Source organism: Quercus robur, chromosome 9 (assembly GCF_932294415.1).
Source record: "Quercus robur chromosome 9, dhQueRobu3.1, whole genome shotgun sequence".
Taxonomy (NCBI): domain Eukaryota; kingdom Viridiplantae; phylum Streptophyta; class Magnoliopsida; order Fagales; family Fagaceae; genus Quercus; species Quercus robur.
The window spans coordinates 28,406,676-28,467,623 of record NC_065542.1 but is presented as its reverse complement, the minus strand read 5'-3'; the positions used below and the strand labels follow the sequence as shown (position 1 = coordinate 28,467,623).

At 32.6% G+C, this 60,948-nt stretch overlaps 4 protein-coding genes across 6 annotated transcripts; 2 read left to right on the top strand and 2 right to left on the bottom strand.

The window, feature by feature from the left end:
• The first annotated feature begins 1,630 nt into the window (after positions 1 to 1,630).
• Positions 1,631 to 11,777, top strand: LOC126700343 (putative lipase C4A8.10). 3 transcript variants are annotated; one of them, XR_007647120.1, is made up of 11 exons: positions 1,637 to 2,060; positions 3,658 to 3,725; positions 4,977 to 5,047; positions 5,173 to 5,415; positions 6,544 to 6,707; positions 6,895 to 6,950; positions 7,052 to 7,104; positions 7,212 to 7,332; positions 10,051 to 10,148; positions 11,394 to 11,520; positions 11,598 to 11,777. XR_007647120.1 is itself a non-coding variant. In XM_050398439.1 (10 exons), the coding sequence occupies exons 1-10, from the start codon at positions 1,924 to 1,926 to the stop codon at positions 10,621 to 10,623; spliced, it is 1,185 nt and encodes a 394-aa protein (XP_050254396.1). In that variant the 5' UTR covers positions 1,631 to 1,923; the 3' UTR covers positions 10,624 to 11,487. The 3 variants fall into 3 exon arrangements, 2 of the variants coding, with proteins under 2 accessions (XP_050254396.1, XP_050254397.1); XM_050398439.1 differs by lacking the exon at positions 11,598 to 11,777 and having other exon boundaries at positions 1,631 to 2,060; positions 10,450 to 11,487; XM_050398440.1 differs by having other exon boundaries at positions 1,636 to 2,060; positions 11,394 to 11,777.
• A 2,573-nt stretch (positions 11,778 to 14,350) lies between these two features.
• LOC126700342 (ATP-dependent 6-phosphofructokinase 4, chloroplastic) lies at positions 14,351 to 25,588 on the top strand. Its single transcript, XM_050398438.1, has 14 exons — positions 14,351 to 14,892; positions 15,060 to 15,106; positions 15,196 to 15,235; positions 15,336 to 15,398; positions 15,502 to 15,639; positions 16,527 to 16,685; positions 16,809 to 16,862; positions 16,961 to 17,029; positions 17,567 to 17,696; positions 17,856 to 17,896; positions 21,185 to 21,409; positions 22,270 to 22,318; positions 23,501 to 23,655; positions 24,998 to 25,588. Exons 1-14 carry the CDS (start codon positions 14,620 to 14,622, stop codon positions 25,163 to 25,165), a joined length of 1,611 nt encoding a protein of 536 aa, XP_050254395.1. The 5' UTR covers positions 14,351 to 14,619; the 3' UTR covers positions 25,166 to 25,588.
• A 14,753-nt stretch (positions 25,589 to 40,341) lies between these two features.
• Positions 40,342 to 43,151, bottom strand: LOC126700341 (ethylene-responsive transcription factor ERF107-like). Its single transcript, XM_050398437.1, has 2 exons — positions 42,167 to 43,151; positions 40,342 to 40,523 (listed from the first exon to the last, which is right to left on the bottom strand). Exon 1 carries the CDS (start codon positions 42,927 to 42,929, stop codon positions 42,237 to 42,239), a length of 693 nt encoding a protein of 230 aa, XP_050254394.1. The 5' UTR covers positions 42,930 to 43,151; the 3' UTR covers positions 40,342 to 40,523; positions 42,167 to 42,236.
• A 9,880-nt stretch (positions 43,152 to 53,031) lies between these two features.
• On the bottom strand, positions 53,032 to 54,503 carry LOC126700339 (ethylene-responsive transcription factor ERF105-like). Its single transcript, XM_050398435.1, has one exon. The coding sequence runs from the start codon at positions 54,330 to 54,332 to the stop codon at positions 53,421 to 53,423; it is 912 nt and encodes a 303-aa protein (XP_050254392.1). The 5' UTR covers positions 54,333 to 54,503; the 3' UTR covers positions 53,032 to 53,420.
• Positions 54,504 to 60,948: the final 6,445 nt, after the last annotated feature.

The following is a 60,948-nucleotide window of genomic DNA, read 5'->3' as shown; positions in this document are numbered from 1 at the left end:
ATAATTCATTTTTCACACGTTTTATACACAAACCTTTTATACGTTTCCCATAACTTAGATAACTAAGTGTAAATTCCACACAATTGTGATTGAATAGTGACACAGGTTGTTTATACGCTCAAGAATTCTATTAGAGATTGAGCATGCTCATAGTTAGGGTTCAAAATCATTTCATCATTGACCATAACTACACTTGATCAAACCACTTTTGGTAATCTTTGATGGTATTGGCAATTGTGGGTGTTGGTTTTTTTTTTTTTTTTTTGGGTGACAAATGGACCCCTATAATTTATTCATCTCCAAGAGATTTGAAAAGTCAATAAAAGTACATTAACCACCACAAGTAAAATTTGTTTCGACCCTTACCCTAGGTTAGCCACCTAAGTCTAACATTGCTGTGTATGTCCAATAATCAAAGCTATACAAATTGACCACACAAACTCCAAATCCACCACTAAAAATCATCAAATCTCATCATCCACTGTCCAAATTAAGAAATTCACATTGAAAAACCACGTGTAAGGTTGTTTGTTTGAGAATAGCTTATTTAGCTGAATCTAATTTTTTTTTGCTAAAAGTGTAGAAAAAAAGTTAAAAAATAAGCTAAATAGTACAGTGGAATCCATGAATAGTATCAAAAGTGCGATTGAACTCATGAATAGTAACAAAAATAAGCTAAAATTAACAATAAGCTACAACTTTAAGCACTTCCCAAACGCACACTTAATAGCAGCCTGTCGACCATGCTAATGGAAAACCTCTATTGCCTACTTTGACTTTTTTTGTAATCTATGGTGTGATGTTGGTTCTTATTTTAGAGACTGATTTTATAATGTGATGCAAAAATGACTTACTAAAAAAAAAAACTGATTGATTTCTTCGATGAACCCCTCTACCCAAGATGACTCAACAATACTTTAGGTTGGTGATACCTAAAGGCTAATCAACTTTTCTTTTTAGTTTTTATAGAGTTTTAATTTATGACGTTTGTTTTTTATGATTGTCTTCTTTATTATTAGACTAAGATACTAATTGATTTTTGGTATAGGCGGGATTGAACTCTATATATTTTATTTAACAATTAAAAACTTTACCAATTGAGTTAACTAGGACCCAACTTTTTTTTTTTTTTTAAGAAACACCTAGGACTCACCTAATAATCTTGAATAAGAGTAACTAATAATTGAACACGCTCTTCAACATAATATAAACATAATCATAACTATAAAAGACATTAATTAGTTGGTACCACGTCTTTTGTTCATGCCAATCATGTTTCATAACTTTTTTAACGCAAAGAGAAAAAAGTAAACAAGAAAAACATAGAAAAGTGAAGATGACAAATTTATGACGTTGATGATATATAATTCTTGCAAACATGCAATTCTTATTAATTTTATTTTATTTTTTGACGTGCAAACATGCAATCCTTAGAAGTAAAGGATCAAATACAATTAATACAAAACTTGAAGAATTAATTATTTGCGGTTGCGGAAACAAATCATGTCCAGTGGTGACGTGGCGGCAACTAATTGGTCACTCCAAGACACCGTAGTGTATAATCAAAGCACTAAAGCTCAGCCCTTTTATCCAAAATACAATTTTCAATTCCCAAAATAATCGCTACAGTTTCCTTCGCTCAAAGGACTCTTTTATATTTTTCTCTCTCCGATCGTTTCATTTCATTTTCTCTCAACACACCCACCCACCTCTCTCTCTCTCTTTTTCTCACACGCCAGTTTTATTTTCACTCACTTTCTCGCACTTTCTGTCCCAAATTTTCCCGAGAATCTGTTCCCGCCACGAACTCCACTCGTGCTCGTCTCACTCGATCGCCCACTCGGTTCCGATTCCCTATTTATTTCGATCAATGCGCTTCATCTGAACTTGACTGAGCTTAGTTGAGCTTTTGGAATTTTGGATATGGAAAACGGTGCCGTACAGAACGGAGTTTGCTCCTCCGAGTCGGTTAATGGATGCTGCGACGTTTGGAGCTGCAAGGACTCTGATTCTTCTTCGGCTTATCATCTCGTCGTCATGGTGAATGGAATTCTCGGCAGGTCTGGCTCGAATTCTTGTTTGATTTTGATTTTTCAGATTTTTAGGATCTATAATTTCACGTGAATTTGTTGTTTTTGATTCTGATTCTGTTTGATGATAGCTTAACCTTCGTTTTATTTATTTGTCGTTTTTCTAAATTTTTTTACTGGTTTTGATAATCGTTTGAATTGTTCATTTCGCTAAATTATAGGTCTTGCTCTGATCCATTTGTTACTAATTTGTTCCCTGGTGAATTTTATTTTATTTTTGGTTAATTAATTCTGCTACTATTTGATAACGTGTAATTTCTGAATTTTAAGAGATTTTGGATAATTCTGTCATTATTTTTTTCTCGATCACTTCATAAATTTGATATTTCATGTTTCATTTTGTAAATGTAATTTTAATGTCTTATTAAATGTATGCTTTATTTATGTTTATATCGGAAATGGTAGGGCATTTCAATTTTCACTTCTTTGATTGATGATTTTTCGTTTTTATTAATAATTTGAAACCTTCTATTTTTCTGAATTCAGCTCCATTATTTAGAGCATGCATTAAAAATTAAAGGATTTTTGCTACGTTTTTGTCAGCTTTGGTGGGCAAATTGTTTTGTTTGTTTTTACGTTTTGTTGCTCTCTTGAACATGGGTAAAGACACGGAGCAATAACAACATTGAAGAATCAATTTGGTTTTATGTGAGGGTGATCTACCACGGATGCAATTTTTTTAATCTGACGTCTAATGGAAAAATATAGAGAAGCTCGTAAACTTCTTCATGGGATCCTTAGAGAGGTTATGTGATGGATTTTAGAAAAGAAAGGAGTTCCTATAAAGTATATTAAGTTTGTTAAGGATATATTTTTTTGATTTGAAATTTGTTAAGGATATATATGATGAGCTGTAACTAGTGTGAGAATTAAAATGTTCATAATATGAGCGTAGTTGAAATGAGAATGTTAATATGAATAAATGGAAAACTGGAAATGCAAGGATAGTAGGATACGATTTGAAATGAGGAAATATCTCTTAAAGATAAGTGGATCCATATTGATGAAAAGATGAAGAAGTGTGGCTTGATATGGTTTGGTCATGTGTATAGGAGAATGATTAATTCACCATTGAGATATGGTGAGTTGATTAAGTCTAAGGAATGAAAAGAGGTAGAGGTAGACTTAAATAACATTACTTGAAGTCATAAAAATGACTTCGGATAGAATATAATGGCAGAAAATAATACATGTGGCGACCCTAACTACTTTGTTGTGGATCTGTATTTGACCCTAAATTTTTGGAACTAAGACTTGGTTTTATTGTTAGTAGAATTTTGTTGGCAATTTGTTTATTCTTGAAGGCTATTTAGTTGTATGAGTTAAAATTTTGGCTTCTTTTGTTTTGGGTTTTCTCTGATTTATCATTTTAATGCTTCATTTGGTTGAACTAGTCTAACTCGATAATGCTTAATGGTCTTGTTATCTGTTATTGCGTATAGAGTAAATTATTTAAACTAAAAGTTTATTTAATTTACCTTCAACAACCAGAAATATTATTACATTCTATTTGAAAATTTTATAACTTCTGTAGATTGCTGAAAGTAATTGATATTTATTTGTGCAGCACCTCAGATTGGAAGTTTGCAGCAGAGCAGTTTGTTAAAATGCTCCCTGATAAAGTGATTGTTCATTGTAAGTGGCATATAATTATGCTTTCAAGTTGAAAACAAAACTTTTTGTTCTGTCCTCACGTTGCTAGTTTCATTGGGTTATCAATCACTCAAAAGCATTTTTATTTGACCTTGTTTAAGGTTCTATCTCAATCTTTTGGCCTGTCCATTTCACTTAAATGCTATTTTTGTAATGTAGGGAAGATTGGGTGAATTATATGAAAGAGAGCCTATAACTTTATCTTAATTTGGGAGCTAAAATATGTTTTATAAGTCTTATTTGAATTGGGCAATGTATTTTTTAACTCTTAATCAGGATTTGTTCTCCATGCCACTAATTGGAATTGGGAAATGATAAAACTATTATATTCATAAGGCTCTCAACAGTGTAGTATGTTTGGGTCCTAAAATTGCTGAAGTCAGTGTTGAGATTTTCTAGACCTTGAAGAAATGGTGAAATTTTTTTGAAGTACAAAACATAGATATATAATCTAACAAGAATTTGAAGCATGTTAAATTAACAACCAAAAAGAAGCCCATGGCAATAGTTCAACCTCTAAGGGAGGTCATTTCCTTTTTCTTTTACCTGCACACTCTCTACCTTTGACTCATGATTCCCCCACGTGCCCCTCCCAAACTTTGGTGCGTGCTTGCAACTCTCTTCTTTCCTTACCGTGATTTCTTTTTCCTCCATTCTAATTCATGCTTATTTTATATTTCTCCAACTTTTCCATTATTCAATTTTAATAACAAATCATTCTTACTCCCTTTTTGCTTCTAAAGCTATGTTTTGTGCTTTCTTGTATCCTTACAAATATTGCTTTTTCCTCCCTTCTCACTTTTTCTCTTTGGTGAATTTTAATAACATGCCACTGCACAGTAGATATATTACTGCAACTGGTCACTGGATTGTTCATTTTTCTGACGGCCATAGTCTGGACTATTGTATACCAATACTTGTGTTTAGACATAGATACTGCCTTGTCCCAGGATTATCCTTGATGAGGCTTGCAGATTTGACTTTTGTGGTCTACAAATTAATAATTGTACCTTTTGATATGGAACATGTTAATTTAGTGCTTTAATTTGTTTGAGCTGTCAGAAATTTGAGGTTTTGAGTATCTTGTGCCCTTCTCTGATAGTCAAAACTGCTTTGATATACATTAAATTGATAGAATATTGATATTTAAGCTACTAAGTTCATGGGATCTCTTTTGCAGCATTGAGAAACATTTGCCCAATTTTACCTAAGTTGGTTCGATTTGTTTTGCAGGTAGTGAACGAAATGTGTCTAAGTTGACTCTTGATGGGGTGGATGTGATGGGAGAGCGGTTAGTAGAGGAGGTTGGTAGTATTGTTAGAGCTGTGGTTCTACCTGATATTATGAAATTATCCAAATCTTTTTACTTTTCTGACAAGAATCGTTGACTGCACACAATATTGTAACTAACAGAACATTTGAATTCTAGGTCCTTGAACTTATTCAGAGAAAGCCTAACCTATCCATGATCTCCTTTGTTGCACACTCTGTGGGAGGACTAGTGGCAAGATATGCAATTGGAAGACTTTATAGACCACCTAAGAGTGAAAATGTAGAGGATTCCACGGCTAATAGATGTGAAGAGGATTCAAGGGCCACAATAGGTGGCTTGAAGGCTGTGAACTTCATTACTGTTGCTACTCCTCACCTTGGCTCAAGGGGTAATAAGCAGGTACCATACCTCTCCCTCTGGAGAAATTTGTTCATCATTGAGATTTACAAATTTTATCATTGTCCATTGTTAAAAAGTAGCTTATATTTTCTGAAGTTAATAATGCTCAAATATTAGTGCTTATGTGATCAGGAACAAATTAGATAGTGTTGTCATTGCAAGGCAATTAATGGCTTGGGGTGGGACAGGGAAATTATAGCTTCATTAGATTTGCTTGACAAAGCATTTGAGTACGTTGAATAATTGAGCTGAGATTCCCATTGAGATAGAGAAGTTGAATCATTAAATGATGCGATTTGTTTGGTTAGGCTGTTAGACTTTTAGTAATGAAAAAGTGGAGGACTTCTTAAAAATTGGCTTGGCACTGATGAAAGTAGAATATACTGTTTAAGTTTTTGGAGACAAGGTCAATTGGTGGCCCACTTTCCATATGTGGTTACTACCTTTGCACTTGTGGACGTGCTAAAAGGGGGAGAAATCAACCTTTGATGTTAGATATTCGTGATTTTAAGTCCACTCATAACAGGAAAGAAGTGGGTGGATTTACAGCAGCTCTGAACATAATCTAAATATGTCTCACTTGGTGTCATATTTACCATATTTTCCTATAATATTGGTTGTGAGTAGAAATAAGTGTTTGTTAGGTGTATTTAAAGTTCTATGTGAGAAAGCCATAAAGCAAAAGCAGCAGTTAACCCAAAGATAAAGGGAGAAACATATGGTTTCTTATGCAATGCTGAATGGTGAAGGTGGCTAGCTAGATGGTGATGATATCCAGAGCTTTGATTTGAGTGATGATGCAGCTGATAATGATAAAGCTTCTGATATCTTTAAAAGGAGGAGATGTTGAGATGATTTTGGGTTTAGGCTACTGTCGTATGAGAGAGGGAATGAGAGGAGGAGATTGAGAATGGGTGATTTAGGACAAAAACCTTCAAAGCTATTCAACCCACAAATATTTCATTGTTTTACTGGTTGGATCAGTGGGTGAACATTTTCCTGTGGTATTAAATTAGATGGCTTTTATGGGTTGACTGGTCTGTTTGAGGGACTTGTTCTTGATTTTTGCAGTCTTACATTGTTGTTCAGTATGGTTTTTCAGATCATGTTAAACTTGGTCTTGTGCAGGTACCATTTCTTTTTGGTGTACCTGCTTTTGAGAAAGCTGCAACTCTTGTTATTCATTGGATTTTTAGGAGAACAGGTCAACATCTTTTTCTCGTTGATAATGACCAAGGAAAGCCACCATTGCTTAAACGTATGATAAAAGATGATGGTGACTGTTACTTCATGTATGTACTTGCATCACTTTTCTTATATGAAGCTATTGAATAATAGAATGTACCATTGAAGAGCTCTTAGAACTTCCTTCATTTGCTTGTAATTCTTTAGGCATCTTGTGTATTACTTCTCTACATGAGGCAGTCTTTTTCTCCAATAAATTAAATTACTTATCCAAAAAATACCTTGTTCATGCAGGTCTGCATTGCGTACATTCGAACGTCGGGTGGCATATTCAAATGTGGGCTATGACCGTATCCTTTTTTCACATAAGATGTGGCTCTTACTATTTTATACTTTTGAACATTTATGTTCAATTTATCACCATTGTTGTCCATTATGAAACATTATAAAGATATTGTGGGCTGGAGAACATCATGCATTAGGCGTAATGGTGATCTTCCAAAGGTATTGTTGTTCGCTTGAATTTTGTAACTGTGATTTAGGTGGTTTAGGTACTGCACATTCTGATTGCAATTTTATAACCAAATCGTTTTTTTTTTTTGATTCATCAGTGGGAGGATACTCTTAATGAAAAATATCCACATGTTGTATATGAAGAACATTGCAAGGCTTATGAAGCTGAGGAGTGTGAGGCTACTTCAATTGAAGATCATGGGTCTGACAAGCTAGAAGGTTTATAACTTGACTTTAAGAGAAATTTCTGTTCTGATTGTTTTTGCTAGTCGCTTTTGTTAAACTAGCTCCTTACTATGCTTATTTAGCATGCTTTTCAATTGATCTTGCTCCATTGGCTTTTATTCCTGTTTTTGTCTGTTTTGTGTATTTGAATGTGACCTTTTACGTGCTTATTTCTTATATTTTTAGCACGTTACTAAGGTGTGGGTAACTTGACTAACTTCTTCGAAGTTAGGGTTGATTTTTTGATAAAGCTGAAATTTTAGCAGTGAAAATTTTAATGCAGAAATTATTAGTGTTGAAACAATAAGGGCTGAAATTGTAGAGATGATGTCTATGCAATAAATTCAATAAAACTAGTTGATAATTAAGACGCTAAAGAATACTTTCTTTTCATTGTATATTAATGAGAAAATGTGGGGGTCCGTTTGCATACCTATTAAGATGATGGTCCTAGATGTGGCAATTGCAGCAAGGACTGGTAGTATTGTTTTGATTGGCATCTCTCATCTTTGGTTTAGTAGTTGGACAACCAAGGTGTATCTTCATGGGGCATCACCAAGATTGGGAATGTTGAATTGGCTAAAACCGCTTATATAGTCTTTAGATGAGGTTAACATAAATGAGCATATGTTGGGATAGATGGATAGTTTAGACAGAGAAAACAATCAACTGTCAAGCTGAAAGATGCAAGTTGGTGTCAGTTAAGAACTAAATGGTAAGGTGACGTTCTACAAATTGTGGAATTTGTCTACTTGTGCTTGTGGCAGGTTAAGGTTTTAGAAGGGTTTGTGGATCTAGGGATTAAAGCTATGGAATAAAGGATTATGACTTCATAGGCTAGAGCTTGGTAGTTTTTTTGGCTATTTGATAGAGAAAGTTCGTGGAGGCTTTATGGTTTTGATAGGTGAGAGGAAGGGCTTGACTTTGGGTTATAAGGAGAATTAGAGAAATTCATAGTGTTAGTTCTATAGTAATAGAACCCATGCTCAGTAATACAAGAAAGAGAAGACGAAATGAGAACAGAGAAAGGAAGAAAAGGAGAAGACGTTGGATGAGTTGAAGGTTTTAAGCCATCGTAGTCTTTTTGAGTGGTCTCGTTGTTGGGGTTTTACTGAGTCTTCGTCTCTTCCAGAGTTTTTGTCTTCCCTTAGTTTTTCTATTTGATTTCCCTCTTCTTTGTTTGGCTGTTTGTTTCTTCTGTTTCTTATTGTTCATCATCATGAACATCTTGTATTTTTCATCTTTTATTTATTAATAATAGTTCTTATATTACCTATCAAAAAAAAAAGAAAAGGAACAATAAGGCCAAAGTGTTTCAATAATAATAACATTCAAAATTTTTATTAATCAATTCTATCTATTCTTTGAGTACATTTAGCATAAATGTATATAAGGACTCTTTTTTGTGCTGGTAGTATTAGGGCTCCTAGTTTGACTAGTAAACTAAAAATCTAATAAGGTAATAACAAATATAAGACTAAAGAAAATAAAATCTAAGATAATTAGGATCTCCTAGAAAATTCTAGAATAACTATACTACAAAAAAAAAAGAAAATACCCTTAATTTGCGGGGTTGCATTAATTAAAGTTTTGCCCCTGGATACAAAATTAACCTTAACTTCTTGAATAAAGTGTTTTTAACCGTAGGATACATATAATTATACTATTAAAACCACATGATTTTTATTTCAATTGGATTTCACACATGGGCTCCATAAAAATAAAATTTAAATAGATGAATTTGCAAAGTAGTAACAAGTCAATTTTCAATAGCTGCATCATTTTTTAATAAATCAATTTTCAATGGCTGCATCATAAGTAAAGGCTTGCTAGTATCTCTAATGAAGCAGCTGTGAATAATTCTTCAACTAAAATTATGGTTGATCTCTCTCTCTCTCTCTCTCTGCTGGATGGGTGATTGATTGAGCTGGGTCTACATTTTTGGATAGTGTGTTACTGGGTATCCTTTTTACCAGACACTGTTTTACACTTTTTTTTTGAAGTAATGAAAATCTTATTATGACCGACAGAATCATTACATGGGATGTATATAGTACATCCTCTCAAGAGATTTGATACTATGTACACTAACATTTGCTTTCTTATCCATTCTGAGAATTTAGAAATCCTTTTTTTTCCCCTCCATTTTGTGAAAGGCAAAGCTGTAAAAATCAGTTCAGCACTTGAAATATTGTAGCTTCTTTTCCTTCAGAGAATTTATGGTTTCTCTAAGTATGTTCCAGTGCATTAACCCTGATCATTCCCTAATGTATTCTATATGTAAGAATTAAAATTTTGTAATTTCATCAATTTATGGGCAGGACTGCCTCTATCTTGTTGCATTTTTCATTAGCCAGAAACTGGAGTTCTGGGTCGCTTCTGGATTAAATCTAGCACTATTTTAATTAAAAACATTTGCTACTGTGAGTTATAATGCTTTCATGGAGGAAATGAGGATGAGAAGAAAAACATCATTTCATGCTTGAAAACATTTTAGGTTGGTGAAGGCTAAGGTTGTTGCTTTATTTCTTTCTCAACCATTGCTGCTTAATAAAATCATCTTCTTTTAGTGATTAGATTTAGTCGGAGAACCAGTTCATGGCTATTATGTAATCATTTGCTAGCATGCTTTGTTTCCTCAGTTGTTTTCTATTATTATCTTTCAATGTCTTTGCAATCTTACAAGCTCATTGATTGGACTTAAATGTGCAGAGGAACTGGTGACAGGCCTATCTCGCGTGTCATGGGAGAAAGTAGATGTCAGCTTTCATAGTAGCAGACAGAGGTTTGCTGCTCATAGTGTCATTCAGGTATCAACACCCCCACCCCCCCCCCCCCCCCCCCCCCCCACCCCCCCAAAACACACACACATACACACACAATCACCCGCCCACACAGACTCATGAACTTATGCATGCATGTGGGTATATATGCAAGTCTACATGTATGTTTACATTTTTCTGTTGGGTTTGTGGCAATGTATTTTCTATTGGTCACATATATCAAAGCTGGAATTGTTTCTTAGATAATAACAGTTTTGTCAGTTTCTATATGCAAAAACAGAAGCTCTAAAATTGGTTCTTCCATCCTTTATGCTTTTTTTGTCCTAAGCATGTGGAGATGAACAGGAGAAAGGAGGAAAAAGGGGGAAAATATTTCTCACCACTGCCCTCCCATGTCAAGGATATAGAACGCAGGACCTGCTTCTTGGTTTTTACCCCCCTCCCCCTTCTCTTTCCCCCTCATTCAACCATTGTAAATGAATTGTATCTTATCCAAGTCTAAAGGGTTTTTTTTTTTTTACATCAGCAGACCTACTTGGTAGACCCACCACATTAGACCTGTGCCAAGAAAGATGTGTTGCCCACCTTAAGATAGACTCATTACAATGGTAACTGATGTATTAGGTATTTCTGTCCCTTGGAAGATGATCCTAATAGAAACAAGAGGAGCATTGTAGGAAAATGGAATTCTAAAGTTTGTTTGGATCCTGTTAATCTATTGTGTAAATATGTGCTACACATGGCTCTAGGTATTACTTTGTGGCTTGTCAAAGCTGAAGTTCCTTCACATTAGAACTCAAAAAAGGAAAAGAAAAGAAAAGAAAATCATACTCTTGAAGAAAAATAAAAATTACTTGACATTAGATAGTAGATGCAAGCTGAAGTCAAGAATGACGGAAAGCACTCAAAACCATGCTGAAGAGAACAACCTACTAGTCTGATGAAGTGTATTATGTAACCATACATCGTTAATTTGTAAGGATCACACAAAAATGGAAACTAAACATTGTGCTCAAATGTGGAGAAATAAAAAGGAAATAAAAGAGCATAAACAGTTGTTCATGGTTTTTGACTTGAATGAATTGGCAATGCCAAACTTAAATTTTTGATTGCCTTTTTTGTTATGCATTTTTTAGTTCATGTGCTTCAGAAACAGCTGATTAGCTGTTTCGGAAGCACAGATCTTTCACTGGACACCCACATTATTTTAAAGAATTGTAGAACACTTTTGTCAGTCTAAAGGATCAAATTGCTACTTTGAGCATCTTACAGGTCAAAAACCAAAGCATGCATATAGAAGGTGCAGATGTCATTTGTCATATGATTGATCATTTTCTCACGTAGAAGTCTCACTCCTAGAAGTAAACGCATGACAGCCTGGGTTGCAAGGTTCCTTCAGGTATGCTACAAGAGAGATGCTGCCAAAACCACTAAATCTGTGACATTGAAATGTGTCTGAATTTCCGTTGTCTGTAGGTTGACGGTGATCAATTCTCTCACTACACAGCAAGCTCTGCATAATTGGTGATTATGGAAGCAATTAGAGAAGTTTTGCGTATTTGTTATCCTTGCAATGTATATGAACAGGCAATATCAATATACCCAAGTGGTTTAATTTGTATCTTGATTAATTTATTAAAACAATATTCTCATTAACTTTTGGTTTTGATACTGATGAGATACCTGCTTTGATTTTATAGTTATAGAACAGTCAAAACGAGTTAAAACAACTAATTAAAATTTTTAACTTGAATTATCAGGGGGAAAAAATCCATTGAAGCTTTATTGTTTAGAGAATTGGTTACAAGAGGAAACTGACTTCAAAATCCAAAATTTTTGAGACATTATAACCCAAACGAAATCAATAAAAGTTTGTAGTTGGTGCTTGGGAAGAATTTTGGATACTTGTTCAGCCTAACTAAACTGTTTGGCTTGTCTCACATGGTCATTATCTATGGTACTCGAACTATTAGAAAGCAAAAACAAGAACGAGCAATGCTGAATATCAACCACTGAAGGTCTGTTTGGGATTCGCTTATTTTGTTGAAATTGATTTTTTTTTTTTTTTTTTTTTACTGAAAGTGTTGTAGGTAAAAGTAAAAATTAGCTGAAATGGTACAATGAGACCCATGAATAATATCAAAAAGTAAAGTAAAGTAAGGTAAGGTCCATGAATAGTAAAATAATCTAACAAAAAATAAACTATCCAAACGGACATTAATTCTTTACTTCTACCGAGTGTTTTATTGTTAAGAATCTTTTAGCTCAACTAGTGTCTCTTGAAATTTCCAGAGGAGATATCCATCGTCACCCTGCACCTTGCTATAACTAGCAAATTATTAAAATATTTATAGAAGCGCTTGCGTTTATCTTCCACCTGCTGATAAATGGGCAAGGCAGTTAGGCGGGAATACAGAGAACAAAGCAGATTATGAGACTATATTGTAGGCCATTCAAGGGTCGAAAGACAGATCTTAGCCTCAGCTGCAATGCAAGTTTGTGAAAAAAGGAAAAAAAAAAAGAGAGACCCATTTCACAATATCCATAGTTTGTAGGACACAAAAGGCATATTGCTTATCTGCAAAAACAAAATGACAAAGTTTGGCTACAAATTTGGTTGTAGATAAGGCTATAACTCCTACTAAAAAAATTAATATGACTATATATTTAAAAAATTTAATCGTTGGATTACATAGTTTTTATATTCTTAACATAATTGTCAGATTTCATGTCAATATGATGTTATTTACTGTGTGATCTATAAACTTATTTTTTATGCATAATTTTAGACTACAAAAATTTTAAATTTAAACATTTGGTTGATGACATAGTTATTGATCTTTGAAATTTTGGAAATTTTGCGAGTATGAAGGATATAAGAATAAAATATAATTCAATGTTGAATTTGTCAAAATTCATATTTAATAAAAAAAATTCATATTTGAGTGGAGTTGTAATTTTAGGCTACAATCAAGTTTGTAACCAAACTTTGTCAAAAAAAAAAAAAAAACTGAGAGGATCAGCACAACTTTTTTTTTGATAAGAAGCATAACTTTTTGTTTTTCCTTATTGTTTGGTAAAGTGCTTACATTTAGAAGAATGTCGGTTAACTTTTCACTATTAGAAAAGAATAGGGTTCTCACACACGCACACACATGCGTCACATGTAATAGAACAAATGCCCTCTAATTTGTTGTACTTATTATGCTATACTTTTGTTGTTGTTGTTTATAAATTGGATAAAATTTCAATTTATAATATCTGTTTTATGATGATTGTTCTTTATTATCATGTCAAAATATTTATTAATTTTTGTGATAGGTAGGGATGTGGAGTTCAAACCCCACATCTTTTATTCTATACTTGTTCTATAAGTGTTAGTTCTAAGCCCTTCTTAAATTGATGTGATTATATTATAATAAAATATAGTTGATACAATATATTAGATTTTATAAAATAAGTTATCTATATATTTGAAAGTATTTTAAATTTTGTAAGTTTTTTCTAAGGAAATATAATGAATTTTACATTGAATTATTAGGAGATATTTTGTAAATAATGTAATATGTAGATGAAATTTGTTTCTAGTGTGCTTTACAAATGATTCATCCTCTAATACGTCTCGATTGGCCTTAAGAGGAATAAGATATAACTAAATTCAGCATTTTTTTTTGAGAAAAAACTAAATTCATCATTTATATTAGAAGGAAAAAAAATACAAGATTTTAATTATTTAGTAATAAATTGGACCGAAGTGGACTGATGTGCACCGAATGGATTGAAATGGGCAAAATGGACCCTAATGGGTTGAAACTGGAAAGGAACTGAAATGGACTACAGTGGACTAAAATGGACTGAATGGACCATAGTGGATTGATTGAACAAAAGTAAACCAAAATGTTACAAAAAAAAGTTGAGTGTAACAAGGGAAATATTAAGGGATGTTCTAAAGGTATTGATTTAAAAAGTATTTTTTAAAATTTTTTATAAGAAAATAAAACAATTAATTGTTTTGATAATTTTTTTTTTTTTAAAAATAATCCAAACTGTGTAAAACCTTTTCCTTAAAATAGTTTATTAACCATTGGTAAGTGACTATCACAGGCTGAGACCGGAGATATCAATGAACGGACGCCAAACAGCTGTTCAATCTTCAGACGTCAATTCTCCTGGGCTGCTGGGGCGCTCCTTCGTGGAACTATACACGTGCCAAAATGTATTATTCTCTGTTGCTTTTAGACCGTTGTATGGGTCAAAGCAAAAGAAAAGTAAAAAATAACAGTTTATCAATGATCATCTTTTATACAAACACTGCCTGAAGCTGATATGATTGAAATCCCACCACTTTGATAAACCCCCACCCTTCAATCATTCAAACAAACGCACACTCTTCTCTCATCTCATCATTCCCACCAATTCTCTCTCTCTCTCTCTCTCTCTCTTTCTCTGTATAGATTATATATTTTTTCGAGACATTGAAATTAAAAGGAGGTCATTGATGGATCTCTCACTTTCTCAGTCTATAATTCCAACCCCTATTATTCCCTACAATAAATCCCGCACTTTCAATTTCACACTGTTCCCGAATTTCCCCAACTCGAATTCCAAATCCAAACACTTCCTTAGGAAGCCTCTGATTTCGCGCCAAAACCGTCCAATCAGAATCAGAGCTCAAACCCCCAATGTCAATAATATTAATCATAATAATGATAATGACCGTTTTGTCCTCGAAGACGTCCCTCACTTGACCAATTTCCTCCCCGATTTGCCGGTCAGTAACCAAACCCTATTTCTTAATTGTTTCTTTTTTTCCTTATTCTCTCTATTTTCTTTGTCTGTGTAAATGTTCCTTAGCTATATATATGCATGTGATTCAAAATCTTATTATCCAAGAAAGTAGTAATTCACTAATGAGTTAATAAATTCCTTTCCCTTCAGTCCTATCCAAATCCATTACAAAACAGTAAAGCTTATGCCATTGTCAGGTAATTTTACTTCTTTCTAGGGTTTTCTTTCTATTTTATACCATCTAAAACTGTGATTTCTTCGTCATCTAATTTCATAACTTTGCTAGGCAAACTTTTGTACACCCTGAAGATGTAGTTGCACAAAAAGTAAGTAACTCCTCTCTCTGCTTAGAAATTTTTTTAATTCTTTTTTGATATGTTGTATTTATCTTACTATAATATATATATCTTGGATTGTCGTCGTCAGGTTGTTGTTCAGAAAGATAGTCCTAGAGGAGTACATTTTAGGCGGGCGGGGCCTCAAGAAAAGGTATATTTGCTTGCTGCTAAAACCACCATGTCATGTTCTTGTGGGATCACCTAAAATAAAAAAAGGGCTGATAATGGGTTTTTTTTTTCTTTTCTAATGTTAGGTTTATTTTAAGTCAGAAGAAGTGCGGGCTTGCATTGTGACGTGTGGAGGTTTATGTCCGGGAATCAATACGGTGATACGAGAGATTGTATGTGGCTTGAACGTTATGTATGGCGTCGATGACATACTTGGAATCGAGGTGTGTTTAATGTGGATTATGTGCCTCTTATGCTAGTGTTACTATTTTTTTTTTCTTTGGTTATAGATACATTTGATTTTCAGTTTTTTGTTAGAAGTAGTTGTCTCATATCAGTAGTTTTCCCACATCAATGGTTATAAGTAGTTTTCTTCTTAGAAAGGTGTAATTAGTGGCATACTAGAAACAATAATGTAGTTTTGTTTTCTTTATAGAATGTTGTATATGCATTTACGTTGACAATTCCTAGGACACGTATGCTAGCACCTTGGCGATCAGAAAGATCATTGATTATTCTTGCATATGCACAATCACGGTTTCTTTCATTAATTATATCATTTCTTTAAGAATATGGGTGTGTTTGGATACCGCTTATTTTGCTGAAAACTAAAAACTTATTTATTGTTGAAAACATTAAAAAAATAATTTTGGGTTACTGTTCACTCTCCCAAACAATGTACATTTGCCTTAATACACTGTTCATACATTTGCCTTAATGCACTGTTCATAGGACATGAACAGTGCAAGAGGCGCTGGTAAAAAAAAAAAAAAAAAAAACAAAAACAAAACGCAGACGCAGGGAGAATAAATGAGATCCAAATGCCACCTATGTCTCTTTATGACTTTGATTGTATAAGGGGTATTACTTTGTGAAAGAGTGCTGTTTGCTTGTTGTTTGGTTCATTTGTGGGGTGAGGAATTGAAAGAATACAGAATGAAGGATTTGGTCTTATGGATTTCATTTTCATTTTCATTTTATGGTATCCTAAGTTTCGTATAATAATTTTATCTTATGCTTTAAAACAATTAATTTTCATTCTCACATGCTTTACTTATTGTTGTATTAGTACATAACATATATATCCATCGCCATGGTATTGTTGAAACAGGGAGGATATAGAGGTTTTTACTCTAAGAATACCATGAGATTGACACCTAAAGTTGTCAATGATATTCATAAACGTGGTGGCACCTTTCTTCGCACTTCACGAGGAGGTCATGATACGCATAAGATAGTTGATAACATTCAGGATCGGGGAATAAATCAGGTGGACATATGATCTCTTTTCCTGACTATTTGGGATGCTTAAGTTATTGATAGATTGAAAAAAAAAAATCTGACAAAAGTAAGGGGTTTGGTATGAAACTTTTGATCTCTTTTGGGGTTTTAGGTGTACATTATTGGAGGAGATGGCACCCAAAAAGGAGCAGCTCTAATTTCCAAGGTGATTGGTTCCTCTAACATAGTTTGCTTCTATATTTCTACTGTCTGTCAATCTAGATATGTTGTGGCAAGATGTAACGAGAGTATATTTTTGTCAAGGAAGTTGAGAAACGTGGTCTTCAAGTGGCAGTTGCCGGGATTCCCAAGACAATTGATAATGATATTGCCGTAAGTTATATTAACTGATCCTTGTTTTGGTAATTATGCATGCTGCTATTAACTCATGATAATGTCAAATGATTCACTGAAGTCTCAGATTTTTAGTGTCCAAATTCAAGTAGTTCCACTAAATAATGAATTTTATTTTTAAAATTTTCTTTGTCATATAGTCAATATTTGGTGAAGTAATTACTCTTAAAAGTGAATGGGATCATTGATTATCCTTTGACTTATGAGAAGATGGATTGGAAGAAGAGAATAAAACCTGCAATCGCTGCTTGATAATCTCCTTTTGTGTTCTCATTAAAAAGACTGTGTATTGGTTGGCCATATATTTTTCAGTTCCATTCAAGCTTATTTTCTCCTAGTCTTCCTGAAAAGAAAAGCAGTTAAAACCCACTACGTGATTCCCATATGAATTTCTGTCAAATATTCTCACTTGGGATGGGAATTGCATGCACTTTTCTAATAGCAAAATAAGATTGTCTGTTTCAAAAAGATGTTTTTCTTCTTTTTAATTAGTTGATTTTGCATGTTTGTTTTTAGGTCATAGATAAATCTTTTGGTTTTGATACTGCTGTTGAAGAAGCTCAGAGGGCCATTTATGCTGCACACGTGGAGGTTGAAAGTGTGGAAAATGGAGTTGGAATTGTTAAACTTATGGGCAGATACAGTGGTATGTGTGATTGAACTATATATAATTATAATACAAGGCCTTTTTTAGGATTTTTTAATCCTCTTTTTTTCCCTTTCTTCTGACCTGAAAGATAGTGAAAAAAAGGAGTGTCATACTTTGTGTTTCTGCCACAAAGCTATATAAGTTTTCATTTTGCAGGTTTCATTGCCATGCATGCAACATTGGCAAGTCGAGATGTGGTAATATTCTTGCCCCATTGCTCAGTAAACAATTGTCTACTTTTGATCTTAAGGGTTGCTGCATAAAATCTCTTGCTATTCAAATGTATCATTTTAAGCGATGAATAAAGCTGAAGAAATTTTGAGATGCTGATGACAATCTACTAACGATAAACTTGGCTAAAAACACAAGTTGGAGATATTGCTGTGCATTGACAAAGAAACAAGTTCCTGACTTAAGTATTGAGTAGGTTAACTTATGGTATGTGGGGATCTGCTGGGGTAGCCCTTTTTCACCAAGCATCCAATTGGAAATTCTGTATCACTGTTCAAATTGCTTTGACTTGTTGGCAGCTGAGATCCAACAGCTTAAAAGAGAAAGTCCAAAACAGTCAAAAAAGGAGCCATGAGCTGAAAAATGGCCATATGGTTACCCCTATGGGCTTCTAAAAAGGAAGCTCCATAATACTCTCTATTTGCAGGCAAAAAATGGGGCCTAGTTCAGCCTGAAAGTGGGCCTCTATGGTCCTATAATTCCAGAGATGATCTGAAATTAATCTGGCAGCAGAGAGAACTCTTTCTTTGGAAGTGGCTTACGGAATACTTTATGGAAACATTTGGTCCCCCCTGCTTCCAGATTTGGTCTCATCAAGTTTGATTTAAATAGAATACTTGTAAAGAACTATAACAACCAAGCCTAATTCACAAAAGTTTGGGGTTGGCTATGGATCCTCAACACACTAATTAGGGTCAGCCATATTTCTTCTTTTCCGCCATTCTATCCTATCTCCCTGTCACCTTCTTAATTGACGTGTCTTTTTATTTTTTTATTTTATTTTTATACTATTTCTTCTAGGGTTTCCTTTACCATTTTTTTGTTTCCTTGATTTGAATCAATTTAGTCTTCTTCATTGGTGCATTAATCGCTCTCCTCTGCACATGACTAACCATCCCAACCAACTTTTGTTCATCTTTTCATCAATAGGGTCAACCCTATATTTAAGTGAATTTTCTTATTTCAAATCCTGTCTTTCATTGTATTTCCTCTTATTCATCTTAACATTCTCATTTTGGTATACACATTTTATGAACATATTGCTTCTTTGCTTCTTAATAGCCCAACATTCAATACCAAGGAGCATAGCTGGTCTTATAGTAAAGAAGTTTAATTTATACAAAGTACAAGCTACTGCTGGCTGAAGATTTGAAAATAGCATCCAGCATTAAAGGACTTGATTTCTTTTACCAATTAAGATTCTTGAGCATTTAAAGAGCATCTATACTGTCTTTTGTTGGTCCATTCTCCTTATAAGAATTAAACTGGAAAATGTGATAACTATCAGAATTCTGGGACAGATCTGATTGGTTGAGGTGATGTTGTTAGGATCCCCGTGGTTCTTAATGAAGATTGATAGGAATTGTAGGGGAATTGGCTTAATTCGAGGTAGTCACCCTCCATAGAGAGAGAGAGAGAGAGAGAGAGATGCATTGATGCACTAAGCAATTGGTTTATTCTTCAATGATGGAAATGTGATTACAAGTAGGTATTTATAGAATCATAAAATTATTCTATTGGCCCACATGACCTTATCCTAATGGTCCTATTATTCCCCATGTGCATTAATAATTCCAGCATGTGCTAAATGTGATTAACATGCTTGGAATTGTAACTAACTAACTAACTAACTAAATCTACAACAATTATTATCCATATACTTATAGCATTCCTAACAGATATTGAAACCTGATTAAGTTCTTTTAGCTTCTTCCTATAGATAGAGGCTGAAATGTCAGCAAAAGGGAGAGAAATCTAAGATAAGAATCTGCTGTAGTGAAAGAATTCAGTGGGAACAAGAGGGTAAAAACTCAGACATAAAGATAGAAATTTATGTATAAAAGAAAGGAGAGAAAATTCTGCTACAAAGTTCAGAGGAAATTTTTATTTTTAGAAAAGGGTTAAAAAGTTTACTGTGGAGAGAGAAACTACTGGAGAAAGATCAAATTTTTGCTTAAAAAAATCAATTTACCCTGCAGCATTTGTATGGAGAATCATGGGTAGATGGGTATGCAAAGGAGAAATCCGTGAAAAGATATTTTTTCACTCTTTATTTTTTTTTTTTTGGCGTTTTGTGCCTAAATGTCAGGGCTCAATGTTGTCATCACTCTTTTTGTTTGAAGAATTCATTAATTACCATGAGAACAGAAACAAAAGGAATGAAAGGTTTGGGTGAATATAACTTGGCTGGTTTTAAAAGTCTGCATATCTTTTGCAAAAATTATATTGCTGTATTAGTTAATTATTTTTGAGGTTTTTCAAGAAGTCAGATTTTTTATGAGATCTTTTGTTTTTATATAATAAATAATGAATTCTTTGTGAGAAACATTGACAACTATAGTTGTACTTATACATTGTTGAAGAAGGAAGAAGGAAATATTTCTTGCTTAGAATTTTGAATAGTTTTGGAACTAGACCAATTTGGTTGAAATATTAATGGGTTAACAATTTGTGCCTATATCTACAATTAAATTATTGTTTGTTTAATGAGAAATGATAAGGATGACTTGTACTGAGGGGAAAGTTGTTTTAGAGGATTGTGCAAATCAGTGGTTGAATTGTCACTTGAGTTTGTGGAAATAATTGGCAATAGTAGATCTAAGCAACTCAACCGTTCATTTATACAGCAATTGATGTTATGGGCCGATTTTTTATTCACCAGGAGGTGGGATTTTTTTAATGAGAGATTATTTCCATTTTTTTTTTCTCTTTTTAATATATTGTTTTGCCATTTATCCAATATATTCTTTGGCTACTTCTCCAAAAGTAAACAAATGATTTGGTGGTTGGAAATATGCTTTCATGGTGTAATTGGTATTGCAAGATCTTGGGTCTTGCCAAGATCGGTTGCAGGTACTCTTTTTGGTTGGTGGAATGGGCTTGGAAAGCATTTGTCTAGCATTTGGAATTTAGCTCCTTTATGCTTAATGTGGTGTCTTTGGAGGGAGCGAAACAGGAGGACATTTGAGGGCATGGATGGTTCGGATGACCAGCTATTGGCTTCCTTTAGTGGCTCTCTGTTTGATTGGTCTAGGGCTTGGGGACTCAATTCTAGTGATTCTCTCCCTAGTTTTCTTAGCTCTCTCCTGTGTCTTTAGTATCTTTTCTTTTCTTTCTTCTTTCTTCTCTTTCTTTTCCTTTTGTATTTTCTCTCTGCCTTATGTTTTTTTTGCATAAGGTAGTGTTTTTGAATATATGTCATTATTACTTATAAAAAAAAAAGATCTAATGATGGGCTCTTTGGAATGTAACAGGATTGTTGTTTGATTCCAGAGTCTCCATTCTATTTGGAAGGCCGGGGTGGGCTTTTTGAGTTTGTTGAAGAGCGACTTAAAGAAAATGGACATATAGTTATTGTGTTAGCAGAAGGAGCAGGCCAGGAATATGTTGCTCACGATTTGCATCAGGTTGATGAGAAAGATGCATCAGGAAACAGGCTATTACTAGATGTTGGTCTATGGTTGTCTCATAAGATCAAGGTGCGGTTAAAACTGTTACATTCTTGTTTGGCTCATGTTTTATCTTCTTTTGTGGCTTTGTCCTTGAGGCTTTTGGGGTGTCATTGCAGTGTAAAGCAGTCATAATCCAAACTTTTCAATTGAACATCTATTCTTGGCCTCTAGCCTTTTATATTTAATTTATTTCCTTTATTTTTTTGGTTGGACTTGGACATTTAATTTCAAAAACTGATTCGATGGTGGAGACTTCATGGATATATATTTCTGTTAAAAGAAAAAAAAAAACAGTTTCCTTGGGGTCATTTCCATCAATGTTTGAAATTGATTATGACTTTGCAGTTTGCATTTAACAGATATAGCCTAAATTTTTTTGTTCATAATCATTGCATCCTAAAATTCAGTAACATTGCCTGTACAAACTAGAATCATGTTAATATGGAGTTTGGGCCAGGATCATTTTCTCATATAAGTTTGGGTGGTAGTCTAGTCCTTTCCCTAGTGATTTCTATTTGCTCTTATAATGCTGCAAGCAAATGTGGTTTCTGCTCATCTGATATGGTGAATTGCTAAAAGAAAAACATGTGATGTTTATTATTATTATATTTAAAATTTTATCAATGCCAATAAGAATGGGAATGGAAATATGAAAACTAGAAAATTGGTCATGGATTCTGTGTCGACTGCATCCTGTATTGGGTCTCAAACTTGCATCTTCTCTTTAGCCTGATGAGTAATTTTGGTAAAATTTTGCCCACTTCAACCATCATTTTGGTTGATTTGACATCTATTTTCATTTTAATTAAGTTGTCAATAATTTTTTTCCTCTAATCTTTTTGTGCTTACATTCTTATTTGTCTATTTATATAACAAATTTGTTGCAGGATCATTTTACAAATTTTAAGAAGATGGCGATAAATATGAAGTATATAGGTACCTTCCATAATGGTGTTTGATTTTTAATTTACTTTCTGTAGTGCACTGGAATCTTAAATGGCTTTCACATCTAATATCAGTCCTAGTATAATTATACATTGATGATATGGAATGTCTTAAAAATATGTTTGCCAGTCAAGGTTTTATATTTTATGGAAAGTTTGGGAAGAGTTGGAAAACTTAGCCGTTTAAAAGTTCAAACAGTTCATCTGGAAAAATCATTTGAAGAAAAGTCAGCAGAATCTGAAATAGATATTGGAAATTTGACTTGTTTAATTAAGTCATAATAATTTCTTTGTGCCAAAATATAGCTTAGTTTCTATCAGGTTTTGGCTGCACTTTTTCACTGTTTTTATATTTCATTAGAACCTAATTTTCATTTTCTGTGCTTGGGTAGTATGTTAGAACACACTTGAAAGATTTGTATAGGCTAACTATATGCATCAAAACGTAGCAATGCTGTGTGATTAATTGTGCGGTTGTAATTCCAGTGCTTGAAAACCTGAAAATTGTGCAGTTGTAAGTGCAGTAAATGCATGGATTCGTTGAGTTAATGGGAGCTGATGCCATGACCGCTGACTGACATATAATGACTAAATTCATGCATTTGTTGGTGATATGGGACACTTCTATCCCAATTGATTAAATGAATTACTTTCAAGATGAGACTTGTATTGTTTGGAACTTTTTATTTTTACCTTGATAAACAAAGTTAGTGAAGGATTAGCCATCTGATGGGAGATATGCTTTATTTTGTGTTACGTTATAAGCATTGCAAATAAGCTCTCTCTCAAATTATATAAAAAGCAAAGATGACCTTGATAATATAAGCCTTTTGTGACATGCTGTTTCTGATAGCTTTACATATAGCCTTATGAAAACCATCTGATTTTGTCCTTTTACTTTGCATTTTTAGACATTTCATTTCCCCTTCTGTTAATGAGAAAAAAGATCATCATTCAATATCTTTTGTAACTGCTATATGATGCTCCTTACAAGGGTTCTCTTATATTTAACTATCTTTTAATTTCGTGGCATGAAGGTCTCTGTACATTTTTAAGCAACAAGATGAACCATCTGCATCTTAGTCTTTTATATAAATTTGAAGTTCATAGTGAAGTTGAAATTGTTCAAAAAAATGGAAGTTGTTCTAAGTTTTATATGATTTGATTTTCACAGATCCTACGTACATGATTCGAGCTATTCCAAGTAATGCATCAGACAATATCTACTGTACTCTTCTTGCTCATAGTGCAGTTCACGGGGCAATGGCCGGATACACTGGTTTTACAGTCGGACCTGTTAATAGCAGACATGCTTATATTCCAATTGCTGTAAGCACTTCCTATCCTTGTTCTGAATTTTTATTTTTATTTTAAATTATTATAATTGTTTGTTACACACATCCTATGGGTCTTTTTAATCCAATACCTTATTCTCTGCCTCATTTTTTATAGAGGGAGAAAGTACCATTTGAAGCAGATCTCATTAGTTCTGTGTTTTTATTTTTAATTTAGTTGGTGATTGAACTTTATAATTAACAGTTGTAGATTCATAGAATCTGACTAATTTCATTTGTAAATGTTCTTCTCTGAATATATGTGGTAAAAGTCTGGACTCAATGAAAATGATACAACCATAATTTTTTTCAAACAGTAATGGTAAAATTGTGGAGACAAACATGAGTGGAAGTGATATAATAGTGCTCAGATACAATCCTTTACATTAAGGATGCTTGTGTGTTTGGTTAAAATTTGAACATTATTTGTTGGCTTTCTCATTACAGTTAGACTACATAGGGAATCAATCATTTTGTTTCCCATACTGTTGCGTGTCTTTTTCTTTAGTGTAAAACCCTTATTATGGTCCTATATACTTGCAACATCAATTGTAAATAAATATCTCTTCGGTTTGCTGCATTGCACTGGAGTGGTAGATTTTCCTATGGTTTGGCGGGGAGGTGTTGGGGGCATGAGAGAAGAATTAGCATATAGCAAAGGTTGGAGTTCCAATATGTAAAACGAAAATTTATATTAAGAGGGTTGCTTTTCTTTTTTTTGGTTGGGTAGGGTTTTGGGTTTTTTTTTGGGGGGGTGTTGTTTGCAATTCAAGAGGCTAGAATTCTAAATATGTCATTAAGCTGCCTCTCTCTCTCTCTCTCTCCCCTCTTGAACTAATCTATTGGCTACTGCATTACTGCTGACATGCTCTTCATATTCCCTCTCCCTGGCATAGTATCTTCATGCCTATGCTTTTTGATAAATTATCACTTGTTCCCAAAAGTTTTAAATTGTTAGGAAATGGTGAATTCAATCATTTAACCATTATTTTAACACACTCTCTCATGTGTAGTCTCCTCCTTAATAAATGGGGCCCAATATGTGAAATTTTTAATAGGAAGTAAAGTGGAGACATAGTTTGAAGTTTGGACCACTTGCTCTCCAGGTCTGCACTGATGATGATGAATTTGAGCTAATGAGTTCTTTCTTCTGTGTATTTGATTGATTATTTCTCCCTTTTATCTGTACGTGTATTTGAGTGAATTTTTGCTCTCTTGTATGCTCCGACTTCATTAAAGCATATGAATTTTTTTTTCATGTAATTTTGTCACAATAATCAATGTGCTACATTGTTGAGTCAGAATCTTATTATGAATGGTATAATGTGGTTTTGCAGCGTGTGACTGAGACACAAAACATAGTGAAGCTGACAAATAGGATGTGGGCTAGACTTCTGGCATCAACGAATCAACCTAGTTTCTTAAACAGTGATGAGGGGATCCCAGAAAAAGTTGATCAAGAGCCTATTGAAGTTACGAACAGTGTGAAAACTACATCGGTCTAGAAACTATGATTTGAGTTCATATCCAAATTAATCAGCGTCATTTCTTGATTGCATTTTTTGCTGAGAGCTCTTTGCTCTTGCAGTTCTGAACAGGTTCTGTGGTTGCTCTCCTTATATGGTGAATCTTATTGAGTTATAGGTGGCTCAAAATCAATTGTAGGCTACATCTTAGGTTGGGTATCGCAAGCATCGATTTAAGTTATAGTGATGATTTGATGATAAATTATATATAGGAAGATTTCTTAGATACAAATGTTGTAAATGTGGCTTGACCAAAGAATAATACAAGAATACATAATGCTACTAATGAAAAGTATATGTTTTCTTTCTATAGGGGACCTGTGCCATCTGGAACTTATTGGCTTATTGTTGAATTCTATGTGATGATGAGAGAATCTAAAGCATGAAAATTATTTATGAACAGATTTTTGACTATTTTGAGGCATTACAAATCCAAAATCATCCTCTCCAAAATTGGTGGTGAGATTCTATACCTTCTCTTTATTCTGTGAAGAGTTTTTTTTCACGGGATATGACATCACAAATGCCTAAAAAGTAGTATGATATTTGAATATAGAACTGTGTAGATTAAATTGACTGAGAAATCTGGCCAACTTAGTAAATTGACAGGCACACATGAATTCTTAATTTGGATTTAGGTACTTAAGTGTGCACAGGGACGTTTAACTGGTTGTTTTGTCTTGTTTTGTTTTTTAAATAGACACCCGACTATTATTAGTCAATATTTATTTAATTAAACACTGAAGTTGTGATAAAATCTGATAGAATTCCATAATATAAATTACCTTAGGAATAGATATGACTTTATAACTCAACTTGTGGTGATTACACACCACCACTTCTCTCCCTCTGCCTACCTCCTTAAGGACCTTTGATTATTGCACACGTGGTGGTACATCATCCGTGCTTAACACCCATTTCATGCGTTAAATGTGAATATACTTTAAAAAAAAAAAAAAAAAAAAAAAGTGAAAAACACAGATATATCATGTGTTTAGAGTGTACACTAACGAGTGCATAAAAATATTTTTCCGTCCTTGAGAGGTGAGGGTACAACTGGCAAGCACATCAATTTGCTATTCAGATGGTCCCCTAGTCCGTCCTTATGTGCTAGTTGCATACTAAGCAGGCTTTGGCATGATGTGTGTATGCACGTTTACGCTGGAACTGAGAGACAAGTTTTGCAACTAGGTTGACTCTGAATTATTCGAATGCAACTTGTCACCAAGCCTTCTCTGTCTGTCTTTTATCCAATGCATCCAAGTTGGAATGGCTGCCGACTACTTTTACGGTTCTATCTTAATTGACAAACAACTAGATTAGAACAACTTTTAGATCACAGCCGACCAGTCATCCATCCACCTTCATAAATTTGTCGAGTGCCATATTTCAAAGTAGGACAATTTTTAGTAACAATTTTAAAGATGTTTGACGTTGATTAAAATTTAATTTAATTTTTTATAGAAGGTGGGGTGATTTTAATATTTATAAGAGGGTTTGTGAAAAATTAACAGACCATTGGACATTTTTAAAGGTCCTCACTTTCATCATGTCCCATATAAAACATTGATACATTATGGATAACTGTTAAATTCTTCCATTTTGCTTGATTGTTCTCTCTGCCCTCTTCGCCAATCTATTTGCACATCTTTTAGCTTCACAGTATACGTGACATGGATGGATGGTCTAGTCGTGAGTTAATAGATTCCTATAGTCACAATCTAAAATAGAAATATCCAGTGCCCAAATATTATGAATTGTTAGCCAATTAATTACAAGCTTTGAAGTCCGCTTAGATAAGATTTTATAACCTTGTCCCATGCTAAGCTTAATCCATATCTAATATCTAATAGTCCATAATTCAACAATGTTGTTTGTTGTAGTACTAGTACCTATTTTTATTGGAAAGTATTGTACCTAATGCCCATATTTATTTCTAATGAGGCCCCCCTCCACTTGCAACATTTTGATTACCTAATGTACTCCCATCCATGTTGAAAGTAATAAATTGAGGCGACCGGCCTACATGGGAGTCCAAGACATAACATCTTTTGTACTGAATTGATCAATATAATCACTAATTAAATTTAATTTGAAATCTAAAGGACAAAACCTAAGAAATTGGACTTAAGTTTTGCATTTAGACTATCATAGGAATACAAGAACAAGATTTAAACACACAATTTTCTTAACTTTATGTCATTCCTCAATACTTTTAAGTTAAAACTCAAAAGTCCAAGAACTCTTGAACCATCACACTCAAAATTTTCAAGACCTGAAATTATTTGATCCTAAAACCCTTTCCACTTGCCCTGCATCATATATAATACGTCACAAGGAATAGTTAGTAAGTCTCACATGATTTTGAAATAGCTACGCAATAGAAAAGTCTTAAAATCAAAACTCTAATAAAAACATAATGATGATATTTATAAGATTGATGATTGATAGCAACACCAGGCGTTGCTATTGCACCACCAGACACATATGAGGCGGCTTACTAAGCAAACCACCACATATTCTATCCTCTCATCGGCTAAATGAATTTGTCAAACCATGTTACTCAATCAATTCATTCAAATAGTGTGATATATAACTATGCAGCCACATGCTTGAAGACTTTCAAGTTTTATATTTGTTTTTGTAGAAGATAGGATTGAAGTCTGGGCATGGCTTTATTATGTGGGACATGTCATAGAGTCTCCATGGGCTATATTGCAGTCACAGCACTAGTGAAATAAAATATCACGACTCCCGACATTCAACTCTTTTTTTTTTTTTTGACTGACCGACATTCAACTCTAGAAACTACTGGTAGTGTAAAGTAAAAAGATTCGCAAACATATCGTATCATTTCATTTCGATGGGATAATATCATTAAGACATAATGAACTTTAAATTATGTGTCATCTCTGCTCTATTGTATCTACTAATTAATATAAAAAATTAGTGCAAGAAAAAGAAAATAAAAAATAATAACAGAAGAGAAACTATTCCAACTAGACATATGTAATATGTGATAAGGCACTTAATTTGTAAATGGAAAATAATACACGTAGGATAAAGTTTGGCAACAGACAACTCTACTCAATATTTTTTAATTAGATGTAAATTTTAACAAATTTACCATTGTATTACATTTTCTTTTTATATTCTTCATTTCAGAAGATCAAATATCAATAACTATGTCATTAACCAAATGTTTAAATTTTAAGTTTTTGTAATATAAAATTATGTATAAGTTTATGGATTAAATAGTAAATAATATCTGATTGACACAAAATTTGATATATGTGTTGAGAACATAAAAAATATACAATTCAATGATATAGGGCGTTCTTGGGGAAGCCTTTCATACCCCGGCATGGGTCCCGCGTTTGGGATTGCTTACTTGGGTGAATGATAGTAACCTGGGTAGTTAATGGTATCAGAGCCATGGATGGTAGGTGTATGAGTTTTATTTCTTTGCAATTAAGAAGTTACTAGGAATTTTATTACTACATAGCCACTACTTGCTCCTTGTTAGCGTTGGTCAGCCTAAAGACTCATTGGCAAACCATAGTTTTGCATTGGTCAGCCTCTTTGTTGTAGCCAACGGACATGTGTTGTTTGGGTGGTTCCGCAATGGAGTTTCCCGAGGAGGTGGTCCCGATAGCAAGGATACTAGTGGTTAGTAATAGTTCCGCCAGTAATCATTAATTGCTTAGAAAGAGGATAAATACATTTATCAGTTCATCATCTGTTTGCTTGTTCATACTTAGGCTAGGCACACACTAATTTGAAACATGGACTATGATGATATAGATTATGATGAAGATTATAGCATGAAAGATATAGATTATAATTGGTCAAATAGTGATATGGATTATGAAACAGATTCTGACTCTGATAGTGATATGGATAATTATGGCTATAATAATACAAATAATTGGAGTACTTTCACAGATGATAAAATTAACCGACAGACTAATAAATACAATAATAGTTTTTTAGACAGAATTAATAGAAAATTAGAATCTTTAGAAAATATTGACAGATCCACTATATATACTAAAGTTGAAAAGAAAAATGATAGTTTTTTGGACCTCTATAAAATAATGCTTTAAATTCACATTTGAAAAAAGAAATAGAATTTGAACCCCATCAAAGATCATCTTTTACAAAAATTATGACAGATAATTGGTGTATAAATAATAGTTTAAAAGAAGTTGTAGATAAGAACTTATAGATGTTAAAAGCAACTGACAGAAGAGTTGATGAAAAAATTGACCCAATTATGGAAAGAGTAACACATATGGAAGATAAAACAAAAAATCTCACAAAAGAAAAAAATATAGAAAATGATAGACTAAAAGAAATGGTGGAAAAGCAAAACAGCAGTAATATAGAAGCATAAACAATGATAAAATAGTTGATAAAGAAGAAAATATCAAAATAGATATAGTCAAAATAAATTAAAACAGGGTATGGAATATGAAAACTGAAACAAATAAAATCTTACTTAAAAATACTTCTGTCTTTGATTAAAACTGAAAACTTCTGTCTTTCTCACAAGCTTTGAAAATAAACACTGTCTGAAGAGTTACAAGATTACAAAGTAAAATCTGTAAAGAGTTACAAGATTATCTGTCTGAAGGGGTAAGGTTACAAGATTACAAAAAGAACGTAGAGTACAAAAGTCTTTCGGAGAGAGGGAGAGGGAAAGCTATTACAAAGTCTTTCTAAAGATTGGACCTTGGAATTGGACCTAAAATTTGAACCTTAATTCTGGACCTGTCTTCTGTCTTCGGAGTCTGTCCTTTTATAGATGGAGTAAACCATGGTAAGTCTTCAAAAGTAACCTGAGTTGATTAAAGTAAACTCAAGTTAATCTGTCGGTAGAATCTTGAACAGTAAAAGTCTTCAAAAGTAATCTGAGTTAAGTAAAATGAACCCAAGTTAATTTGTCGGTAGAATCTTGAACAGTAAAAGTCTATTTAGCAATCTGTCCGGGTATGCATGCTAGTGAATAGTAATGACTTAAAATCTGTGTGTATCTGTCTGGACTGTAATGGATCTGTCTAGAAGCTATTCATGCATGTTGGTGAATAGTGATCTGTCTCCAGTGAATAGTGATATGTTGTCGGTGAATAATGATCTGTCGCCGTTGTCTATTCGGAAGAGTATTCTGTTTGTCTGTGCATTTTGTCTATTTGTCTATCAATCTGTATCCGCGTAATTATCATAATCTAGCGGATCAGAGTCGTCCTCATACTGCTCATGCTCGTGGTGCACTCCATAACTATTACGTAGAGCATAGTATGAAATAAGAAGGTAGATAGGACCACGATCCTTTACTGTCATTAGTCTGGGATCCTTAACAATCTTTCTTTGCCCAATAAGCCTTCTTGCTGAAGGTCTTGGACCATATACAACTATCCTGTTGGTGTAGCCATATAGGTGGAAGCCTTCTTTGTCTAATTCATTCTGTACGTCATAAATCTTGTTATTCATGAAATTAGACCATTCTTGAGCCAGAGCACCTGGATCATCAAGTGCTAAATAAGTATCTCCTGTATACCAATTGTATTCAAGGATACAACCCCAATCATGGATAAGGACTAAAATGTGTGCTGGCTGAGCTTCCATATAATAGCTATTATCCCAGGCTGGAAGAGTACTCCAGATTAGTATTTTCATATAATTAAGTCCTCCAATCTGTGCGGCTGCTTCACGGATGACATTGGGAAATAAACTGATTTGATTTGCAGAAGTTATGGTTAATTTGCTAATAAACCCTGCTTCTAGCATTTCAGATAGCCACAAAGGATCACAAATTACTGGATTTTTTGTCTCTGTATGGATAAGTAATCCCGGATAGGGATTGTATCTGTCTCCTAGTCCTTCATAAACTCTGTCCGCGTCTCCAAAACTTTCATACCATGTAGCTTTATGAGATAGCCATGTATCATCTGTCATATCTTCTGTTCTGATAATTGCTGTAGAAACTAATACCTTGAAAAGATGCATCCATTTGTCATAAGAACTTGTTAGGGCTTCATGAGTTAATATTTTCTGTTGAATTTCAGGAAGTAAAGTTCTGATGGCAAGTCTCGTATTTTGTTGAATCTTAGGGTGGAGCTTTGAAAAGCTTGTTCCCATGAGATAGCTTTTTAGAGACTGTGATTCTGTCATTGTGGAGCTTGAATCTCCATCCTCCTTGCCAGGGAGTTGACAACTAAGTGCTTCAATAACTGCACCAGTGTTAACAAGATGTAATTCCAAAGCCTGAAGGGTCATTTGGAATAAGGGTTTCTGTCTGAGGGTAAAGGCTACTTGTAAATTATCAAGAAGTAGTTTAATATGAAAAGGAAGGTCTGTAAATTCTCCGTCTTGAAACATGAGATCAGTGTTGGGCACTTTTTGCAGAATTACACTTTTCTCACCACATGAATACATTGCCTCTGCTAGCAACGTATCTTGAAGGGATATTGTCTCTAACGAGACGCCTTCATGCATATCCGAAATTTTTAATGAAGGCTTTCGGATACCCTTGGGTTGCACCGCTGGTGCCTTGCCCTTGTCTTTCTGAGAGAATCTTTTATTCATAGTAGTCTACAATTGGGTTTTTGGAAAAGGATTATGTTTGGAACAAATATTTTCTTGCAAAACCTCTTTTGAAATTATTTTGCCAATGTCTTTCTGTGAAATTCTTTTGAAATATTTTATAAGAAAAACAAGAAAAGTATTTATAAAACAAACAACATTTATAAAACAAACTTTTCTTTGTTCACTTTTGTGCTCTTGCTGAGTAGCAACAGTATTAGAGTAGTCATGATGGGATCTGTCAAAGTAAGTGAGATTCAGAATATTTCTTAAATCTAATATGATTCTATTCATACATGTACTACTATATGTCTCATCTTGCGAGAATAAAGTTTCTTCGTAAAGTCTTTTGTTAATAGGACAATCTATCAGGGGGTTATGATTAATTCTGTCTATTAAGAGATTAAGTCTGTCATTGTCCAAGAAATGACTACAATTAATGTTTTCTTTAATGATCAATAAAGAAGAGTCTGTCAAAGATTCTTTTATTAAAATATCTGTTATATGAATATTTAAAGATGCTATAAAGGGTGTACATTTGTCATTTATTATAATTTTGTTTGGTCCTTCTATCATACTGTCAGTCCATATATTGTTAGTCCATGCATATTGATTATAAAAGATTGTGTCCATATTTCCGTCTTTTATGCCTTTTCTACTAAGTACTCTTGTAGATTGGACTTTATATTGATACTTATGCAAAAAAGCAATAGGAGAATAAGAACATATCTTTGTCTCTTTGTCTTGTTTATCTTTCTTTTTGTCATTTTCTGTCAATTGATTAACAAGTAATATTTCTGTCTTTAAAGATGACAAACTTGTTTCAACTTTATTAATTTCTCTTTCGTTGATATCTGTTAAAATAGTAACTTTTTTGGAAAAATGTTTTTCTTTCAAAACAGGTGGTACAATGAATCTAAAGAATATATCTTTTCCTAATACATTGGGTTTAATACCTTCTTCTGTCATTAAATAGGGGTAAAGTAAAGTCATAAAGGGGTTTCCTAGAATGATTTTAGAAGAAAAGTCTTTAGTTAAAACAAAAACTGTTTCAAAGCAAACTCCATCATTACATATGTGAACACTAGGTATTTTATAATTAATTATTAATTTTTCTCCATTAGCTTGAGTTAATCTTTCAGATGATTTTTCAAAATACTTTAAAGGTATTAATCTTTCTTGTATATAATTCATATCAGCTCCTGAAGCAATTTCTGTCAAAGAAAACTCTTTATTAATTACTAAAGTAATTTCTGTATGCCATTTTTGGAAAATTACTCTGTCAATTAAACTTAAGAAATTCTATCTATTGCCATCATCATCATTCTGTCTATTGCCATCATCATCATCATCATCAAATTTTCTGTTTGTGGAATCAGAAAATTCTTTTAAATTTATTATTTCTGCAATATTTCGCTCATTTATGTCTGTGGAATTTTCTTCTTTAATTTCTTTAATTTCCTTTTTTACCATTTTTGATTCTGTCATTAAATCTTGTAGAGCTACTGGTTTTATCTCTACATCATCTTGTTTTATTTTCATTTCTTCCTTTTCTTTCTTGTCTTTTTCTTTCTTATCTTTTTTCTCTTTCTTTCGACATTCTGTAACATGGTGTCCATATTTCCTACACCTAATACAAGCAATAGGTATTTCTATAGAATCTTTCAATTTTAATAAATATTCTTTCTTGTCTTTATGGTGATTCGGTAGATTTTCTATCAGTTTTATTATTATGTCTTTTTGTTTTCTTTTTCTTTTATTAATCTTAAGTGGGTTGGTTGATTTTAACTCTTTCTTTACATGATCTATTTCTTTTTGCTTAACATTAAATATTTCCATTAATTCATTTGTTATATCTTTCTCAAATTCTAATTTACTAATTTGTTTAACAATTTTATTATATCTGTCACATTGTTTTTTAGTATGTCCATATCCTTTGCATTTATGACAAATAGTATTACTAACATGTCTGTCAGTTTTCTTATTATTTGATAACGCAGTAGTATTTAAAATTGTTATGTCTCTTTTTCTGTCTATCTGTAAAGGTGTATTTAAAAGTTTCATTTTTTAGTTAATTCTGTCAAACTATCATTTTAGGTATCTATTATAGATCTTTCAATTAATTCTAGTCTTTCATCAATTATTTCCCTTAAACTATTACACTTCTTGTCTTTTCTATTGACTATTTTCACTATTTTCTCTTTTGCTTTTACTACACTATCACTATTAGCCTTTTCTTTTAAATTACCATAATTGTTACTATTTCTCTTTCGTGTCTTATCTTTTGTTCTACTTCTATCTTCCTACGTAGAGATTCTTTACTACTATTTGGTTTTGGTTTTTGCATAAAAACAAAATGATGATATTTATAAGATTGATGATTGATAGCAACACCAGGCGTTGCTATTGCACCACCAGACACATATGAGGCGGCTTACTAAGCAAACCACCACATATTCTATCCTCTCATCGGCTAAATGAATTTGTCAAACCATGTTACTCAATCAATTCATTCAAATAGTGTGATATATAACTATGCAGCCACATGCTTGAAGACTTTCAAGTTTTATATTTGTTTTTGTAGAAGATAGGATTGAAGTCAGGGCATGGCTTTATTATGTGGGACATGTCATAGAATCTCCATGGGCTATATTGCAGTCACAGCACTAGTGAAATAAAATATCACGACTCACATTCAACTCTTTTTTTTTTTTGACTGACCGACATTCAACTCTAGAAACTACTGGTAGTGTAAAGTAAAAAGATTCGCAAACATATCGTATCATTTCATTTCGATGGGATAATATCGTTAAGACGTAATGAACTTTAAATTATGTGTCATCTCTGCTCTATTGTGTCTACTAATTAATATAAAAAATTAGTGCAAGAAAAGGAAAATAAAAAATAATAACAGAAGAGAAACTATTCAAACTAGTCGCTAACCCGTGCGATGCACGGAAAAATTATTGACTCTAAAAAAAATGAAGAAATATTTACCTTCTATACTTTTCCATAATTTAAAAGTGTTGTCTATCATTGAACGTTATTGAGTTGCAAGTGAATAGTTACTGAAACTTACAAAGTAATTTACAATTCTTAAATTAATAAAGCAAAACTTCCAATAGTTATATATACACACATGTTTAAAACTAATATAAACTACAAATATATAAACAAATGCCATGATATGAGGAAGATACACTAAGTTTCAAATTTGAGTAGCAATATAACTTTCTCGTAGTAATAACAATATAGACAATTCAAAATTATAATACCTAATTCCATTATCTTTATGTTGAATCCATACAAATAATTAATTGAAATTAATCCAAACAAATAGTTAATCAACCAAAAATCATAGCTTTTAATAAGAAAACAAAAAATCACATGAACCTAAATAAAAAGCATTTAAGGTGAAGAATTAAGATCAACATATGAAAGAAAATTAATTCTAAATATAACAAAAGAATAGGATAGAAAGAAAATCACAGGCACATATGAAAGAAAATAAAAAATTCAACATAAAAGATAAAATTCATTAATAACAATATAAACAAATATCCACATATTTTGAATTGAAATTTTATTAATAATAACAATATAAACAAATTTGACATAAAATTCATTAATCAAAGAAGAAAGTTGAATTTTTGTTTTTGAGTCTTATCAGAATCTTTGTTTTTATATAGATTATCAACGTTTGAGTTTGAATTTAAGTTGGACTTATTAGAAAGATAAAGTTTTACTCATTGTTAAGTTTTGATCAAACAAAAATAATTTTGTTTTTAAAAAATGATAATGATGAGTTTGAGTTTAAGTTAGACTTGTTAAAGAGATAGAGTTTTACTCTTTATTAAGTTTTGACTAAACAAAAATAATTTTATTTAAATAAAATGATAATAACGAATATATATATATATATATATATATATATATATATATATATATATGTGATCAATCCTAACGAATATCTTAAAAGATCTATAACCGACCACAAAAAATATATTAGATCATGATTTAGTTGTTGTGGTTGAGGATTATATTTAAAAAAAAAAAAATTAAAAACAGTACTTAAAAATTAAAAACCAAGCCTACAAAACTGCCTGAATAGCTCAATTTTTGGAGTGGCTTGAAAACAATGGTTAACGTTTGGTTGTGTGAATGCATATTAAACTTAAAATAATTAAAAGTTAGTTTTGCTTATCTATATATAAATTATGAGGAAAACAGTTTTGAGCACTGATTTTTATAATACGTTATAGTGAAAAAGTGTAGAATAGAAAACAAAAAAAAAATGGAAATAGTAAGAGTATGAACCTTCAATTATGTCGTCTTCGTCTTTGTCATCATCTCTTTCAATTCTCTGTTTCTTTTGAACCTTCATGCTTCCTACCATGGCTTTAATTTGCCGTGTGTGTTTTCTTTGTGAAAATTTTAGTAAGTATGAAGAGTTTTGACCTTGGCAAGGGTTTATATTTGTTGAAATATTTGTTATAGAATTTTAGTTGAATTAAAATTTTCAAGCTCTTGAACCATATATCTAATAGAATTTTATTTAAACTAAACTATTGTAACACTTGATAAGATAATTACACATTGAAGAGAAATAATAAATATATAAGATATAAAACCTAAAATAAAAAGAATCTAAAATAAAAATAAAAAGAAAATAGTGATGACGTGGAAAATTGTGGGAGTTTCAGAGGTTTCGGTTTTATATATATATATATATATATATATATATATATATATATAGACTAGACATATGTCATATGTGATAAGGCACTTAATTTGTAAATGGAAAATAATACATGTAGGATAAAGTTTGGCAACAGACAACTCTACTCAATATTTTTTAATTAGATGTAAATTTTAACAAATTTACCATTGTATTACATTTTCTTTTTATATTCTTCATTTCAGAAGATCAAATATCAATAACTATGTCATTAACCAAATGTTTAAATTTTAAGTTTTTGTAATATAAAATTATGTATAAGTTTATGAATTAAATAGTAAATAATATCTGATTGATACAAAATTTGATATATGTGTTGAGAACATAAAGAATATACAATTCAATGATTAAATTTTCAAAATATGTAGGTACGTTTATTTTTTTAGTGGAAATTATAGACTTAGGTTACAGCAAAATTTGTAACCAAACTTTATTTATATACATAAGACTACGATTAATTTTCCATGTGAGTAATTATTTTAATGGTAAAATACTATTTTGGTTTTTAAACTTTATCAAAAATTTGTTTTTCATTTTTAAACTTTAAAAGTTCGTTTTTTGTCCCTAAATTATTGAAAAGATTATTTTCTTTCATTACAATATTGAAAATGTTTTACTTTTTGTCCTTAAACTATATCAAAAATATGTTTTTCGTTCCTAAACTATTAAAAAAAATTCATTTTTTTATCCATATTTTTGTCACTAGCTAAACTATTAAAAAAACTTTTTACAAGGTTTAAGAATGAAAAAAGAACATTTAAAGTTTATGGATGAAAATAAACTTTTAATAAAATTTAGAGACCAAAATAATATTTTACCATTCTTTTAAAACTAACTTAGAGCTTACTTTGTAGAATTTCATTCAAATATCTTCTTCTTTTACCAAAAAAGAAAAGAAAAAGAGTAATCTTATTTTTTTGTCTTGCCATGATACCAATTTACAAAACATAAGCTAATTTGTTGCCTTATTGTACCAACAATTATCTTCTACTTCTGTTTTATAGTGTTAAGTTATGATTTTTCACATAACATTTATATTGGCTTTATTCCATGACAAAAAATGTTGTAATTTCTTTAATTTATTTCCTTGTATTTTGTTAGATTTAATTGTAATGAGTTTAGTCTTAAGTGGTCAAAATTTGATCAAGACAGTTGAAGGTCACATGGGGAGCATATGCTAGAAGCTGAAGAGACAGTGTGTTTCGCGACTCATCTCGTAACTTGGCCAACTTGCAAGATGACCTATGAGATGCACTGACAACTGAGATTTTAAGTGTGACTCATATACCTTTTACCCATACTATATATATCTTTATTACCCACAAAATTGTAAGGGGGCTATTAAGAAGAAAACCCTAGAGAGAGGTTTCTACAACACCTACCTTGTTAGAGAGAGCTACTCATCCTCAAGAGAGAAATTCTTGTAGTCTCTTCTCCTCCTCTCTTCCATTGTTATACCTTGAGAGGAAATTTGTACCCAAACACAAACCATACATATTCAGAGTGTACAGAGTGTTTTGGAGTTTGGGAAGCATTTGGTATTTGCCAAAATAAGCCGGTGAAGCTTGGCGGTGCAATCGGGTGGTATTGCGGACGGGAATCTAGTGAAGACAAGACTCTGAGAAGTTTGTCGGTAGTTGGAGCTTGGAAGGCTCAAAATTTTTGGGTAGATTAGGCTTGGAGGGCCTTTTTGGTATTCTTGTACTCCAACTTATTCACTTGTGGATCATTTTGGCTTAGAGGGCCGTAGATAGGTTTTTACGCCGAGTTTTTCGGTTTTCCTATTCGATAACATTGCCTTTTTATCTTGGGTTTGCTATTCTTTTACCCACTGCCTTTTACATTTTAGCATTAAACTTATTTGTTCATCTATACAATTATTGAATGCTTCGATTGATTAATTTGCTAATCATGTATATTTCACATTAAATGTGTTAAGCATAAAATTAATCAAATCGTAATTAAGAATTGGGGGCCTAAACAAGTTATAGTGTTTTGCACTATTTGAGCTTTCATATAAAATGACCATCTCAGAGAATGTAAGTTTCATATATTTATAGGATTCACATGCTGTGAAAGACTTCTCCTATAGAACCAAGATATATCTTCTATGGGACAACTAGCTTGCAACCGCATAAGCATGAATATACTTAAAAGATACAAATTAAGATGCATAGTATAATAATCTTACATATATAATTTTAAATATTATTGATAGTCATTCTTAATTTTTTTTAACTTTTTAAAAAGTCTTGTAAGAATGTTAATAGGTAGAAAATGTAAATTGTTCATTTTTTAAATATTTTTATGTTCATTAATTCTAGACTCTTTGGTTTTTATACACAATAACTCATTTGAATGGATATTTATGATATGGTCCCACATTTGATTTCAAAATTAAGAAATAAAACTCTATCTAAATATAAATAATTTAGGACATATGACGCAAAATTGGACTTCAATTATAGAATCTAATTGGATTTTCTCTAAACTTTACCTATATATATATACACATAAAATTTTTGTGCCAAATGAATTGTTTTTAGTTATAAAAAAAGGCTCATAAATATAAATCATTCAAACTCTCTCTTCCTCTAATTTTATATATAGTGTTAGATATATGATTATGTTTTTTTTTTTTACGATTTATTTATATTGGATTCCTTGTTTTCTACTCTAAATTAACTCATTTGGCACAAAAATTAAAAAATTTCGATTAGATGGAACACGTTCTGTAAAATTAAACTCTAATTGAAACCCAAATTTTACACTAAACTAACTAACTTGGTTCAAAAATTTAAAATTTTTTATTAGATGGGATACGTGTTACAAAATTAGACTCTAATTGAATTCAATTTAAAATATAATTGGATTTTCTTTCAGTTTTACTTATATATATAGATGACTTATAAACTTGAATTGTTTTTAGTTCTAAAAAAAAAAAAAAAAGCTCATAAATATAAAATCATTCAAAAATTATGTTTTTTATGGTTTACTTATATTAGACTCATCTTTTTTACACTAAATTAACTCATTTGGTATAAAAATTTAAAAACTTAAATTAGATGTGACATAAAATTAAACTTTAATTGAAATCTAATTTTTACATTGAATTAACTCACTTGGCAAATTTAAACATTTAGATTAGATGGGACACGTGACGCAAAATTAGACTTTAATTAAATTCCAATTTGAAATCTAATTGGATTTTCTCTCAATTTTACCTATTATTAGATATATAGATTATGACAAGGGAGTATGCATATAATATTACAGCGGATAATGTGTAGTCCATTCATCAAAAAGTGTACATGCTAAAAAATTGGTCGGCTAGTTTTAGCAATTTCATTCAAAAGTTTCATATCAAAGTTAACTCTCAATTTCATATAGTTTGCTTCTTCTCAAGCCAATTCGCTTGCCATCTTCAACATTTTATTATGGTCCCTGTTTGTAAACATCTCAAGATTACTTGATACACTTTCTCTGCTTATTTGAAAAGTACATATAACATGTGATTACTATCCACAAAATTGTCTTATCACAGGAAAACATTCTCAATTTTGCTCAATTATTGAAAAATCTGAAATAATTCATATAATTTACAGATAGTTCAAGAATCAATGCCACAATCCGTTCTACAACTTCTTATTATGTGCTTTCTCAGCCATTTTAATTTCTTCCTCTCATCTCTTTTTTTTTTTTTTTCCTTTGTACGTTCCTACTCCACCTCATTAGATTGGCCTTGAATTACCAATCCTTATCCGGCAAGCCACAAAGGATACTCCACTAAATAGTTTAGCACTCTCCACCCAACAGTGTAATTAGCATCATCTTTATGATCAAAGCATTAACATTAATTTTGGATCGAACTTGGAGGTGGTATCTTATACAAAGGCAACATTGCTCACATGTGCATATGTGAGCACATTAAGTTCATGCATGTGAGTCTCACTACATGTGAGAAAAATCTTTACATATAGAGTGCGTAAGATACTTATTTTTTATGACATCGACCTTATATACTTAAATATTTTTATGTTCATTAATTCTAGACTCTTTGGTTTTTATATACAATAACTCACTTGAATGGATATTTATGATATGGTGCCACATTTGATTCCAAAATTAAGAAATAAAACTCTATTTAAAAATAAATAATTTAGGACACATGGTGCAAAATTGGACTTCAATTGTAGAATCTAATTGGATTTTCTCTAAACTTTACCTATATATATATACACATAAAATTTTTGTGCCAAATGAATTTTTTTTAGTTATAAAAAAAGGCTCATAAATATAAAATCATTCAAACTCTCTCTCTTCCTCTAATTTTATATATAGTATTATATATATGATTATGTTTTTTTATGATTTATTTATATTGGATTCCTTGTTTTCTACTCTAAATTAACTCATTTGGCACAAAAATTAAATTTTTTTGATTAGATGGGATATATGACGCAAAATTAGACTCTAATTGAATTCAATTTAAAATCTAATTGGATTTTCTCTCAGTTGTACTTATATATATATATATATATAGATGACTTATAAACTTGAATTGTTTTTAGTTCTACAAAAATAAAATAAAATAAAAAGCTCATAAATATAAAATCATTCAAAAATTATGTTTTTTATGGTTTACTTATATTGGACTTCTCTTTTTTATACTAAATTAACTCATTTGATATAAAAATTAAAAAAACCTAAATTAGATGGGATACATGCATGTCGTAAAATTAAACTCTAATTGAAATCTAATTTTTACATTGAATTAACTCACTTGGCAAATTCAAAAACTTAGATTAGATGGGACACATGGCGCAAAATTAGACTCTAATTGAATTCCAATTTGAAATCTAATTGGATTTTCTCTTGGTTTTACCTATTATTTGATACATAGATTATGACAAGGGAGTATGCATATAAAAGAGGATAACGTGTAGTCCATTCATCAAAAAGTGTACTCTACTAAAAAATTGGTCGGCTAGTTTTAGCAATTTCATTCATAAGTTTCATATTGAAGTTAGCTATCAATTTCATATAGTTTGCTTCTTCTCAAGCCAATTCGCTTGCCATCTTCAACATTGTATTATGGTCCCTGTTTGTAAACATCTCAAGATTACTTGATAAACTTTCTCAGCTTACTTGAAAAGTACATATAACATGTGATTACTATCCACAAAATTGTCTTATCACAGGAAAGCATTCTCAATTTTGCTCAATTATTGAAAAATCTGAAATAATTCAAATAATTTACAGATAGTTCAAGAATCAATGCCACAATCCGTTCTACAACTTCTTATTATGTGCTTTCTCAGCCATTTTAATTTCTTCCTCTCATCTTTTTTTTTTTGGTTCCTACTCCACCTCATTAGATTGGCCTTGAATTACCAATCCTTATCCGGCAAGCCACAAAGGATACTCCACTAAATAGTTTCGCACTCTCCACCCAACAGTGTAATTAGCATCATCTTTATGATCAAAGCATTAACATTAATTTTGGATCGAACTCGGAGGTGGTATCTTATACAAAGGCAACATTGCTCACATGTGCATATGTGAGCACATTAAGTTCATGCATGTGAGTCTCACTACATGTGAGGAAAATCTTTACATATAGAGTGCATAAGATACTTATTTTTTATGACATCGACCTTATATACTTAAAAATAGATCCAGTAACATATTAACACTTGATAACAACCATTCTTCAAGATAACTGCATCAACCACTCTCATCCTCCGCCTCCCAAAACACCCAACTCTCCACTGCCACATCATCAGATTCCGGCGTCTTCACTCTCTTCTCTCTCCTCCTCTTCCGGCCGTTGGTTTCTACCCCCGGAGGGTGGTTAGACGCACCGGCCTCCAAAGGAAAATTCAGTATGGCTTTACAGCCCCTCATCTTGAAGGCAGCACAATCATATGCCCTAGCAGCATCAACATCAGTGTCAAAGGTTCCAAGCCAAACCCGATGCCCCTTACGGGTTGGGTCCCGGATCTCCGCTGCAAACTTGCCCCATGGTCTTCGTCGAACTCCCCTATAGTGCCTCCACTCACTATAATCTGACGCCTTGTTGGAACCTTCAGCTACTTTGGGCTCGATGCATGCTTTCTTGGACAAGTGCTTTGGACTTGAAATGTGGGGTTTTGGAGTTGAGTCAATAACATTGCCTTTTGTTTCGAAATCAGAAGCTTGTTGGTTGAGGTAGTTTGAGTCCAAAATGAGAGAATTGGATTCAGAATCAGATGGGGGGCTTTGAGCTTCATGTTTGACAGGTTGAGTAGCATAATAGGCTTTAGGAGAACTACTGAAATTGAGGCTGTTAATAAAGTATTCAGTGGAGGTGAAATCTCCAAGAAGGTGTTGTCGGATAAGCTCTATGGTTGAGGATTCATCTGCAGCAGGTGTCGCCATATTTGAGCTTAGAAAGCAGAAGACTTTGAGAGCTTAATATATAATATATTTTTACTGTCAGAAAAAAAAAGAGAGAGTAGGGTATATATAAGAGTCAAGACTTTTCAATTTGGCAATGGTAATATTGTCTTGTCCACTCATTAGAATCAATATGTCAAAGGGGATGTACCTTTCTTATGAGACTGATCATCATAATGTATTGAGTTGTATTAGATGTCCAATGCATTGAGAGGAGCTTCTCACACGTATTTCACTCCATATGTCACCACTTGAACTTGTAATCTTATTTATCATTAAATAAGATGAGTTGTAGTGTCTTAGAATTGAAATGAAAGCAAAGCAACCCACACTACAACAAATATTGAATCCCAAGTTGTTATTTGGCATCTAGCTACCGGAGTAATTGTTGTGTGCCAGGGGTGCAGTTGTAAATGGACAGAACACAGGTTTTGAGACAAAGAAATTTGCAACTTGTTTAATTGGGGGGACCCTAGGCCCTCGCACTATGCCAATATGCAAACTTAACTCTTGGAAACAAGAGAAAAGACAGAAGCTATGAAAAGTTATAAGTGACCATTTGCAAGATGTTGCTAGAGTCAAACCTACCACATCTTCAACTTGTGCATAACATTTAACTAGTGAAAAAGATAAACAACCACAAAAGGAAAAGAGAAAATAAAAGGAGAAAAAGAAACAAAAATCAAATCTTATTGCTTTTATTGTAATTAGAGAAATCCTAAAAGCAGGGTTAGGTTTAGGGCTTGTATGTAACATCCATTGAATTATTTTCCATGAAATAATTTTAGTGACTCCACCATAAGATAAATACATGGGCTATAATTCAGATCATGTAATTGGTGTTGTGGACGTGGATGTTACGAATTTGGTTAACAATTATTTTATTTTTCAGTGATCCTAGCTACCCATGGGGGCAATACATAGGTGTGGCCCTTCCTGTAAGGGTACATAGGACATGGAAATTTGAATATTGTATTTGTGACATTTTCTTATAACTTGATATTCTTATATGGTTTTCTCCCAAAAAAAAAAAAAAAAAAAATTCTTATATGGTTTGAGTAATCATTTATATATATATATATATATATATATATATATATATATCCAAATATCACATTTTCTCTTTGTTGATATTCTTTTATAGGACATTGAGATCTATTGACTTATTGTTAGCCACCTTTGTTGATATTTTACTTATTGCTTCTTGTTAGTTGTTACCCCTGATGGTAATATGCGAATTATCACTGTATTTGGCTTTTAGCTCATTACTTTGTTGCTCCATTTTTTTTTTCAGATTAACTGTATAGATTTATAGTCATAAAAGGTTGTTGGGAGATGATTGCTTTGCTAGAGGTGGACAACTATTGTGATTTTGAGCCCTCAATTGTCATTGAAGAATTTTCTTATACGTAATTTTAAATTTGGAATTAAAAAATGGTTTTGTAAATATACTTAAAAAAAAAAAAAAAAACTTTTGGCGGAATCCACATATTCCATAGTTGTTTCGAGGATCAACAACTCATCGGCTCACGAGAACTCTCCCCCATTTTTGCTGATTTTTTAAAGCTCCATGGCCAAGTGATATGCGACCTTTACCATGAAGACTCCCTTGGGTGACCTAAGCCAACCAACCGATTAGTTCATCTGAAGAGCTCAATGGGACTGACTTTATCACATTGGCCTCTAGAGTATCAAACAAGTCGTCCACCAATGCTTTGAGGGGTAGAAGGATTTGAACCCTAGTTATTCTTATAAGGGAGACCAGTTAATGCCACTAAGCTAATTAAAAGAATTTTGACAATGTTGACATTATTATAGAAATGAGAGTTATCATATTAGAATTAATTAAGATATGAACAAGGAAGATACTAGAGTTACAAGATTTTTTTACAAAATATTGATGTGGTGAGTAGTTATTAATAAATGAAAAAAGTGATATTAGTGACGGGTCCAGATAAAAATTAGTAAGAATTAGCAACAACAATGATTTATAAAAATGTTATAAAATAGTTTTTACCTGTAGCATTACTTAACAAACAAATACAACAAGATCTTAAGGTATAATAGCAAACTCAATCTTCTTCAATGCAAAAAGATTAGTATCACCATGACTTAGATCAAAAGTTAAATTTTATTTGTTTAAGTAAACTCAGTGTATTCTCAATTTAATTGTATTACCTTTGCTATGAGATATCAAAAACAAAATCTTGATTCCTCTATTTCACTATCATCGATTGTGATTGTGGGTGACAAAAAATATCGTGTACACAACATAAGATTGTTTTATTATTACAAATTCATTTTATATATTAGGGTAAATTCCATTAACCTCCCATGAGGTTTGGGTAAATACCACTCAGGTCCAAAACATTTCAAAATTAACCAATTAGGTCCCTAAAAGACATATTAGTCCCCAACACCCTTAACACCGTTACCCCTCCGTCATTTTTCTTTCTCTCACTCATAACTCTTTCTAGTCTCTTTTCTCCAGTTCCTCTCCCTCTTTCAATCCCAGCTAAAGCCAGAACAAAAAACCCCAAATCTTACCACAAAACTTAAAGCCAAAGCCAAAGTCATTTTTCTTCCCCTTAGACTTTACTCTTCTCTCTTGTCCCACAATTTCTTTCTTAGATTTCCCTTCTCTTTCCAACCCGACCCACTCAAGGAAGTTGGGTTTGGGTGGGACCTAGAAAGAAGAACCAAGGACGAAGGGGAGCCAATTGGAGTAGACTTTTGGACAATGATACTGTGGATCAAGTCGTCAAGCCTCTTCAGAGCCAAGCCCTCGAATTCACCGTCGGATAATGATGATGACGCAGCATTGCCTAGGTGGTCGATCTCGATGTTGCTAGAGAAAAAACAACCTACTATGTGTGTTTGTGTTTGTTGAGGATTTGAGAATCAGAGCTGTTGTTTGTGTTTGTTGAGGATTTGAAAAACAATATCCACCCTCATATTTTTTTTGGGTTTTTTAGTTGTTGTTTGTGTTGATGATGGAAATGAAATGAAAAGATTTTGTGGGTTCTGATTTGTTAATGACATGAATTTGTGACTTTTGTTCTTTGTTGTTGTTGTTTTGAATCATATCACAGTTTATCATACATTTTTTCCTTGTTTTGGCGGTTTGTGCTAGGAAAAACAATGTGAATGATTTTTTAATTTTATGTTAACAAAACTCAAATTTGGATTTAAGTTTTGTGGTAAGATTTGGGTTTTTTTGTTATGGCTTTGGCTGGGATTGAAAGAGGGAGAGGAACTAGAGAGAAGAGACTAGAGAGATTTCTGAGTGAGGGAAAGAAAAATGACGGAGGGGTAACGGTGTTAAGGGTGTTAGGGACTAATATGTCTTTTAGGGACCTAATTGGTCAATTTTGAAATGTTTTGGATCTGAATGGTATTTGCCCAAACCTCAAGGGAGGTTAATGGAATTTACTCTATATATTAATAACAAAATCATTTTAAATTTTACTAAAATAATTTAAAATTAATTAATTAAGAAATTCATTTTTATATCTATTTCTTTGTCTTTATAAATATATTCACCTTGATAGCTAATAATTGCACCTTAGAATACTCGTCCTATTAGAGAGAGTTTTTTTTTTTTTTTGGTTGTTGTTGTTGTTGAGGGAATAGAGAGTTAATTGAGACACATGCATGTACTTGCATTATCATCAACATTCGGTTACAACACGTAAGCAAACGATGGGGCTATTTCAAAGTTTGTCACATGCACACAGCACAACTATGTGTTGTCCTTTCATGGACCCCACAACCAAAATTTTGTTGAAGAGTTTTGGTAACCTTCTTCTAAATTCTAATATTAACTACTTCAGTGCTAGTGTTGCGCGTGATAATTTCTTAAATAAAATATTATTTTAATTCTTAAATTTTGTAATTTTTTTTATAATTAGTGTAAGGATTCAATTTGTATCGATCCCAAACTCGTATTGGGTTCAAATGCTAAAGGTTTACAATAAATTTGTAGAGCGTGGATATAGAGAAGTTAGATTAACTTCAGAAGAAAAACGATTAAAGTTAACGTTTTGAGATAGATTAATACAAAGATTACTATCAATTTATCCTTGAAACAAACTAAGTTCTTTATTTCATAAGATTATCTTCTAAGCATCAATTGTTTAGAAGTTTCGATCCCCTTTTCTCAATGCATTCTTCCATGTTATATACTGTCCTCTTAGTGTCATATTCACTACACGTGTAGGTTGGATTCAGGGGGTCACTTCCTGTCCCATCCAACACTTCCTGGAACTTTCAACCAGCAGTTGCAAGGCTGCTTCATTATTGTTCAGGCATCACCTCCACATTAATGCGGCCAGAGAGTTGGTTGAGAGGCAATTAATGTGGATGCAACAGTTGTTAAAGATATTTGTTTATCTTTTCTTTCTTACCTTTGGCCCCCTGTCCCACCTTTAGTGGTAATGCAACTTTGAAGTGTGTTTGTGACAATACGGCATTCAGGTTGTCATCGGACACATATTGTCGAGAAAGATTTTATTCTCGGACGAATACTGGATCCATCTCATGTGATATCTACTCCTCTTTTCATTTGGTTCCCCTTATAACCTTATGTGGGCCTCCTCGGATAGTTTAATGTCCTCGGATGGGCCACAGGTCCAATTAACGCGGTTTTAATAATTATTGATTAACTAGCCTCCATAATTAGTTTTATCATATTTTTCATGATCTCATCTATAACGTTTTTACTATTATCATATATTTATTGTTTGATGATTTACATAATATAAACATTAAATAAGAGGTAGAATTGCTCATTAGATTTTTAAAAGTCAAGGTGTATATAAAAGGTTAAATGAAATGTCAAAAATGAGATTATAAATTTTTTCAACTTTGTTTCTTATATGATTTCTATTATTATTAATTGGAGAACATCTCATTTTTAGTTATTATAGGAAATATTATTTCCCTAGTTAGAGTTTGATTTTAAAATTTTCTATAAATTTTTTTAATTTAGATATGTCAAAGGTTTTTTGTGTTTAAAGAGTCTTTTCTAACTAGGGATAAAAATATGGGTTTCAAGAGTCTGTTCTTCCCAAATGAAGGCTTATGCAGCCCCTTTTGTATTGACCACAAACTAATTCAAATTCCTTAAAAAAAAGCCAATTTGACCACAATACTAAAGAATCCAAATTTATAAAAGTGGAATAAAAAACCTTACTGGTGGTCTGATGGTGGTTGCGGCCCTCAAAATTTTATTAATATGTTTATTTTTCTCTCTACTTACAGCTTTGCCGGTACCAAAGATAATAATAGCGATAAAGAAGGGTCAAAGAGAGCTAAAGAGGCGAAGGGGTTTAAGCAACCAAATTGTTCAAAATGTTTTTCAAGGGCAGAAACCATAATAAGTAAATAAAAACTATCAATAATAAAGGCAATGACACAAACCATAACATTTAGGCTTTAGCGGTTCTATCAATTTGATCCAACCCCTGCACCAGATCCAACAACCCATTCCACTAAATCATATAACATCGACAATTTCATCGCCTCTAGAGTCTCAAATTCTGAGGAAAAATAAAACTGCTGATGAAACTAAATCATAAAGAATCAAATCCATATTATGTAAAAACAATCAAATGAAAATAGGGTTTGAAAAGAAAACTATAAATTATGTATTACTTTTCCCAACACTACCCATTGCAAAGGACAAAAGCCTCTCTCTACACTTCCACCTCTTTGCTTCACCCTATGATCTAAAAAAAAGTTGGTCCAATAAGAGAGAATTAGAGAGAAAATCAAAATTTTCTTTCAAAGATTGAAACATGGCTCAATAACTTGAATCGAAACACTAAAACAAAACATTGCATTATAGATGATAGAAGATTAAATTGAAACATAGTTAAAAATTATTGGATATGAAGGTTGTTATTGTACTAAATTAATGTATTAGGATTATTTAAAAAAAATAATTGATTAGAGTAAATTAACAATCAAAGAGAAAAAAAAAAAAAAAAACTTAAAATACAAAATTAAATCGCATCAACCAAAAGTAGAGTTCTAAAGAATACAAAAAATTATCAACCTAAAGTAGAGATGTAAGAAAAATAAATAAAATCAACCAAAAAAATAGAGAGAGAGAGAGAGAGAGAGAGAGAGAGAGAGAGAGAGAGAAATAACATTTTTGTGAGAGAAACTATGCAAATAATAGAATAGAGAATGACAAATTTATAATAAGAGAGTGTGAATAAGAAGAGACAAAATAAAGGAAGATTAAGAGTGATATTAAAGTAGAGGGTAGTGGGGAGATGAAAAGGTAAAGAAAGGAGAAATGTTAGAGAAAGTGTAAATTTTGAAAGAAATGAGTATATGCTAAAAAAATTATAGATAAATTGGAAAGAATAATGACATGGACACTAATGTGGCTCATTGAAATATAGAAATAATAAATGTTACGCTTTAACTTTTAAATATATATATATATATATATGTGTGTGTGTGTGTGTGTGTGTGTGTGTGTGTGTGCAGCTTAGGTTAAGAAACAATGTACCAAAGAAAATTGGTTAAATTATTTTCTCTAATTTTTATTCTTATTTCAAAATCGTTTATGTACTTACCACCACTCATATTAGGCGAGTTGGTACTTCTCCAAACCTTAAAATCTTGAGGGGTTCATGGACCCAGATTTGAGTGGTCCCAAGGTGGGGAGGGGTGGAGTTATATTGTTGATTGTCAAAAAAAAAAAAAAAAAAAAAAATCGTATATGTACTTTTAAATGTTTAATGATCTTAGTTCCAATATATTTTGAAATGTTTCAAAAATGTACTTGTCATCAATTGATAGATTAAAAATATTGACATGATAAACTAGATTTTCATGTAACTCATGTCAAAGAAAAAGAAAAAAAAAGTTGCAAATGAAACATCTTTCCGACCGTTACTCCCCAGTCACCACATCACCCCATGACTTCACATATTGCTCGTAAGAGCATTCACATCTAGTATTTAGAAATTATCCCATTTTACCATCTCAAAAGCCACTTTCTCTATTATACCATTCCATTTTACAATACACCCAACATCCCATTTCTTATTTATATCCTCTATTCAATAAAATATTAATTTCATCACCTCTTTCTCTCTCTTCCTCTCCTCTTTCTCTATTTTCTCAATCATTCTCTCTTTTCCTCTTCATTTCTGGGTCTAAAATACACCATAAAAAAAATATTTTTAAAAACCTAGCCACCACCACTGCCACTCACATTTGAGCAAACCCACCAACAATAACAACAAACACAAGAAACTGCCACCACAAGAACCACCAAGAGAAAAAAAAAACCGAAGAAAAAAAAACACAAACTGCCAAATACCATAGCAAACCCACCACAGAAATCACCAAACCCACCACTGAAACCGCCAAACCCACCACCAATCTGAGCAAACCCATAACTCAGACCACCAAACCTACCACCAACCACAACCATAACCACAAGAAAGAGCCACCACAGAGAAAAAAGAAAACACAAAGAAGCCTCCAAAAACCACCAACAACAACCACATCCACAAGAAACAACCACCACATAATCACCATGAAACGCTGAAACCCACCACCGTCGATCTAGAAACCCACCACCACCGATCTCACCAATCTTGAAACCCACCACGTTGATCTCCACGTCGCCATTCTACCACGCAACCCATTACCTATGGCAGCAAACCCACTAAAATCCACCAACCCAATACTAAAATCCACTAACCCACAACCAAAACCGACCCATGACTAAAACCCACCCATGACGGCAACTAGAAAGAGATAGTGATAGAGAAGATAGGTAGACCACCCTAACACCATCGACCCAGACCCATGCCGCCACACAACCCATGTCGCCACCATCGCCACATCAACAGAACTTTTATGCCACACCTACCTCTACTGCTACCACCACCACACAGGGTTTTAGGTTTGAGAAAAGGTAGTTTCTTGTTTGAGGAGTAAAGAGTGCAAAACAAGAACAAGGGAGAGAGAAGAGATGGAAGACGGAGAGAAATGAAAGAAAGAGAGATAAAATATAAATTTATATGGTACTGTAGAGGGAATAAAATATATTAAAAATTATACAATGGAGTTACAGTGTCGTCTTACATATAAGACAGCATTGTAGCAAGATTGTAAATATTTTTTAGAATTGGAAGACTGGGTAATGGTGATTTTTTGTACTTTAATTTGATGCTAAATTATACCAACATATATCGTTTAGAAGATCGGATGTCAATGCTCTAAATGGTAACTAGAGACAGAATTACTTGTGGGGCTTGAGGGGTCATGCCCCACAAGTAATTACTTTATAGTTAAAAAAAAAAAAAAAATAGAATACATAGATTTTAAATTTGAAGTTAAAATTTTTAAAAGATGTATCTAATTTTCCCTTAACAATTAAGTTGGCCAATTAAAGGAGTCCTTAAAAAATAGAAGTAGTCAACTAATTCACACCTATGCGGCTATGCCCCTTCTTTAAAAAAATTGTAGTTAATAAATGCTTAAACTCAATGGTGCCTCATATTGAAAACATTCTTTTAAAATTTATTAGAATTTCTTAAACAAAATAATAATAAAAAACATTGTAGGGACACATTTTGCAACCCCGGCTAAAAATGTATGGGATATTAGCCCAGTGAGTCTAGTATAATAAATTTGTAAAAAGTGGGTCGAAGAATTAGGCCCTAATGAGTTGGATAACGACTAGTATGGATTTAGAGGATGATCAAACAAAAACAAGAAGCACTTATTTGAATGAATTCACCATCCGAGGAGGTAAATCTTTATATAAATCAATTAAACCTATTGCAAGTATAATTTTGATGGCTACAGTGTTCTCTCTCCCTTTTTCCGATCCCTTCCTCATGGGGGATCTCTTACATTATATATCTCTCTTTGGACCATCTTGATCCTACACTTGTTGGTCATTTGAGTCTTTACTTGAGTACCTGTCCCATCAGACACCATTTTTGACTTTCTGTGAGTTGTGATAGCCAAGGCAGCACTGTTCAAAGGTCTTCTCCACATAAATGCGATCAGAAAAGTAGCTGCAGTGCATTTAATGCAGTGGTAGTAGCTTTCCCTTAGATATTTTTGGGTTCCCCTCCTTCTCGTATGTTCATGATGCACGTTACTATCATTGGAGTTTCTTGGAAGGTCACCCTGATTGTTGGAATACATATTTAAGCTGTATTTACCATGTCCGAGGAGATATTCCTCCTCGGACCATCTTCCCACTTGTATCTTGCTCATTAAGTCCTGAGTCTGAACCATTTATTATCATTCGTTTCTCCTCGGACTACTCACAATCTCAACCAAGGCCCAAGGCCAATATATGATTTGGACCCTTAACCCTACAAACATCAATTTAGAAAAATTTTAAAGCACAAAGTCTTGTTATTTCAAAATAAAGAACAAGAAGTCGGTTTGATTTCGACCCAAAGGTCTTTTGTATTTTTCCCTTTTAAAAAAAATATTTTTTAGATATGGAATTAGGTGCCAGAGAGTATATGACAATATAATATTGTTTATATACGAGAATTTAAGATATTTTCTAGCTTTAGAGTCAATAAAAATTACTTTAAATTTTAGTACAGAATTAATCATAGGAGATTTTCATGATTAAAAAAAATTGTCGAGTTTCATCTTGATAAATGGTGCTAATAATCTCTAGTTGCAAATTTATGATTGATGGAAGCAACAATATTTGATTTTGGGTCATTGTTTCGGTCTTTAATTTTGGGATGTTGGCTGGTTTGGAGGATGACCAGATTTGTGTTGTAGTTCTTAGTTACCAGAGTCGTTGTTGGGGGCATCTTTTTTCCCTCTAATTATACTTCTTGACATTTAGGCTCCAATGTCATGCAATTGATTTGAGTTAGATGAATTCTGCTTCTCACGTCAACATTTTATATCCATTAATTGACAATAAATCACGATGTTTTTGAAACATTTGAAAAAAATATATAGAAATTGAAATGAAACATTGAAAAGTACAATGTCAATTTGGAAAGAAAGATTAAAATTTGAAGACCAAATGTACAATTTTAACCACCCAAAACAAAGAGGAAGGAAAGAAAAGTAAAACTCTAGCTGTAACCATTCATTGCAAATAAAAGTCCAAGTCTGTATCTTGGTTAGAAAAGCCTCAAGACATAAATGAATAGAAAAAATTCAACACCAAAAGTGTCCTACTATCATCTTCTAGACCAATTTACATTTCCCACACTTCATGAGAGACTCTTCTAATGTTTTCTAAGCTTAATATATTCTATGTAACAGTGTTTATTACACACGGACTTTTATACACATTAGAAAAAATAACTAAACTAGTGACTTGAAGTCACGATTTTAGTTATCTTCTCGAGTGTGAGTAAACGTGTGTAAAAACATATGTGCAATAGCTTTTTCCCAAGTCTGTGATACCACCAGCACCAATAGCAGATTTGATATGTCTTATCTCTCTCATGTAACCATAAGCTGAGAATATCCCATTGAAGGATGCGGAGATAACGGCGATAACGGAGGAACACTGAAAATTCCCTTAACATCAAAATCCCATACTCCAGTCCAACTTGACGGCGTTAATGGACAAACAGAGCTTGAACCTGAACTTGGAAGTGAAACGCTCTCAGCCATGATTACCTTCTCTTTCTTCATCTCCTTCCTCTCTTCACTCTCACTCTCACACTCTCTGTTTCTTTTCTTACCAATACACACTTCTGCAGTATCAGCAACATCGAACTCAGAAGAAGAGTTCCCAACTTCTTGAGGAAAGTTCAGTATAGCTTTGCTTCCACGCAACTTGAACGCAGCCCTATCATAAGCTTTAGCAGCATCTATGGCGGTTTCAAAGGTTCCAAGCCATACCCTTGAGCCTTTCCTATTGGGGTCACGTATTTCAGCTGCAAACTTCCCCCATGGCCTTCTCCTAACGCCCCTATAATGCTTACTTTCATTATTAGAATCCGAAACATTGAGCTTACTTGTAGTTTCCAACTTGAGCTGTGATGAATTCAGGCCAACAAAGATTGTTGTTGTTGGTGGAGGTATTGCAACGTTCAAGGATGGACGGCGATGGCTTAAGTTTGAAGGTTTTGGACCTTTAGGAGGCTTTGATGAGTGAGGGTTTGTGGGTTTTGTTTCAAGATTGGAATAGTTGGAAGGATAGGTGATGATTGGTTCTTCTTTGGGTAGCAAGTAATCAGAGATTTCAATATCTGTGTTGGTGCTTTCAGTTTGGTTTGACTGGCTTTGTGAGATATTGTTGGAGATAGAATGATTTAGATTAGTGATGAAGCTCTCCATGGAGGCAAAATCATTGAGAAGATGTTCACTAATGAGTTCTAAGGTTGAAGATTCATCTATAGAGGCCATCTAGTTGTGGTTGTGGTTGTGTGTGATGATTAACGATGATGATTAATATAGAGAGAGAGAGAGAGAGAGAGAGTAGTTTGTGTGTGGAAATTCAAATCTAGGAATGAGAAAACAAGTTTGAGTGGAAGAAAAGGAGTGTAGTGAAGGTATATAAGAGCATGAATTTTGTGTGTGGGAAATAGGAAGGAGAGGGGGAAAGGTGGGTTTCACATTAGCTTCGAAGATAGAGGAAAGAAGCATCATATTGGCAAGTGGAGCTGTCTTTTCTGAGTTTGTCGGTATCTTTCTTATTATTGAGGGTCCACATCTTATGCCCCCAAGCAAATCCACCGGTTTAGAGGGTACTTCCAGGCTTGTGCCTAAAGCTATAATTTGGTTTAGTTAATTATGTGGTTCAGATTACAATAATGCATCCCACATCCTTCAAAATAATTAAAAATTATGGTTAAGTTAATATGTCTTTGTTTTTTTAGCACTGTTTGCATTTTTAATTTGAGAACAAGGCATGGATTCATGTGGATTGGTACAGTAAAATGGAAAAAAAAAACTTTGCCGCTTTTGAAAAAAGCATTACTTTAATTCTTGAATCGGATAGAGATGAGCATAGTGGTGACGCTAGCTTCTTTACCCACACCATCAGCCAATACGTCCATTGTTTTTCTTTGAAGATAAGAAGTTAGAACTACCCCAGGATTGGACCGATATATTAGAGTACTACTCATTAATTGTGATCGCAGGGGATTGTTGGGACCACAATCAACGCCTCCAACCGCTTTAAAAACAAGTTTGCCAAAATCTATAAAAGATTTAAGTGTATTTTTATTATTATTAATTGATTTGGAGGTAGAGCGGTATAACTCATAGTTAAAAAAATAGTATTAGAGTCAAGATCATGGATTTAAGTCGCAGAAACGTCATTGTGAGGAGTGGATTGTTGGGGAGACAAAAATTTGACTCCCTATAATCACTCTAAAAACATTCTCATGAGGCACGATATCGAATGCTATAAAATATTTGAGTATCTTTCTTATCATTAATTGATTTCAAGGTGAAGTGATACACCTCAGGGTCTGATAATTATAACTACCCCATGATTAACCCGCTATGTTATAGTGCTACTCTTGAATGCATGGATTAAAAAAAAATCATTTTTATTACAACAAATGGAATGAAACATTTGAAACCCAACTAAGGATTTTTATAATAGAATTGGACAAACAACTATGATATATTTAGTTTTATGGAAATTACGTAGATACATCATACATCAGTTATAAGATTTCATCTAGAGCTTTGAAATTTAACTTATAAATATTTTTTTTTTTGGTGTTTTTAATAAATGATCAAAGTTCAAACCCCCCCCCCCCCCTCTTCGTCCTTGTAATATGTATCGTATTGTCTATAAAAAGTTTTGAATCATAAGGGTATATATATTAGAAATACTCATAAATTGTATGATACATACAGTAGCGGTTTCAAGAATTTTTTTAGGGTGGTCATTAAGAAACTTAAATTATACAAAATTTAATAAAAAGATCTTTCATATATTGATAACCAAAAAAAAAAAAAAAAAAGCAAAAAAGCAAAAAAAACACCAAAATACATAAAGTCTTATAGTTTCCTTCTACGATTGATTTTTTTGTTTTTGTTTTTGTTTTTAATAATTTTGAAACGTTACATGTTAATCTCATTATCAATGCTATAAGCTACATCTCTTTCAAAATTTTAGTTAAATACAATTTTCCTTGATTTTTTTTTTTTTTTTTTTTTTTTTTTTTTTTTGGTTGTAAGAGCCTGATATATTGTTAAAAGGACCAAAGTTTGAGAACAAAATTTGATTATAAATTTAGTTGTGGCCTAAGACTACAATTTTCACTAAACAAATTAACATGATTACATATTTTAAAAATCTAGGCATTGAATTGCATGTGATTTATGTTCTTAAAACATATGTCAAATTTCATATCAATCAGATGTTATTTACTATTTGATCTATAAATTTATTTTTTGCGTATAATTTGAAAGCTCGAAAATGTGTCAAAAACACAAGAACTGTTTAGACCTCAAATTAAAAGATTACAGCTAGATTGCTTTTACTTTAACTTATCTAAGTGTGGAAACAAGAGTAAATGAAACGCAATCAACCGATACTACTCTAGTGCATAAACATGAACAACAAACAATAACAGTAAAGCACAAGAGTAAGGGAAGAGAGATGCAAACACAAGATAACACGACAATGTGTTATCGAAGAGGAAACCGAAGAACTCGGTGAAAAACCTCTCTGCCGCCCTTCAAGCGGTAAATCGATCCACTAGACAATAAGTTGGGATACACGAATAGCAAGAGACCCTCCAAACCTAATCTACCCAATGTACCTAAGCCCTCCAAGTTCCTTCTCTAACAATGCTTCTTGGAACCGTGTCTTGTCTAACTTTTCGGATCCCGCAATATGCCCAATGCATCTGCCAAGCCTCACCGGCTTCTTTTAGCAAATCCCCAACTTCCCAAACTTCAAAACACTCTCTACACTCTGAATAGGTGTGGGTTGTGTTTAGGTACAAATTTCCTCTCAAGGTATGACAATGGGAGAGGGAAGGAGAAGAGGCTAGAATGATTTCTCACTAAGGATGAGTAGCTCTCTCTCTAAAAGATGGGCGTGTGTGTTGTTGAAAACCTATTTAGGGTTTTTCTCTCTAAATGGCCTCCTTTACATTTGTGGGTAATGAAGGTATATATAGTATGGGTGAAGGGTAAGAAAGTCACTCTTAAAAATCCTCCAGACAGAGAGTTTCGTGGGTATCTTGCGGGAAGGCCTTACCCGTGAAATACTCGTGAAATTGACAGCCTGACACGACTCTTCAGCTTCTAGTCATATGCTTCTCATATGCCTTTTTCGCAGGAACCCTTCTCGCTAACTTCTCGCGAACTAGTCGCGAAATGCATTGATCTTCAATTAAGCTTGAGTCTTCACCAACTTAATACTAAACTCAATACAATAAAATCCAACAAAATACAAGGAACAAAATTAAAGCAATTACAACACTTTTTGTCATGGAATAAAGCCAATATAAAACATAATTATAAATCACAACTTTACATAATTATAGACTATAGAAACTCAAAATTAAACATATGATTGATGACTTAAGCTATTGATCTTTGATCTTCTTGAAGTTTTGCAAGTATGAAGGATATAAGAAAAAAATGTGATATAATTGTGGATTTGTCAAAATTTATATCCAATTAGAAAATATTGAATGAAATTGTAACCTTAGTTTACAACCAAGTTTGTTGCTAAACTTTGTCTAAAGTTTAATTATATTAGGCCTAAAAAAATTTAGTGTGGTCACACATTTTTTTTAAATGTATATAAAATCATAATTTAAAAAAAAAAAATTATATATAATAATGATTTTTTTTCCAGGTCGGGGTGGTCCTATGACAACCTTGGCTCTAACGTGGAGTCGCCAATGGATACATACATGACATATGGTTTAAAATAGGGTTTTCACTAAAATTTTGGGCTTTGAGTTGAGCCCAAATGTTTTTCTACTTGTTTTTAGATAAAATTATTAAGCTACTACTACCTTAGCTCAATACAAAGACCTAGCATGGTGGGTTTTTTTTTTTTTTTTTTTTTTTCCTTCAAAAATTTTAGATCACACATGTGCCCACTTTCAAATTTTCTTTTCCTTGGCTTTCTAACTCCACATGATCCCCCCCCCTCTCTCTCTCTCTCTCTCTCTTCTTTTTGGACCATGGAGTTGAATTTGATTAGGCAATGATGAATATGATAAGGAAAAAAAAATTGCTTTGACTAATATATTATGTATTAACACTTTTACAATTGATAAATTTGAATATGGAGGTTATAAATATATTTTCATTTGATTTTATTTAGTTGTTTTAATTTGTCAAATATTATAGCATAAGTAATAATTAAAGTAGTCATTATATAGTTGCATATGTTCCTTTTCTCAAAAAAAAAAGTTGCATATGTTCCAATTTTATAATAAATATACCATTTAAATATATATTGTAGGGATGTTAGGCCCAGTAGAACATATTGGGCCAGGGGCCCAGTCCGAGGATGGATAAACGTGTTATAGAGGTCAGTACCAATAAATAAAGGAAGGGATCTAGGTGCGATGTTTCAGGGAGGTGATCCAAGGAGGAATGCTTCCTTGGTTGAGAAAAGTCGAGGTTAAAAGGTGCGGTCTGACATCAAGAGTAATGTTCCGGACAATTCCACTGATGAGGATAAGCATCAAGAAGGAACAGGATAGAGGGAGGCTATGAAATATCTAGAGGGAAAACTGCTACCACTGCATTAAATGCTATGCAGCTAACTCTCTGGCCGCATTGATGAGGAAGTGATACCTAAACAGTAACTTTTAGCCTTACAGCTACTCCCCAAAGATTTTAAGAAGGTGCTGATGGGACAAGGATCAACACCAGCAATCTAATCTACATGTGGAGGGTAGAGATGAAGGAAGAGGATAATATAAAATAGAAAGAAGACCCTAAGGGGAGGGGATCAGAAAATTAATAGAGAAATACTGTAGCAATCAAGAGTTGAACTTGTAATCAAACTTAAAAAGAAATATATAAGAATTGATCTCCTCGGATTGTAACAAGGAAGATTTTCTTTAGATCAAACAAGTCTATCTTTATTTTTTTGTCATCTGGATCCACTTGTTGTCTAATTCATTAAAACCCAGTTTTCCAACCCACTTTTTATAAATTCATTGTATTGGGCTCTTTGGGCCTAAGTTCATCCATCCTTTGAGCTTGGGAGTCAAATTATGTCCTTACATATATATATATATAAATATATTTATTTATAAGGGTAAATTGCAAATTACACCCCTAAAGTTTGGGGGTGTTTGGATTTTACATCTTGAAATTTCAGAATTTGGATTTTACCCCCTGAAGTTTGGGGTGTTTGAATTTTATACCTTGACGTTTCAGAATTTGGATTTTACTCCCTAAAGTTTGGGAGTGTTAGGATTTAACTCCTCAAATTTTGGGGAGTAAAATCTAAACACCTCTAAACTTTAAGGGGTAAATTTTAAATTTTGAAACATCAGAGTGTAAAATCCAAACACTCTCGAACTTCAGGGAGTAAAATTCAAAATTTGAAATTTTAGGGTATAAAATCCAAATACCCCTAAACTTTATAAGTGTAATTTGCAATTTATCATATTTATAATTTCCCCATAAATTTTACATCATATCGTGTTATATAAAAATAATAAAAAAAACGAGTTACGCTACCATTAACGTTTTAACAACTATGCTTATAACTATTGAAATTATATAATAAATAAAATTAGTAAGATTTCAATAATATATATATATATATATATATATATATATATATATATATATTATAGAAATTAAGTAGGTCGACACATTTTTAACAACTATGCTTATAACCATTGAAACAATTTAAAAAATATTAATAAGATTTTAATATATTTTTATGGAAAGTAGGTCGACACATTTTTAAGTGGGGCTCTCAAAATAAATCTCTTGGTCTCGTCCTTGACTTGACGGGCCGATTTCCATGTCCTACTTGAGAGAAAACCATATACTAACAATCCCATCCAGCTGATTCATCTCCTTTCCCTGTTTTCAAACATTTTCTAATCCATCAAGTTAAAACCTTTTGGATATTTGTTCTCGAACTGTTTACTTTACATGCTTTGAATTATTAAATGTACCAACGACCACGTGCATATTAGAGATGCCTAATGAAGTCTCTGATTCATATAATAATAATACGTGTCCATTCTCTCACCGCAAAGAATATTTTTGTTAAAAAAAGAAAGAGTAAAAAAAATTCCAAGTCTTTGACTCGAAGATTCAAGAATGAAATTTCAAAAACCACATGGTGTTGAATTTTGACTTTGGTGTTTCTAACATCAAATTATTGTTTAAAAGGATTTCTGATTATCCAAGCAAACGAACTTGCCAGGCATGCAACCTAAAAGATGATGATCCACTTGTAAGTGTCACTTTTTGTCAACTTGCTATAGGTGAAAGAACTAATTGGTGGTTCAGCTAACATGCGCATTAATTTGTCCATGGCAATGAACATGACAGCCTTTTTCAAATGATATTTTGAGTCATAGCTGTATCTTGCTTTGGACCGCTATCGTTTTAATAAATTATATATGGACAATGACTATCATTTAAAGGTTAAATATATATATATATATATATTTTTTTTTTTTAATTTTTTTGAGAGTCACTATCATTTAAAGTTAGGGTGATTGCTTTACGGCAAAGAGAAGAAATTTGATAATGATAGAGCCCACAAATATTAATGCTTAATTTCTTTCCATAGGAGCATGGTGAAAATTTTGTTTTTTTGACATAATATATTCTGAATTCAATGATTTAAAGCATGTCATGAGTTTAAAAATCAAGGAAAAATATGAAAATGACAACTGAGGAGAGTAAGAATTACATTTTCTCATTCTAGAAAGTATTCTGATACGCTTAGAATTAGTCCCCTCATAGAGAGAGTCTGTCAAACAGAAATTAATTTTAAAGGAAAGAGGTGATTTAATTATCAGAGAATTTCGCCTATATTCAAGTTACTAGA

Bases quoted from the DNA above. Each gene is read 5' to 3' on its own strand.
- LOC126700343 (XM_050398439.1), top strand. From the start codon at position 1,924: ATGGAAAACGGTGCCGTACAGAACGGAGTTTGCTCCTCCGAGTCGGTT. The intron at 2,061-3,657 runs GTCTGGCTCGAA...TTATTTGTGCAG, and splicing joins GTGAATGGAATTCTCGGCAG to CACCTCAGATTGGAAGTTTG. The intron at 3,726-4,976 runs GTAAGTGGCATA...TTTGTTTTGCAG, and splicing joins TGATAAAGTGATTGTTCATT to GTAGTGAACGAAATGTGTCT.
- LOC126700342 (XM_050398438.1), top strand. From the start codon at position 14,620: ATGGATCTCTCACTTTCTCAGTCTATAATTCCAACCCCTATTATTCCC. The intron at 14,893-15,059 runs GTCAGTAACCAA...CTTTCCCTTCAG, and splicing joins ATTTCCTCCCCGATTTGCCG to TCCTATCCAAATCCATTACA. The intron at 15,640-16,526 runs GTGTGTTTAATG...TTGTTGAAACAG, and splicing joins ATGACATACTTGGAATCGAG to GGAGGATATAGAGGTTTTTA.
- LOC126700341 (XM_050398437.1), bottom strand. From the start codon at position 42,929: ATGGCGACACCTGCTGCAGATGAATCCTCAACCATAGAGCTTATCCGA.
- LOC126700339 (XM_050398435.1), bottom strand. From the start codon at position 54,332: ATGGCCTCTATAGATGAATCTTCAACCTTAGAACTCATTAGTGAACAT.